The following is a 72,089-nucleotide window of genomic DNA, read 5'->3' on the forward strand; positions in this document are numbered from 1 at the left end:
TCATTTTAACGACGCACTATTTTGTTTTATGACGTCATTTTAGCATCGCGCAACAATACTTGTCATGGCGTCACGTCACAAAAGTGGGATACAGCCGTATTGCACTGGAGTGGAATACGGACTACCTATTTTGCGATATGTATTGCGTGTAGATTTATGATGGGTATATAATAAACTGTAAAGTCCATGTAAAACTGTTTATGTTCTATGTATTTTGACACGTGTTCGTGCATCCAGTGTGGAATTAAATGTATTTTTTGACTGTATCATTTTATTTCCTCTATCTAAACATACTTATCATATTTAAATGTTGTCCACAAACTTCACGAACAACCCTCGTACATGAACAACATAGTGGAATTTTAGCAGATAATTTATTTCAAATAATAAAATAAACAAACAATTCAATTTCCTCATTAAATCAAATTAAATTAACACAATAATAGTGTAGCAAATAGAACAAAGTTTTAATTTCAATGAAATATATTATACAAACAAATATTGTTAACAAGTTTAGCATTAAATAAAGGTGGAGAATTCAAGCAAGGCCTAAAAAAAAACATTTGGTTCGGGTTACCCGACCCTACCTACGGAATAGGCGCCGACCCTACCGATTTTATAGTCAGTTTGAAAAAAAAAATGAAAAACTAAAAAAAAAAAAAATATTTTTTTTTTCGTTTTTTTTTTTATTGCTTTTCAATATGTGGTTTAAACCTTAAATGCTTATACAAAAGATAACTTTAACACCATTCTCCAATGATGAAAATGATATTCTTATATAAAGCTTAATAATAAAAAAAAAGCCTACCTACCCTACCTATTTTTGAAAAGGATGTAACCCTAACCAAACAATTATTTTTTTTAGGCCCAAGTAATAAATAATTATATAATTTTTTTGACTATTGAAACAATGTATATATCCTCAATTCTAATGTCTGTGTTTTTCTCCCATTATTTTTGGAATGAAGCAGGGGCCTTTCTGATTGGGAAAAATGTTTCATTTTGACTAACATTAAATCCTTTAAAAAGTAGACAGAAATATAACATGTAAAGTTTGTTTCTGTAAGAAACATATATGCATTTTTAAATATAGAAAAATGCTTTTGAAAGCTACTAAGCAGCTTTACAACCAATACTCTACTATAGGAGTTTTTGCCCATTGGTCCTCACTGATGAGATTAATCCAAGTAAACAAGTTTACTTCATTAATAATTAAACATCAGGCTTCAAATTTAGCTACATTTTTTCTGGACCCAAAATCTCCACTGAAGAATTAATAAGATTTTCTGACCCCTTTAGGGCAGTGTCCACAGTTTCATATTAAACATCAACTTTCAAATTCAACTACATATTTTCTGCACCCAAAATCTCCACAGAAGAATTAATAAGATTTTCTGAACTCTGTAGGGCAGTGTCCATAGTTTCATATTTTACATCAGGGTTCAAATTCAACTACATATTTTCTGGACCCAAAATCTCCACCGAAGAATTAATAAGACTTTCTGACCCCTGTAGGGCAGTGTCCATAGTTTCATATTAAACATCAGGGTTCAAATTCAACTACATATTTTCTGGACCTAAAATCTCCACAGAAGAATTAATAAGATTTTCTGACCCCTGAAGGGCAGTATCTCCAGTTTCATAATCACCAATCTCTTCAACATAGTTCGTTTGTTCAGTGTTGGAGTCGACGTGATAGACCTCATCAGCACTTCCCTCGTACACTTGTTCCTCATCCACGACATGGTCACTGGACGTGGTCACTTCTTGGTCACAGACGAGCGCCTGCTCGCTGGACACTGTTACTATATCCACCGGTATGTCCATAACATTCTGCTCCGAAACATCCACTTCTCCCAATTGACCCCCCTGACCGACGGTCAAGGTCAGTGGCTGACCTTCAATCACATAAGGCGTTTGGTAAGTACTAGTTGGCAAATCAAATTGTCCAGGTTGTAAAACTGGAGTGAATTGGATCTGCTGTAAATCACCTGTCGGAATCAGCTGCGCTTGAAATTCACCACCTTCGCCATTGTTTGCGGTCGTTAACTGGACGGTGATATACCTCTCCACTAGTGACACTGGCACGATGCTCGCTGGAGGGGCCTGAACATAGCATTCTGTAAACCTACGTTTGGACTTTTTATACTGAACTTGACTGCTTTCTGTGACTGGCTGAATGCAGATAATATTCCCAGAAGCATCTGTGACAAATGTTTGCTCAGTCGCTTTAATGTCCACAGCAGAAACGACATTTTCTGTTGTCGACGTAACTTTATCTTCCTCTAAAATCTGTTTGTCCATATCTTTCAAATTATTTCTATTTACCTGGCTTGTGACTGTTTTCTTCCTTTTCTGAGCAGCCTGAATATACGTCCTTTTCGCTCTTTTCAGAATTTTCCGCCTCCTATAGGTCTTTAACCTACTTACATTCAAACCACCGCTTTTTATTAAATCCATATCCTGTAAAATCTCCCCAGTTCCGTTAATTATTTGATCTCTAGACTCCATTACCATAGCACTCATATTAACTGCTTTTCTCGGTCTACCAGGCCTTCGCTTCACCTTCCGAGGAACGAACACATGTGTCTTTTTCCCAGTTTTATCAGGATTACAGACATGTTCCCGAAACAGTTTAACTCGAAACCAGCCCCTTCCGCACTTGTCACACTTGTATGTATAGTCTCCGCTATGTCCCCGCAAGTGCTCATTGTACTGAGGTCGACGGGAGAATTCCCTGCCACACTCCTTACACCTCCAAGGCTTCGTCCTACTATGCGTGAGCAGGTGGGCCTTCAGCTTGTCTGGCCGATAAAACTCCTTCGTGCATCCTGAAATACAGTGGACAGTTATGATATTATCAATAATACTGGAATTATGTTCCACCTGTCGTGAGCACCGGTCTTTTTTCTAGTCGAAGTCACCATGACCTTGACCTTTAACCTACTGACCCTAAATAGGCACTGGTTGTGCTTAAGAATTGGCTGCAGAAACTAAAACGGTTTATTACAGCTTCATGTATGTAACAAGTGTTCAACAAAATGAGTAAAAACCTTAATCGGTGTTATCAGCATTTTGGGAAGGGGGTTAGAGCCATTTATTTGGGAAAAAGTTATACTTCATTATAACTAAAATTGGAAAAAAAGTAAGAATTTCTAATTTTGCCTTGAAATGAACATGACAATCTTGTTCACCAGAGTGATGATCAATCTTCTAATGAATTAGAATGGAACATGCTTAAAAATGTAACACAATAGATAACAGAATATGATAAAGAATTCACAATCTCTTCCGTAGAAGAATGGTTTTGGGGTCCTATTTTATTCATGAAATGGGATAAAGAATAAAACAAATCCTTTGCAGATATTAGGAATTTCACTTTTAAGTGGGGAAAAATATTTCTTTGTGTCCTCCTGTGGTTTACAGTATAGGTATTTATCAGCAAAATAAAGTTGATATTTCACTGTTTCAAACATTTAAAACATCAAATTCATAATTTTCACTGTTCTAAAATTTTATCCAAAATGTTTTTTAATAAAAGTGTGTTTTAAAGTTTAAATGACTTTTACTCCAATTTTAGTCATATAATAAAAAGAAAAATTGTTTGTTTCAGTATAAGATAGCAATATACTCCACCATGGAAACAGCAGAAGTAAATATTTCACTCTTGGCTATGCCATTCGTTAAATATATATTTTGGTGCTCAGTTTTTCATAAACATAAACACACTAAGCTTACCACAGATGGTCTTAAATGGACACTTGTATTTGGGCTGCTTGTTGTGTATGAGGGCGTGTCGCTTGAGCTTGTCCTTCCTGTTGAATGAGGCCCCGCACTGCTCACAGGACCAGGGTTTCTCACCCGTGTGTATGAACGCATGCATCTTCAGGTAATACTCCGACTTGAACTCCTTCTTGCAGATGTTGCAGAAGTGGTTATCTGAAAATAGGAACAATGCCGTGGTATTATAAAAAACTGAAATGAACTCATGTACACATACCGAGGTAAGTCATATTAGGATATTAACTTAAGGATAATGGAAGGCTGTTGCAACCTGTCCTTTTATGGTAGCACCCCTCTGCCCTCATGGAAGCCATCATGTGTACCCTTATGCGTTCATAGAATTAAATGCGTAAGATAATCAAATATTTTTTTCTGTTTTGATTAAATCTATTAATGTTATTTTAAATACGAACAAACATTACATATTTTGCAGTTGAAACTTTATATTACTTCAATTAAACCATTTTTTAACATTTTCTGTCAATTTCATTTTGTTCAAAATCTATTCAGCCCTATAAAATGTACTCTTTTCTCCCTTAACATCCTTGTCCCTCTTCTGTAGCACCTTAACACAAGGCAAAAGTCCCATAAAATACAAACTTTAAAGTAAAAATATTTTGTCTTGTTCAATAGTTCATATTGACTTGCCACTACTGCTGAAAAAATTATGGTTTCTAGTCCAGAAAACTCGTCTCACCTTACATTTTTTCATGAAACTAGATTACAAGATTACTATTCAAAACATTTTTAATCTAAAACTACAGACAAATTCAAATATGAGTACAGAAGTAATTTTCAAGTTTTGACCATTTTCAGAATTTTCATGTTCGAATCATATCCCTGACACTGTGATATTAATTGCTTTTGTATATATTGTTTTCATGCTAATTGTACTATTCAGCAAAGATTTGAATTCCATCCATTACTAGTGGAATACCAAACAAGCAAAAATTTAAGTGACACTTATATTTAAAATCAATACATACACATGTATAAGTTTAACCCTTTAACTATCGGTACTTACTAAATAATGCATATATGGAAAATATTAATTACTGATAACAAGATTGTAAAGGTGTATTTATTTGCTGAAAATGCACAAATATTAAATGACTGGTGGGTCCTTAGTAAGTAGATTTACAGTGATCAACTATCGTCTCATAAGGTAGCACCTTTCTTTCAAATTAAACATGGTATCCTTCATAAGAACCATTATTTTCGATATTTATTCATCCTTTTCGGTGAATTAAAGCAATTGTATTAATTGTGGTAAATCTTATTTGGGAGTAAGAGTGCATCTTTAATGCAATCTACCGTACATCATTCTTATACTCACACTCTGTCCCGTGTGTGGTGAGGTGTTTACGGAGGAACCGCTCACTGAAGAATCGCTTGTTGCAGTGAGGACAGACATGGTTGTGGGACGCAGAGCTCATATGGTGCTGCAGGGCCTCTGGCGTGGCGTACTTGTTCATACACAGGTTACACTGGTAGTGTCTGTAAGGGCAACAGTCAAGGTTGATTACATCAACTGATCTTTTTCAGAGGCCATGATTAAGAACAGACTCAAGTCTGAGTTTAGACTCAAGTAGAAAAACTGCAAATCCACATTTCATTGCAACATCCTTCTAGTTGTTTATCTATGATGAACTTTGCTGAATATTGTAACTATTTGAAACTGACATTTATTTTTGTAACAAACAGAATAAACCCAATTCATTGAAATTTATTTAATGATTTTTCAGATCCTTGAGGCTGAACTCAGTTTTTCATCTTGTAAGAGCTATCTAACAAAATTTCTCAATTTGTCAAGTCTCAATTTGTCAAGGGGCATCACAAACATCTTAACCAGAGTAACTATGAGTGTATCATCATGAAACTGCTGGCAATCTGCTGAGTCAATACTTAATACTCAAACATCCAGTTAACTTCTTTTAAATTAATAGTTGGAATGAAAAATATATTTTTTATTAAATATATGTTTTTTTTGTCCCTGGAGCTATTTGATCCCTGAAAATCTGCGAATCTACGTCCTTGAAAAGCTATGCCAAACCTTCACATTTTTCTGCAAATGCCTTTGGTAAACTACCTCGGTCAGAGAGGGGGCTGAGCAATCTATTTATTAGTGTCCAATATATATTAACTGAAATATAAAACCGTATGGTTCCCAATAAGTTTTGGTTGAACCATATGAAATAGTAAAGAAACTGACCATTTTCCTATTCTACTGACAAAATTTAAACTTATTTTTCCAAATTTGAACAAGCCCAATTGCCATTTGAATGGTCCATTTTGGTCATTAGCAGATCCTTATTCATAACACTGAAACCATTATAACAGTACATACTTGGGCCCAGTTTTTCCGGGAGAGTGATACATGCTATGGGAGTACTGGTGTACCCCGAGCTCGTACAGCGTGTTAAACACCTGGTTACACTGGTGACAGCGGTATGTGAGATCGTCCCCGTGTGATTCCACGTGCTCAAGGAACGCCTCCATGTCACGGAAGGTCTCATTACACTCCTTCTGTGTACAGCGGTACACCTAGATTAAAAGGGAATAGGTGTTCAAGAATTTAAAAGTTTAAAAGTTCTAGAGAAAAAATAAAATAATTTGAATTGATTGCATCACAAATAGTACTTTGCTTTGCCTTAACCACGACCAGAAAGTTTTTTGAGTTTAGCTGGTGGTCATCTTTTGTTTTCCTTAGTATAAACATATTTAATTTACAACAACTGTGAAACAAGTTATTACAACATTATATTAATCACTATCTTAGGCACGATGTTACCTGAGAGTGTGGTCTTGTGTTGTGTTTTTCATTCTCCATTAGGTAAAATTGAGGTTTACAGGAGTTAAAAATTCAAAAATCCTAAAAATCCCTTAAAGTGTGGTCAAGTATGGTAAAATGAAGTATTTTTTTATTGTGGCCTGACAAGCTGAGTTTCCATTTTGATTGATGAACTGTTTCACAACCAGCATTATACATTACCGGTATATAGTTCACAGTTATCAACATGAGCACCGCAAATGTTGCCAATGTCCTTCAATTTCTCTCTCAGTTTCAAAAGGACCGTAATTCAACAATTGTTTAAGTAAAAGTTACATGCCTTGCTCACCAATTCACATGACATTGAAACATCCCGATATAAATACTCATATTCGTATAGTTTAAGAAGATGATCTTAATAAGCTCTTACCTTTCGCTCAATGTTTAGAATGTATTATAATTTGTCACTTGTATATTTTCATGGAATAAACATGTTTAAACCAAATATTCATAACTGTTAAATCAATTGAGGAATTTATCAGTCACGTGATAAATATTGACAAACAAATGCATGGGAACTTGGTTCAAAATATTTTATGTAAGTGTCATGTCAATTGCATATAGTTTCGTGTGAATTAAATTACTGAAAGCAAAACCTTTTACACAATGCCATCAACACAAAAGCCTATGACCTTGACCTTTTTTTTCTGGCAAAACCAAACAAGAAACATCATTACCTGGACATTTTTATGCAGGACCATGTGAGACTTGAGCTGCAGGTACGTTTTGAACTTCTCTGGACAGTACTGACACATGAACGAGTTATCAATGACGACCTTCACCTTGTAGTTACCACGGTTACCAGCTTGGGACTTCCCATCATCGCCTTTCTCATCTGGCACAATTGTAGCATTAGCTGTGTCTTTATCTGGACTGGCTTCTTCCTGTAATGACAATTTAGTTTATAATTGCTAATCTAGGCCATACGAGTTTAATTCCTTGTTCGACAGATTTTTAACTTAAACATCATGGAGCTAGCCAGCAAATGAAACACTATTTTTTTCTATATTAATTAAGAATTGCATTCCAAGTGTGAAATTATGAAAAACTTAAAACGATATCCATCACTTGAACATATCCATGAATATTGATGAACATGAGACTGAACTACCTTGAATTGCAATGACATAATGACATCTCACATTGAAACGTACCATGACACATACATTTTTCTTCCGTCCGGGACATGAAGCGGGATTCCCATATGACAATGCTATACACTGGTGCATGTAAAAGAACCAGATCTAACTCTAACCAGGGTTTCATCCTGTCTGTACACGATAGCCCACAACCTTACAGAAATAAAACTTGTATGAGGTCTGATAATGTTGGATGGATTTTGATGTGGCATTGTAACATATATGGTCATCCTCGCCCCACATTTTCAAATGATATTTATCACTTTGGCATACATATATATATATATGAATGAGTAAAGAATAGCTCGCCTGTGTTGCATCGGGCATCTTGGCCAGAGACTGGTCCCCAGCAAGCGTCACTGGGGTCTGAGTCACTTCCATCTCCGAAACAGGAACCAAAAGCGGGGGAGGCTGAGTTGGCAGCGTGCCTGGAGTTGAAGGCCACACCTAGAGGAAACAAAATCACAATTTAAAGTGACACTCTTATTCAAAATCAATACATACACAAGTATAAGAAACATCAATTTGGATTGATAAACCTTTAACTACTTACTAAATAATGCATTTATGGAAAATATTAATTACTGATAACAAGTAATAGTGTAGTTAATCGCAGAAAGCGCAAAAATATTAAATAATTGGTGAATGCTAAAGATTTACTGTGGTCTACTATAGTATAGGTAGAAATACCATGTTTTATGCTCATTTCTTTCAAATATGACTCAGAATCCTTAATAAGAACCATTGTTTTTGACATTTATTCATCCTTTTTGGAATAGTAAAACAATTTTATAAATTGTGGTAAATCTTATCTGGGAGTAAGAGTGCATCTTTAAATTTATAAACCCTGTAAAATCATTTTCATGTTGTGGTACAGTTGTTATGGTTTGACAGTGCAGTTTTTTTGTTTATAATAGAAGATAACATATACAACAGTATAGTTTTTAGGCATTTTCCTTTTGTTGGAGGAGCATTAACCATTCATGAATATGTCGATAGTTTGTTGAAAAAGTGTTTGAAATCAAATTCAACATACTTTTCCCCTTTTGGCCAAAATGAGGGTAATTTTCCTCTATCAAAGAAAAGCCCAACACCATTGCGTTAAAAGTGAGAAAAAAACAAACTGATGTGTTCCTTGTCTGAAAACATTTTTGTATACATGTGCAGGGAATTCATAACATTTTCTGTCAAATTCATTATGTTCAAATCCATTACAGCAGGATACAAATCGATGTACCCTTTTCACCATTAGCACCCTTTCCCTTTTCTGCAGCACCCTGCTGTTTTTAAACACCTGGCTAAAACCGTACTATAAATGTCCAATATTTTTTTGAAATATTTTTGAAATTCTTCTTTGGACACTCAATATGTTGGACCAGAGATGAAATATCTACGCAAGACGTAGAAATTGTTATATCATAAATGTACGTGTACAGGACAAACCCATTGATAGAATACAGGCAAAAAATTAACTAAAAAATGAAACTTCAAAACCTCTAACACCAGAGAGACGTAGAAAAATTCTTGTCAAATCAGAAGTGTTTACAGTGCCTATTCTTTTATGGATCGTGAAAACAGCAATGTTATTGTAAACCATGTGATATTAGATCCGAAAGCATGTTTCTTTGTTTAAGAGTATGTTTACACCTTCAACAAAGTAATAAAGAACGGGGCAAACTTTCAATTATTTCGAATCTGTTGTCCATTCTGATTTGATTATCAGGTATGAAATTTGTCTAAGAAAATGTTTGAAACAAGAACCAAATAGCATTTTATCACCTTATGTGTAGACATGTGTTTTTTCACGTTTGACTTCTGTGCAAATGCGCGGCCACAGACAACACACTGGAATGGTTTTTCCCCGGTGTGAGAGCGGATGTGCTGGTTGAGATCGAAGTTCTTAGAGAACACTTTGTTACAAAACTGGCACACATGTGTTTTCTTTGTCTCGTCTCGTGCACTTCTATCAGTCTTTCCCACGCTCAGCCCTCCCGCTACAGTTGAATTGGCTTTTTTCCCTAGAATAGGAAATGAGCAATGATTACCTAAATGTCTTTTGTTGGAAATGCATGTGATGTAGAATATTGATTAAGGCAAGCCATCCTGCATAAGGATGCAAAGATGTGTTAGTGGACTTAAGATATTAGTATCCAATTATTATTTTTATGTCTATGTTACTCATGCAACAAGTTTCATAGGAATATCTCTTAAAAGTTTGAATTTATGTTTAAAAGTGAAGATTTTTACCCAACTTTGATGTCTGTGCCACCAGCGATTTGAAAAAGTCTCAGGTGTTTTCTTCATTTTTTTTTTTTAAATAAATAACAGAAGCTTAAACATATCTTCAACTACCAATTAATGTCAAACCTCGAGTGGATTTGACGCCATGAATCTGCTTAGTAGTTTCTGGTAGCCCTGTTGCTATGGTAACCTGCTGAGGTTGCTGAACCAGAGTGTGCAAGGTCGTTGCCAAGGATACAGGGCTGGTGAAAGCCGACCCTTGAGTCGGGATCGTGGTGGAGATCGCTGAGACAGGGAGGAGTGTGACATTGTTCTGGGGCCGAGGGGCCAGCTGGGTGAGAAAGGGGCCTGCTGGCTGCACAACACCTCCTGCTGGAGTCTGAAACAATGTTTGTCAACTTAATTACAATTTCAAACTTTATTCACCAAAGAGAACATAATAATAAAACCCCACATTACTAGAGTGCTGGCAAGTGTTGGGAATCGACTTCAGTATGACCATCAATTATTGGTTCCACTCAAGTAACTGATAATCAATAGTACAATCGGTTTTTGACAATACATTAATTGTAGTTTTATTCTAGTACAATAAATCTTAATCCTTAAGTATGCCTATGTAATGCATATGCTTGAACTTATTTAGTGTTGTTTTTGCATTCGGATATATTGTTCGCGATAAGAACTGAACACTTCTTAATGCATAAATGAACTTAAAGGAGAAAATCAGTGGAAATTAACCAGAGGAAAGAAGAAAGACAACTCCCTGTTTAAATCTGTCGATTTTCGCCAATTTCTGGCCCAACCAGTCAATTACCGATTATAATTGGTCATCAGAACATCACTAGTCCTGGCGCCCTTTAGGTGAGACCAAGACTGCATGTTCCAGGAGGGACCTACTCATAAAACTCCTATATAATGAGAGGTGGACACCTATTCCACTAGGCCACGGACACCTTCACCAAATGAACATCACATGGTCATGTGAAACAATATAACATGTAACTAAGATTCTACTCACCAACTGTATTGTGTTTGCCTGGACAATGCCAGCCTGGCCAGAGTGTGTGAAGTCACTTAATGAGATGACCTGGTCATCAGCCAACACTACATTCTGGGTCAACTGTGGCAGTGAGCCCTGGGATACAGACGTTTGGTAGCCTGTCTGTGATTGAATAATAAAACACCAACTTCAATCAATCAATGTAAAAATTATCTATGTGGCATAGATGTCTCATGCAAGCCTTTTACAGATGAACATTTTTTTATGAACGAAGTCTTGCAAGTGCTGCGGCTGAGAACATGATATTTGTTGCAATGTATATGCATCAAAATTTTTATAGTCAGACAAGATCAGTGTATTTGAGAAAAAACTACATCATTTTACCTGACAAATGGGTTGGGTACGGACCCCATTCTGCACGCCTATGGCACTGAAGGCACTGGCTCCAATGTTGTGAAGCAAAGTGGTGTTCTGTACAACCGGCCGAACTGGAGGCGGTATCACACATCTCTCCTGCTTGTGGGCGATGAAATGACCGAGGAGGGAAAACTGCCTCTTGCACTTACCACATTGGAATATGTCTTCTTCTTCCACTGTAAGTGTTTAACAGGGTAGGTGATTCATGGTATCAAAAAATAAAAATGTGCACTGTCAACAAACATGGTGGCCAATGGTGGCAGACGATTTTAACATTTTTTCAATGCGTCCTATAACCCATAACATAGATTAAAAGTTTTTTTCTTGAGTTTTCACAGATTTTTTTGCCTGCGTCTTATAACCACTATCGCCTTATAACCAGTCATTTACGGTAATCACAGGGCGTTTTTATTTTTATTTTTTTACAAAAATACAACAGAGGCGTTTCTTTTTCGGTTCAGTGTACAATCATGTTTCGTGATTAACACTGTAAAGAATAAATGTATTAACCTTACAAAGGGTCGATTGTCCAGAACTTTGTTAAAGTTAACAATTTGTGTTATGGCATCGTTGTTAACTTTTAAATGTGAAATATTTGATGATATGCTCACATATTTTAATATAAACAGAAGAGCTGAACCAGCTGTCTCAAATCTTGTTTGAAATACTGCATATCACATGTGTTTCCATTAAACCTCTACAGCAGTAACAATTTGAAAGTTAACACCAATGACCTTAACAATGTTGGTAACTTGGACAAAGTTCTGAACAATCGGCCAAATGATAACGTCATCGTTGTCAACTTTAAAATCTTTATTGCTTTCAAAATTATATGTGCACTTAGTAATCTGCAAAAATTTCTAACAAGGTTGAACACAACTGCCTCAGATGTTCCTGCTTTATTTAAATGTATGAGCATGATCGTAAAATAGTCAATCTTTTAAACATTGTAACTTTAACAAAGTTCTGAATGATTGGCAAAACAATTGTGAAACAAGATATTGCAAAATGTTTATAAACAAATCACTTTTGATGGCACAAATTTGATGTTACTTGAGAGAATCGAAGGCTCAATGTGAGACAATTGTATGCAACAAACAAGTAGAAGGAGTTTCAACTGCCTTGTTCTGAGCCCCTCAGAGTGGTCTTATGCTGTGGGGCAAGTGGAGTAACCAACAACCTTGAACCCACATAAACATAGTGACAGTGATTATGACAACTTAATGATTGCATGTTTTCTAAAAGATACAAATTGTTATAAAATGTAATATATAATACCTTGAGTTGCATTGGGCTCTGTCGTCGGTTGTGTGTCTAAAATGGACTGTATCGCTGACTGATTCTCGATGTTGGCGAGGCCTGTAAAAAATGTAAATATTTGGGATAACCATATCAACCAAAAAAGAAACAAGCATCGAAATTGCAGGGGAAGGAATTGATAAGAGAGTGTGTGGACGTAGCATGGGACCCCTTTCCCACAATAAAAAAAAATAGTTTCAAATGTGATACATGTGGGAGTTTGTTAATTTCTGAATGTCACTTTATATAACTGAAGAAGTGATAATCATGACAATAGGAGCGTTATAAAGTTTCTAAGAGCATCAGTCTTTAAAACCTTGATCTCCAGGAGCTTTGTGAGGGCAGGAGAATAATTATCTAAATTAATGCCTTTTTGTGCATTCAGAACACATTTTATTTCCTGCATGTGTACCAATAAAAATTCCCGAAATTACAAATTGCTGTCTAAAAAATTATTATACAAGATCATAACATTTGTATGGATGGAATTATATATCTAAGATCTTTACGTTACCAGTAATTGTTTAGTCTTATTGTCAAACCATGTCATATTTTTATGCCCCAAAAAGGCAGCATATAATAACCTGACTGTCTGTCCATCCGTCCCCATGGTTTCATCATTAACAGGAGAATGCTACGGCAAAAGAAACTCAAACTTGGAAGGCAGGTTGATAATGACAAGCAGAGGAACCCAATGGATTTTATGGTCATTGGATCAAAGGTTAAGGTTGTGGTGACCTCAAGCTGAAAATCTGCTTCTGATCTGTAACTCATGAACGCTATTGTCCAGAGACTTCAAACTTGGTAGATAGGTTAGTAATGACCAGCAGATGTACCCTATTGATTTTGAGGTCAGTGAGTTAAAGGTGAAGGTCTTGATGAACTCAAGCTGAAAACTCTGTTAGCAATCAATAACTCAAGAATGCTTAAACCAGAGACCTCAATCTTGGTTAACAGGTTGGATCAGCAGATGAGACCTATTCACTTCAAAGGTCAAGGTCGTGGTGACCTTAAGCTGAAAATCCATTCCTGATCAATAACTGAAGAATGCATAAGCCCAGAGACCTCAAACTTGGTAGGTAGGTTGGTAATGACAGAAAGATGAACCCAATAGATTTTAAGGTCATTAGGTTTAAGGTCAAGGTGACCTAGATCTGAAAATTTTGCTTCCTATCAAAAAGTTATAACTGAATATCAATTAGGCCCAGAGATCACAAAATGGGTAGGCACGTTGGTAATAACTAGCAGATGATCCATTTTTTAGTCAGTGGGTCAAAGGTCAAGGTCATGGAGACCTTCGGCTGAAATTCTGTTTGCAATCAATAACTAAATGATGCTTAGGCACAGAGCAGTTGGTATCCACTCCAATCATTTCCATTTAGCCATATATCTTTTGCTCTGTAAATATGTTTCAGGTTAATATTTATAACTTTGATGAAAGTTTGGGTCGATAATCATGGAAATATGTTACAAACTCAAGGCTATCTCTCCACACAGGACCAAATACCACGGACCTATAAACCATATATGGTTTATAGGTCCGTGCAAATACTAATGGCAATCTGCCCAACATTGCCTTTCGGGGGCATTTGTCACGATTATTTGACAGCTCTTGTTATGCAATATTGGAAGGCAGGGAAAAATATGACCCAATTTACGTGGGTATGTTTACAGAAATTCTATGAACGATTTTCCTCCCGGCGCGTAATATTTTATCACATCAAGGACATTTAAATGAATGCAGCATTTTTGGTGTCACCTTTAATGCATCTTTATTAACACAAAAAATATTAAATAAATTTTGACCTCAAAATTGTTTCAACTCTAATCTAGCGGTGTTGTTTTTAGAACATAAAATATGAATCATGGGCGCCGCCATTTTGAAATCCATTTGACATTCCAACAGCCAAGTTACCCCTTATTTTACGCAATATTCTCAAGGACTATAAGGCATAAGCCGTGATAACAACAAATAAGCATACCTGTTATAGAATCAAGAAATTGATGCGACATCGCGATGTTAAAGTGGTTTTGTAAAGTTAATCATTTGCCATGAACGAACGCGCGCGCCGCCATGGCAGAAAGGGCGATAATCGGAACAGCCCGGTGTTGGGTAATTTCCGTCGATTAAAATCTCCCGCCATCTGTCAACTATACATTAACAATACTATATTTTTCTAAACTCATCATTAATATCCAGGTTTATCGATCTGTGGGGCTTGGAAAAATGTATACGTATTAATAGGTATGACATAATTTTGCTTTCTTTTAAATCGACATTTCAAAATTATGTGGGTCAAATAAACATTTTTTTTATCATAAAATCAATATCAAACATCATATCATATTATAAGATAATTTTCCTATGTTTATATTATATCGGCATTGTCTTTATTCACCGATACGCTGCAAACCTGCCTTTTGATATGATGAACATTTATGTCATATGAAAGGTATTTTTCCTTAAGCTTTGTATTGCGTATAAATTGTATTAATAACAATCTCTGTGGCCTAATGGTTAAGGCATCTGCATGCCTACAGAGCAAAGGTCGTGGGTTCGATCCCTGGCCCTGTCATACCAAAAGACGTTTAAAGTTGGTACAAGTAGCTCCCTAGCCTGGCGCTTGGCATTTAAAGGGTAGTGCTTGCAAAAGTGGTGTACTCAGTACTGGTTTAACCCAGGCAAGTTGTACCCTGTGTATCGGTGCTTTACACCGCACGTAAAATATTCGAGGGGTCTGTTCAAAAAAGAGCTAGGGTATCGCACCCAGACTTCCTTATATCCAAACACTTTCTCTGCCGCGTGCTGTCCCTTTGACTGGGGGTAGGATTGTTATTGGTTTCAGGTTTTGACAACTCTTTGTAAAGGCACTAATGTGTTCTCACTCGATACAGCAGCGCTGTTAATTATTTAGCTCTAGTTGATATTGATCAAATCTATGTTATCAGTGATCAAAACAACAGGACGGCAACATGTTAAGGCTGACTACTCCCTTCATGATATCTGCTCCCATATATTTATATAATCATGTATATAATTATACAACATGTTACAATCTGTTGTTTGAAATATATATATGATAAATAAAACTTGTTTATAGTGAAAAAAGTAAATGCTGCTAAAAACATATTCATACTGGTTCTAGTTTTTGACCCGAGATGACCAAAATTTACACTGATCCTAAATATCATGCTGTGAAATATTCTGAGTGAGTTTCATAAAGATTGGATAAACGTTGTTGAATTTATGAAAGCAATGACAAAAAATTGTCTGAAGTATTTGACCTAGTGACCTAGTTTCTGATTCGATATGATCCATATTCACATTAGTTTTAAATATTGTGCTGATAATTATTTTGACATGAAGTTTCATGAAGATTGATTGAAAACTTATTGTATGTATGACATGGAAAACTAGCAAAACAATTTTAATGCAAAATTGCAAATGACGCTGGAATGCCCACCCATTAGAGGTTGCCTTTAAAACTTGATCATTCTTTTATATAGTGCATGTGCCACAGGACAAGCGTCCAGCATACCATGAATGGTTTTCTTGAACAAAGAAATCAAATTCAACCATAGTCAAATTTCAAATAAAAATATTAAACCATTGGATCGACTGTAGTACATACATGTACATGTATATCCACTGTTTCATTCAGACTGTTTCAGCAAAAGGCAATGCTTCATTTTTTCGCTTACCAAATAAGACTAGGAAGAACAAAAACAATCAAATATAATGTATTCAATGTTTAATTCCTTCATGTAAATATACATATGCATATCAGTAAAATGGTACGATTTATCACAAAATGCAGTATAAAAAAGATTCCATGAAAAATAATCACTAAACAATAAAACAGACGCACACAAAGTCATGAAACATTAATACATTTAGTCAGCATACAGGGAGAATGCACCATGTACTTCTCACATTAGGTAAGGCATTGTGTTACAATAAAACTGTCTACTTCTACAATGTTAGTCTAATTGATAATCAACATCAATGAAATGATTTCAAATATTATCATAGAAATGATGCTAAAGAAATGGACAGGTCACACATTTCTACAAAGGAATGTTCCCACATAAATTATTACATTTTCAGTAATGTATGTTCCTATTTTGTAAGCAGCTTACATATGAAGCTCGACATGCAGAAGGGTCTTACAGTAAATTGTTAAATGGTCTTTTTTGGCATAATAACTAGGGATGCAAACGAATATTCGAATATTCGATCGAACGTTTGGTATTCGAATGTCAAAATAGGTATTCGAATATTCGATGTTTTTGTTGAAATAATAAATTAATACACTTTTTGCCTACAACTGTCATCTTCGTCTGTCTTGTTTTTACAACGACCCCTAATGCCATAGGTGTGAACTTGATGACACAATACACGCGTCATATCGGATATATCGCCGGGAACTATAAACAGTCCCCGTAATTTTGCATTTACTGGCTGTTAGACAAGTGATATAAAACACATTCCAATTATTTTGGTAACATATATGTTATTTGTACTTGTCAAGCTTCAATTATTGTATGGAACATGTGCCTCTAAAATACCAAAAAGAGCAATAAGAACAGACAGCTTCTTATTATAATGGAATGTGATGTTTAGAATGATCATTATTTATTTACAGTGAAGAATCTTGCAAAAGAAACTTGCACAAATCAAGCTGAAGCTGGAAAACTGTACCCACATTCTTCGTCGCCAACCCTGGTACTTTCTCAGGCCATATTTGATAAGCAGCTTAAATCTAGCTATGTTTAAGAGAAGTTTCTGAATGTTTTGATTGGACTGTAAAAATAACTGGCCAAAAAGCTGAGTAGAATCACTAAGGCATATATAAGGAAAGGATAAAAAATAATATTAAAATAACTGCCCCAGGGGTGGTATTCAATATTCAACTTAACTTAATCTTATGGTTATTTATAACCAGTAATCCGATAAGCTACATCGTTCTTAGATCCAATTAGAACCAATATTGAATACCAGTTCTGTTCACATTAAATATAATGAAGCAGAGCATGAGAGTGTACCAGGAGTATCCAAATGTAAGGAACATGAAAGTTCTGTCAAGATGATAAAAAACATAAAAAGGGTTAACACCAAAATAAATCTCATAAAAATTGTCAATGAAACTGATAAATTCCCCCCAAAAGTATTGAACTTGGATGGAAACTATAGCACACTGAACAATGTGTACTAGTGAATGAATTCAAGATGTTTGTTTAAAGCCCAGTGTCTAATATACCACTCCAGCTTGTAAAACACACACATTAAAACACTGAAAAACAAAATATCAGTATAATACTGTACATTTTTCATTACAATTAATGAACTAAGGCATTATTGCACTGTCATATCTGAATTCTTAGGGTCAGTTAAAAAACAGGCAAGCACCGCCAAGCGGATGCCAACGCTCCACTGTTTTTCCTGTCAAAAAGGGGCATAACTCACTAAGTATTTTAAACCAGGATTATGCGCCTTGATTTTGTACTAAGTTTGTTTTTTGCGAGAAATGGCCAAAGTTAATTTTTTGAAAACGCCGACTACAGCAACAACGACACCAAGGATATCACTTTTCCTCAAAGTTATTTCTTCACTCCAAATCTCCAAAAACAAACCAGCTAAAAGGTTTAATATGTGATGTATGTGAAATAAGTTACACAACACTTTATATTTAGGCACGGCTGTTATGATAATTTATTATTATGGTACTATAACATGGAATGCAGTTGAAGCTAAAATGTTTCTTCCTCATCAAATGACATTTAAATAGATCAACATGATTGATTACTCATTACCAATGCAAACAAAAACAATATTACAACAATTTCAATCAGAAACAAAAAAAGCAATGACACATTAACACAATAAGGCCACCATTAATTAAAATTTTGTTAAGGGTTACCAAACTGACTCACACAAAAACCAATGACCCAAAAGTTCTGGGGCCTTGATGCTGCCTTATTTATAAAGCTTCTTCTAAAAAAAAATCACTAAATAAAAATTTCAAACTTTTAACAACAAATATTTTAAATACTCTCTATTGTCCATCAACTTTATAAACATGCATTTATTATTTGGACCTTTTTCCTGCTTATGTTTATTCTTTTGACATTAAAACATTTTCTTTTTTTAAATTCAACTTAAATAGAAAAAACACTTTTTTTTCTAAGAAAACAGCTGCTTTGCCTCTTAGATGGTCATACAGTATTATTATTTTCCCATTTCTTTATAAGGGAATATTAGGTGATAAGAAAAGTAAAAAAAATAAAATTCATCAAGTCACACCGTAACATGTGGATCAGGTAACATCACACAATCTGTTCATTAATTGTGGCCTAAGCATTACATTAAACAATAATTGTGTAAAAATGTTAGAGAACTATATTCTAAACAAATAAAGCAAAACAATGAAAGACGTTACAACACAACTGAGCATTAGTTAGCACATCTACATAAATTCCCGTTAAATAAAGAACTAGCTATTGTTATAAACTATAAGTTGCTCACACTTCTATGACCTGAGCTTGAATGATTAACAAGTATACGTCTATAATATACTAATAGTAGGAAATACTTATACAATGCTGAAAAGTATTCATAAATAAACATAGTATAAACAAAACATTATACAGAAAGTGGCATTTTTCATTGTTTGGTTGCAATGTAGATATCTAAAGTAACGCTACCTAATGTTTTCTATTTACAACATGCAGTCATCGAAATTAGTCTTTTGGATGCACAAGACCGAATTCATATACTACTGCTTGGCATTACATTTTTTAACAAGGCCTGCTATTCAAAACCCAGTATTTGAGCAAGCCAGGAAAGCATTTTACCAGTGCAGGGCTTGTGGGCTTGTGCTAATTTCGAGCACTGAATATGCTTAACAGTCTCAGATAGAAGAAAGGACAAAGAAAATTATTTTCAAACTGTAAAACACACTTTGACTTTGAAGCGAATGACTTAGTGCAGCACAGCATACATATTTATAAAGGTTTCATTTTTTAAAGAACAATATTTTGGCTTTTTGGATTGGGTAAATAAAACATGCTCACTAGTGCACATTGGTTTGCAAGAAATGTAAATTAAAGTTTGTTCATAAAGGGCTGATTGTTCACAACTATGATTAAGTTAACAGTGTTGGCATTGCATCATTGTTAACTTTCAAATTGTTACTGCTCTGGAAATCTAATTGATACAGATGTGATTGCTATATTTTCAACAAGATTTGAGACAACTGTTTTAGCTGTGTACACTGGTTTATATTTAAATATGAGAACATGATCAAATATTTCACATTTAAAAGTTAACAATTTTTCTAATCATGTACTTACCCTAACAACAATCAGCCCAACATGTTACAATTATAGACACAAAACAAGAGCACAGGACATGGATGCAAACACTCATCTGTTGTTCTTGTTGTTGTAGTCAGAGTGGAAATAACTCAACAATAAGGCTTAAAAAATCTTTGATCCCACTGACAACTCCAAAAGAATAGGGTAGGTAGGTAACCATAACTTTTTTTTTCTTTTTTTAAATCAGAATTCCTGACCAAACCGGTATATCCCCACTGTAGAAAATTCTCTATTTGTCAAAAAAGTCAAATTTGAACATGTTCACTCAAAAAAGCAAATCTTTAGGAAATTCAAAACAGTCCATTCTATGGCAAAAAAAAGGAAGGGAAGAGAGCAGAAAATGGGTAGTTGGATTAGTGGAAAAAATTTATATTCTTTCTACCGCATTAAGAAAGCAAAAAGCAAAACAGTGACACTAACATCAACAGCAAGGCCATCACAATACCCTGACATTTTTCTATAATCACACCAACATATGAGCAAAAAAATAAAATAAATGAAATGCCCCTGAACAACAGTGGCAAGAATATAACCTGACAGCAGTTGGCTTATTGTTCAGAACTTAAAGATAACAACATTATTAACATCATTGTTGCTAACTTTCAAATTGCAACTTCTCTGGTAGTTTGGATACATATTTGCTGACTATTTTTAACAAGATTTTAGACAGCTGTTTAAGCTGTATTAGTTTACTATTAAATCTGAGCACATCATCAAATATTTCATGTTTAAAAGTTAACAATAATGTTGGTTAATCATGTTGTTAACTTTAACAAAGTTCTGAACGATCCGCCCATATAATGTTTCAAGAATATGTAGCTATATAGTTATTTAACTTAACTCTTCTGGCAAGTTTGTCTTGTGTTTGGCCATCATTCTTTCAAATGTAATTTTGGACGATAAATAAAATTGGCCTCGACAAATACTAAAAAAGTTTAACTTAACAGTAATGAAAGATTTCTTTTATTTTTAAATCAAAAATAAAATTGATACTGTGTTTAAAAAATTATCTATAACCATCTATCAATATACGCAGCAAATGAACACAATGAAACACTGATTTATAACACTGAGGTCCTGATATTTACTTAATTCCATGTAAAAAAAAGAATACATAAACAATTTTTAAGCGAGTGATTGTCCCAATGTACACCATTACCGGTAGCCTAAAATTCTCCTAAAAAATATTCAACATATTTTAACAAAAGTAACTCTAAATCCTATTTTATGTTTGGTTAAAAAATAAATGTCTCTTTCTATATCAAAACAATTTATTGAATATGTCAGAGATACTAATGTTGAGACTATTTTTATCATTTATAAGAAATACGTTGTAGTTTGCGGCCACCAAGCTGGAAAAGTGGGTTTTCCAACTGTACTTTGGTTTCAATAACAGAAAAAAGATCTTGCGCAACACTGTGTCAACTAAGGTGAATTAGCACTGCTGAGTTCAAGTGTAACACATAATTTTATGTCAAATCTGGCAGCATGGTCTAGCAATATGACATTGAATTATAATGTGCAGTAAAACAGATGTGGCTTGGACATTGTAATATGTTGTACCAATTGCAATCTTCACAATAATGACTTGCCCAAAGCCAGGGCCAGGTAAAATTGCCAAAGGGCAAGCTTGCTTGAATGAGAAATTCAAATGAAAGATTGGACACAGGAAGAAAAAACATCAAAGTTAATAAAATTTGTACAAGGTTTTGAACTTTAATTAAGCATATTTATACATTTTATATTAGGAAGAGCAATAGTCATGCCAAAATCATTGAATTACAGGACATCTTTTAATTTGGTCAAGGTAAAAAAACATTGTCTATTAAGAAAACAGATCTAGTTGAAAAATATTTTGAAAGAAAATAATGTTAACGTCATGTGAACGGGCATGTGGGTATGGCTTCCGGCAAGTTCATTTGGATGGCTTCAAGCCAGATTGGGCAACAAGATTTAACATATTATTGTGTTTATCAAGATTCCTTTTAATAGTGAGTAAATGTTCGAACAAATCAGGTTCATATGAATTTACATCAGTTTTCAATACTTTTGTTTCAGACATTTTAACAGCTGATTATTGTCAATCCTGAAAAATAGCCGAACATCTATTTGAGTACGAGGGATTCAAGCCCAACCTGGGTAAAGGGACTTAAACATCTTTAGAAATTGTTTCCAAATTTATTAATATTCATTTCAAGGCACCTCCTACTGTTTAGGATGCAAGTTTGCGAGCAAAAAACAATCTTTAGAACTGTACAATAGTCTGATGTTAAAGGGACTTGCTCATGTTTTTGTAAAATCCACTTTTTTGTATGACAAAATAAAGTGTGGCAAATTATTAACAGTGTTTAAACTAAGGTACTACAAGCCGGAATCCTTCGGCAAATGTATACATTTGCTCAAATATCGTCTTTTAAGACAACAATTTTCATTGTTGGATGATTGATTATTTGACATTGTCATGTGATGTTATCATTGTATTGTTAAAACCTTAAAATATCCTTCACTTTTGTATAAATCCTGGTGGCCTAGTGGTTAAGGAGTCAGGTTTTCATTTTTTTTTCGTAACTTTTCTTAACTCGCACCCCACTAAAACCAAATGACTTTTTTATACTTTAACTGTATTTTTTTCTGCAAATTTCAATATCAATGAGTAAAAAAAAAGATAAATATAAGTGTTTTCAGATGCATAACCAGTAAACAAAAACATGAGCAAGTCCCCTTTAAAGCTCTAGCTTCAAGATTCATGATAAATCCTGATCTAAAAAAACACTCTTGCATACAAAATGCTGCTGTTTTTGGAACAATGATAACATTATCAACAACAAATAATTACCATTTAAACAACATAAAATCTTATAAATGTTAACACTCCCTCCAAAATCTTGGGTATTCTATCTAACATATTAATGAAGATGATAATGCCAGGTCAAGTTATCATATCTACATCTAGTGTCTGAGTTAGTAATCATTATTTACCTAAAGTGAAACAATTCACAGAATTTATAAGGCTGTCCTTAAACAATAATTTATTCCAACTCGATCACCAGCTGTGGGGTACTCAGTACTCCATTATGTGAGTTTGGATACCTGATGACACATTATATTTTAATATCATTTGAAAGAGTTTAATATTAACATAAATGTAATTAATATAAGAATCATATCACAGACAATATAAAAAACAAGCTTTTATGGGATTGAAAGATTGCTGAATATGCTATTTGATGTCAAATTTGAATTGAAATAAAAAAACAAAAATACCATATCTGTCTTTTCAGCCAATTCTATTACATATTTATTTAGTAATCTGCAAGTAACACCCTTTCAAACGATATCAACATTATATGGGGTCAGCTGGCATCAGAATTTTAACATTTAATCACTTGATCTAATCACAAGCTTATATGTACACCTATTGGATACCCTTAATACCATGAGCCTAAAAACAGGCTCTTCATTAAATTTCTAGCTACTGGGCTTGTCCCAGTACATGCTATTTCCATTGTATCATTGATTTGTTTATCTCCAATGGAAAAGCAAATGTTTTGAGATAATCATTCTTAATTTTTTTTTCCAGTCTTCCTAATCATTGAGGTAACCTGGATGGAGAATTTGATTTTTTTTTTGTGAAAGTTTGCCTCATGTTCACATTGATGCCTTTTTATCAACGAGTGCATGGCAGCGTATCGTACAATCAAGAATCTTGAGTTAAATAAGAGGGATTGTCACAAACCTAATTGAAAGGTTTCTTGTAAAATAAAATAAATATCTCTTAACCTGACTATCCAGTATAATGATTTGTTTCAAATTTTATATATTGACTACATAGAAAAATAAAACCAAAAGTTTGATTGTACAATACATGTTGATAAAACAGCCCCATTATGTACATATCTTTATAATAACGCAACACAGTGCCATACACAACAAAACAATTCAAGGAGTACAAGCGAAAAGGTACTATTTGTTTTTTTCTTGAATATCACTATGAACCTTTTGGAATTGCATGCCTCAAATTTCAACACTTTCACTATCCAAGCCCCGCCCCATGTTGCTCTTCCAGGAACAATAACTGGTCGACGAGGAAACAGTCACTTGGGTTCTTTACAAAATCCCGCAGTCCCGACATTATGTCTTCCTCCGTCGCCTCCGTGGCTCGATCGTACCGCGCTGTCTTCAGGTAATTGTACGCTTTATCGAACCCTGCCTGTCCCAACATCTTTTCACACTCACTGAATTCAGCAGTTAAGGAAAATAGGTATGGATCAACTTACCAAAATGGTCCCAAAAGTCTGTTACCAATGCGATTTCCTAAATACCTGGCATGAATTGCTTATGCTATTTTACTTTCTAACGATATATAACAAACTCATGTACTATTATACATTTCATACAGAAAATATTGAGAACTGCCTATCTGTTCTGGGTTTGATCAACCAACCTCTTACTCAAATTGGTATCAACTTTACACGATATTCAACAATTTTGGGGAACAAATTTGAAGCATTGTTTGTGGTGAAATTTGTATATTATCACTTCATTGAACATTGTAATATTAGCAGGTCTGTCACAAAAGCAGTTTTTATCTGGTTTTAAGTCCTTTGATTTTGGTGTATACATGCTAAATATTTAAGCAATAATTTCAGAGACATTAATTAACTGCTTAAATTCTGGTGAAATGAATGATTGGGCAAAGCAGAAAGGGTGAATGCATACACGTAATATCCTCCAGCTGGAGGAAAAATCCCAGATGAATATCACTGGGAATGAATAACAAATCATTTTTTCATTTATGCAAATTTTATCACAGGGTAGAATTCTGGTAATGGTCTCCATACTCTGAAGCTTAATTGGATTATAGATTAATGATGTAAATAAACTACATTTATAATAAAATAAATCAGCAAGGCACATTTTACAATGTTTTGAAAAGCATCTTGTCGGTACTGTATACATAGAATGTTAAAAAGCCTGACGAAAAGGTGCATTCACGTATTAAGCTTTAATATGTTAAAAATTAAAATTTAAATAGTTCATGCAGACATTGCTTGCTGAAAAGGCGGTCTTATAAGAAATCAAACTTTTTTTTTGAATCTTAGAATGTAACACAACCTTTAACTACATAAAAGTAAAGGATACGCTCTCAAGTTTTTGATTTTGGTTTCCCTGGCAACTGGCCCAAATGCTCCAGAATCCTGATCATCCACTAAGGTCATGGTGCCCTCTGTAAAGGTCAAGGGTATAATTTGTACATGGAATCTATATATAGTAACAGATCAAATTCAACTAAATATTCTTGATTTTGTTGTGCATTTTTAACCTGTTGCAATCATTTCTAGGAACTGTCATTGGGGCATGAAGACTTGGACAAAATTCTTGAAAATTTACATAACATTTTTGTTTAGAACATTTTGGAGGAATTTGCAAAAGGTCCATACAATACTTTTTAACATGGAAAAAGTCAAAGCTAAGACTTCACAGATATAAAGTTTGTGTATTACACCTTAAGGAGATAATGATGATAAGGCTGTAAAAAATAGTTGTGTGGTTTGGGTTACATCTTGTTAAAAAAAGGTAGAGTAGGCAGGCTTATTTATTATTATTTTAATAGGCTTTAAGAAAGAACCTTATTGTCATCATTGGAGAATGGTGTAAAAGTAATCTTAAGTATTAAGCTTTTTAAACTACATTAAAAAACTTTTTTAACCAATGAACAAACTAAAAACCAGTAGGGTTGGCACCAGTTTCAAAGGGAGGGTCGGGTTACCCGAGCTGGAAATATTTGAAAAAGACCTACACCAAGTATAATTAACTCCATATCTACCTGCATCATTGTCCTTGTCCAACACATACTGGAGTTGATTAAAGAAATCCTCCTCTTCGTCCTTCTTCAAGGTGCCGTCTTTTGACCCGAATAGGATATCGTCATCATCATCGCTGTCATCATTTTTACGACGAATGACGGTTTCAGCAGCTTCATCTTCGTCATCAGATGGTGTGAAATCTTCGTCAAACTGAGAGTAGTAGGTGTTGGCAAGGGCTGGGTTATCTGGTATACCTGGTAATAAGAAAGGATATGTTTGGTATTGCTCACTTCATGAGCGTGTTAAAGATACCAAGTCTAGATTTGTAGATATATCTACGCAATAAACATATTAATTTTAATGCATTATTATGTTTAACTCATTCCAGTATAATGATCAAAATCTGTGAGAGTGCAGCTTTATAGTCGAATGAGTTTATCATAATAAAGCATTAAAATCAATTTTTCAGTATGTTTCTTTTGTACATCATTCTAGACTTTCTACCTTTAAGGCAATAAGCTCAACCGCTATCTTAAAGCTGCACTCCCACAGATTGAACATTTTGACAACTTTTTATTTATTTTCTTGGAATGAGCTAATTTTGCGTATGTCTGGAAACCAGTGATATAAGACTGCTGACAAAAGATCAAATTGCAGTTTTTCATATTGAAGTTCGAGAAATGATGTTTTATGGATAAAAGCATTACTTATGCTTTAAGAAATATGAATTTTTGGCAGTTTTCCTTAAAATTGAGTTCTGTTCTATTGTTAGTTATCTTATATAACTAAATCAGGGGTGTAGAAATTAATTCAAGTTGCAGGGAATATCCTAAAAGTAGGTGGGGGGTCTGGGAGTCCTCTCCCTGTTAGGGTCAAGGGGGCAACGCCTATTGTGGGATGAATTTAAGCCTTTTTAACCAAACATTCTAGTCATCTGGCCCCAATTTCTCGAAACTTCTTAAGCTTAATAGGCTTAAGTCGCTTATTTCAATTAGCCAAAATACAAACTGAAAATGGATTTTGATCAATGAAAAATGGTTTACTCTGATAATCGTACAGATTATTCCTACATAATTTTTAAAAATTCTTGAAGAAGTTAATATAGCACATTTTATAGAACAACAAAAATAGTGAGATTAGCTTAATCCTGTTATAAGAGACTTAAGAAGTTTCGAGAAATTGGGGCCTGGTGCATGTTTATTTTGTAACAGGGAACCTTAACATAAATGTACTATAATATGATACTGAAACTGAGTACTATCCCCCCCACCCACCCACCAGTGAGGGCTAACTAATGAACCAAACTACTGTCAAATTCAGATTCAGGATAATATTATAACATTCCAGACCACATGCCTTGACATTTGCTAGCTATTCCCTCCTAATAATATATGTAATTTCTTCTCTACCACTTATATACTTTCAGCCACTGAATCACTATTAACCTCTGAAAATTAAACATCTAACTTCATTTTCTGTGGTTCTAGATATTTCATCTGCAGCTAACTTATTCCATTTTAATAACCAAAAGAAATATCTGGACACTTTGTGACATTTAAAGCGTACTAAATTTCACCCAACGTACATGTAAAATTCATCAAAATAATGGATTATTTTTAGCAGTGACATCACCGCAAGCTTGTACATTTTGTTTACACCTGGTTAAGTTTAACACGCGTATATAAAATTTACTGTTGCGTAAATGGTAATAGGACTAACAGAAGGCCAGACACGCTCATGTTGCATACTTACTACGCTTTTTTGTGTCTGGAAAAAAATATTTATTTCACCCTCCATTGCTTCGCAAATCATTAATTTCAAAACATCCGCAGAGGGGATGCGACTAATAAGGTCATGTATCGAGCTAATGTTATTGTATTCGGAACACTGGGAAACCCAAACCTAATACTTGAAAAACATCCCAGAGGGGGATGCGACTAATGACGTCACGTATCGAGCTAATGCTGTATTGTAGTCGGAACGCGCTGAAAGCAAAATAAACAATACCAACAATCAAGGTTTTAAACGGATTTAAACAGAACAGCCACGACAAAAAAAAACAGATTTTATTTTTGTTGATGCGGGGAAATTAGCCGGGTGGAGATGCTAAAGTAACCGGGTTATTTTACCGGCTCCTGGCCCATTTCTACACCCCTGCTAAATTGAAGGCATTGATACCAAAGTCAGCCTATTCTGAGACAAAAACTAAAAATAATGTCAAAACTGTCAATCTGTGAGAGAGCCGCTTTAACCCTTTGCATGCTGGGTAAATTGTCGTCTGCTCAAAAATGTCGTCTGGTTTATTCTAAATTTCTTTCAATTTACTTAAAACTTTGGGCATATATTGACCGAGTGGCAAACATCTTGGAACCTGACCTGGCACCGAGTTACTCGGGGTCTGGTCTGGTTCCAAGCTGTTTGCAAAGCCTTTAAAATCGCCATCAGCAGCCTAAGGGTTATTAAGGAATTAGGTCCAACCATTATAGGAAAACGAATAACTATAAAGAAATCATTTTTCATGATTATTATATTCCTATCCTTATAGTTTATGTCTGGTATATTACGATTTGCATTTTATATTTTCCGCATTTTCCACGAGATCACATAGAAGAACAATGAAATAATTATATCTAATGATTTCTCAGCACTTAACCTTTTATATCTAATTGTAAATAATTACTAATTATAATAAAGTAACTTTAATGGTAAACACTTAATCTAATTTCCCTTAATATGCAATTAATTAGTTCAAATACTAATTGTAATAAAGTAACTTTAATGGTAAACACTTAATTTAATTTCCCTTAATATGCAATTAATTAGTTCAAAGCAGCAATCACAGCAAAACAATGGAATAAAACACTTCAAAAAACTGTGATTTAAGCTAAAATAGTGTGATCTGAAGCTCATTCAGTTTAAGGAATTACGCTAAAATAGTGTGATCTGAAGCTCATTCAGTTTAAGGAACAGAAAACAGCAACTTAAGTCGAACATTTACTGTTAAAAAAATTATTACTTATCGTAGGTGCAGTTCAATGCAAGCTGATGGTAATTTTCCTCCAGTTTCACTTACTTGATTTAGGGGCATAACTCCTTAAAGTTTTTAGGCAGAGTAATGGGACTTGCAAAACATAAGTTCATTATCGTTTTTCACCTGTTTACCAATTAAGTTTCATGTGAAATTGATCAATAGTTTCCTAGGAAAGGCCAATTATTATTGTACAATGTCAATACCATCACAAACGCCTACAACAGCAACGCTAGCTGACATCATTACTAGAATTCAGTAAGTCAATTACGTTGCCTGATTGGAGCCTTCAACATTTTAATCGTAAAGGTCACCATGACCTTGTCTTTGACCTACTGACCCCAAAATTATTAGTGGTAATCTAATGACAATGAAAAAAAGTGCATACCAAGTTTGAAGACTGTTAAACAAGTCATTCAAAAATTATTGATTTGAAACAAATGTATTGATGGAGCAGACAAAAATGATGACACCATACAAAGTAATGCCTGTGTCAGCAATGCTAAACAGGCGACTTAAAACAAAATGATGACCGAGTAAAAATCATTTAAAAAAAACAAAAAAACAAACATTGTGTATTATTTGGGGAATTAATTGATTGTGAATTATATTAACTTAAATCATTGAAGACGTTTTGCTGTACACAATAAACTTACCATCTTTAAAATCTAGTGAAGAATATAATCTATCATAGACCATTTTATCTTTCAATGGAGTAATAGCCCGGTCATCGGGGTCGTCTGAAGAAGCTTTAGGTAAATACTGTGAGAGTGAAGGGCCGCCAGCGGTTTTTAATGGTTTATGTATAACAGTTTGTTCCTGATCCTCGTCGGAGCTTTGATCTTCGGACACACCTAACACCACTGCAGAGGGAAAATGGCAGACATGCGTGAGTTATATGGGGTGTAGGGCAAATAGAAACGTGATTCTACCATATTAAACTGTGCACAGGATGCTAGCATATATTGGACCCACACAAAGAATAAAGGAAAAATGGGGTAAAAAACCCTTAATACCATAGATAGTAAATAACATGTCCAAATCAGCAGCCATCATATATTGATTTGATTATTCAAAACACCACAGCCATTTTTCATTGAAAACAATAACGGATGTATATGGACAGTTAACAATGTCAGAAATATTTGCATTTAACTTCGATGCCAGTAGATCGCGTAGTAATTTCAATTTACCAGTTAAACTCGAATTACATTATTCTTATGCACTCTGTAAAAAATGTCAGAAACCTTAAACTTTAGATTAGATGCAAGCATTTTTTTAATTGAATTTTGGGGCAAAAATCGCATCCTATACACAGTATAATTGGGTGTACATGCCATATTTCTGGAAGGTTTCCAAGAGGAATTTCTCTCAGTAAAAAAAGAAATTTCATATGTCCTCATAATTTCTCTCATGGGGGCATCTTTTGTGTTCTACTCTCAAAATCATTTTACTTAGCTTTTTCTTTCAACAGAAAAAACACAGCATTATAACATAGCATTCTAGCCTGTATTTTTGAAATCACACGCACAATTTTTTCCAATATAAATTTTTGCAATTCAAATTTTTGGGATATTCATCCCCCTGCTGGAGGCCCAGGAATGGATTGAAATTCCAAGCTGGGATGATCATCCCCCACCCAAGGAATATGGCATGTATGTGTGTTTGGGTATACAAACAGCTATAAAACCAATTATTCAGAATTCTAAATTCATTATAGCTTATAAAATGATGAAATGTACTACATATTTAAACACCAATAATTTAAAGTTGTTGGAACCCAGTTTAAAAAAATTGGTTTAACAATAATTTTTATTACAGCTTCGCGAATTATTGGTGATGTCAAATATTAAGTCATAAAAATTGCAATCTCCGTGTTATCAACATGTTGCACAGTGTTTGAAAGAGCAATTTCTGTTTATACAGCAATTTTGGTTTATTGATGATTTTTTTTTTAAATTAAACAAAGAAGAAATAAAATCCGGACCAAAAAAAGTTTGTACTTGCAGAAGTTTATTAAATAATTGTAAAAGAGTGAGATATACAAAAAAAATTTACTCTGAAATATGTACAAATTAAATGATACTCAAATTAATAAACTACATTTTTATAACTTAACAGAAAAAAGTACCAGTGCATAATACATTCCTATGTATGAGAGTTTGTTTTTATCAAAAATAACTTGAAAGTGAGTTATTAAACATAAAATTTACTTATATATTTACACTACTCCAGAAAATTAATGTTAATTAAAATATTCCACATAAATTATTTTTCCCAGTTAATAAAAACAGAATTGAAAACATGTTTAATACATGAAGTGGATTTGGAGCAAACAGAAACAAAACAAGAGTTTAAAGGGACTAGACACCAGATGATACAAATGGAAGAAAAAAAGAAATTTGTCATGGCTTTCGACACATGTATCTTTCAAAGTTTTTGCGTATTTTTTTCAATACAAGAATTTACTGGATCTGTCTACCATGTAAATCCCAGTTATTATAAAACGGCATCTGTATATAGGTATATGTTCTAATCACATGACTTTCATGTGCTAAATATACTCACTATAAGCTGGGAAACCATTGTGCGCTATTTTTAAATGGGTCAACTCAGCAAATATTCATTTAATCATGTAAAATGATGTTTTATCAGCCTTATACTAGCTCATATTGACAATTCTAGTTTTGTTTTGAGGAAATACTGTATTTGCCAATTTTAAAACCATCTGGTGTCAAGTCCCTTTAATACAGTAGAATTCAGTGTGCACAAAGCCTCAAAAACACAGCAAACTGAAACTCACTGGGAGCAGACCGCGTACCAAAGTCCTTTGGCTGTTTTCTGGCTGAGACACCTTTGACTGTAAGTGCCGTTTTCAGGTCCCCGCCCTCCCCATGGCCACCCTGCCACGCAGGTATCTGAAAATGGTGGATACATTTCTTATTTTCAACTTCATAATCAAAAGACATAGAGAACATACAACCTGGTCTAAAATATCCGAACAAACCCATAATGTACAATATAAAATAAAATACACCCATGGGTGCATCATTGGAATTTAGGCCAAACATGAATGTTTGGGTCTTTATGGCCGGAAAAAAAAAGCCAGCCGAGCGTTGGCCTGGCTGACTGCAATGACAGTTTAACAATAAAGAAACAACATGTTTTCATTTTATCTTGGCTTGTGGAGACCTTAACCTGGAAGTTGTTACCTCAGTGAAATGCCAAGCAAGTGGGTGAATTCACAGATGAAGCAGTTATTTCAAAATGGAATTAAAAACTTAGTACAACACATTATGCAAATATACTCCAGTTGCTGGAATTTCAAGGCTGTTAAAGGAGCCCATAACAAGCGTTATATTGAGTGTTCATCGTAGCGAAACAAAGCAGATGGTCGTCTTAATCCGATGGGTGTGATCGTGTCACTTTTTATTAGGGTGTCAACAACAGACAATAAATCAGTCAGTCGAATACCTTATGTTGAATATTCCTGATTCTGACTCTATTCTTTCTGAATTTCCTATAGCCTCGCTTATAAGACGGGCCCCCTACTTTAAGGTTAAAAATCGGGACCAAATTTCCCCGTCTTATAGTCGAGAAAATACGGTAATAGTTTTTGCATTGCCTCAGTGTAGGCAATAAGTTCATTTTATCTGCAAGCTATATTTGCTTTGTCAGTATTTTCTTCCATCACAACTAGGTATACCTTATTATGCAACAGTGTTTTCAGGACATTTGTGATATATAGTTTTCACACTAAACATATAAAGCATTACCCTTGCCTGATGTGATAAGTTATTACACAAGTTATATGTCAAAATATTTCATGAACTTAATTTATGATGGCGATGTCATTTATGATTTAAACTTCTGTTACTACATAACATGTAACTGGCACAAAGTTTTGTAGTGATCACATGCTTCAATTCAACTCTGTGTTGATTAACTTACATTATAAAAATCAGATCCTAAATATTATGAATATCAATGAAAAACGAAAACAGTTTAAAGTGCTTTTACTACTAGCAATGAACGTTTACTTACAGAAGGCTTAAACAAAGTCTCTTGAATTCTGCTTTTCCGCTCCTGATTTTCTATAAGTTGGACTCGAGCCACTTCGCTGAAATACAGAAAGATAATTTAAATTCCTTTTTACAGTTACAAAGAATTAAAAATGATATTAAATCAGTATTATTTATGTTAATAATCTCACAAAATGCACAGTTAACATGCATTTTACTAGTATACAATTAATGTGGGGTTTGATAATTGTCAATCAAAGGTCACGAAAGGTCGACAAGTTTATGCAAAATGAATGCACATTTTATCGTACAGAAAATCAAGCACAAGTGCTATTATTACACAAAAATTATTAAATCTAGACTTATGGTTTTTGAGTTAACAACCAGGCTATCACATTACCTCATCAATTTTCTTTAGAAAATAGAATTACAAATGTAGCTAAAAACTACACAAATTTACCCTACTTTTTTAAAGAAAGTCACCATAACAAGAACAAACAAACCCATTTAACACCAGACAAATAGCATGTGCCGTACATCAATCATATAACATGTAGATGTAATAAACCAGCTAAAGCACCTTAGTCGTTGAGCCTCCTTGTCTGCTTCTCGTAATTTCTTTAATCTCATTCTTTCTCTTGGGTGTAAATTCCTCATTTTCGTTTCATCCTCAGTTTTCCGCAAATCTTCTAGTCTAGACTTCTCTTTTCTGTGAATGAAAAATAAGGTGTCTTCAAGCTTGAATATGATATCATTAGATACTTGCAAAATTGACGAAATTATTTAGGAGTCTAAAATATTTTTCCATAACTACATAAGACCACCAATGCTCGCCAGGATTTTTCTATTAATTTTCTTCACATAATAAATTATGAGTTAAGGATTTCATTTTTTTTCAAGACATTTTGTAATTAATTAAATGGAAATGTCAAAGTTTTAACTTTTCTGAAATTAATACAAAGTGGGCAGGCTTGTATAAATTTGTAGCAATATACAGAAAAAACAGAAAGAAATTATGGAAAACTCTGGCCCTGATTTCTCAAAACTTCTTAAGCCTAACATACTTAAGTACCATAGCTTTTATTTTGTTTGGTAAAATTTCGTACTTTAACCTGGTTTTGATATATAACACTGAGTTTTTTTTTTTATGATAATCAGACATACAACTTCAATTAACAATTAAAACCTTTCCAAAATAGTTAAAACTTTCACAATTTATAGAACAACAAAAGTAGTGAGCTTAGTTTAATCGTGTTACAACAGACTTAAATAGTTTGAGGAAATTGGTCCCTGAAGCGTATAACTCACAGAGCTTTAGCTATGTCCAGGGCATCGTTGGTGTTGTTAGTGTCGTGGCCAACACCGTGTTTGGCCTGGTACTCCTCAGACATTTTCTGCAAATACATTTGAATAATATTACATACTTAACTTTTAGTAAAAAGCTTATCATTTTATAAAGTGACTATGTCTATTATGAAGATTGCTTAATTTTTCAATCTCATATTTGTCTACATTACAATCCCTAGTAATTTTCTACATTAAGTAGTTAAAAAGGGTTTAAGAATTCTATGATGAATTATAATATGTATTAAAATATGTGTATTCTTATTGTCATTGTTAAATGATTACAGTATAAACTGTAACAAATAGAAATGGGCCGACACTACAGCTTATTTTTGAATTATGAATTTTTGGAATCATATCAAATATATTATTTATAAAAAAAGTGTTAACAACCTTAAATGTACCATGGACCATAAATATATGTCACACCATAGACCCCCCCCCCATTCTATTTATATAAACAGAAAATATGACATCATATTTCCTGATAATGTCAAATTTACAATCAGTCACAACAAAGCTTCGACTTGACCTCAAAATAGGCTTCAAGATATACTAAAATGAATGCTTGCATCAAATACTAACTTGATTCATATCTTAATTATGCATGGGAGAAACTTGAAATAAGATTCAAATTAAAATAATTTTTTTTTTACATCTTTCACCATGTGTTCAATTTAATATGTCCCTAGATGATTGAAAACACATGCAACAGATTTTCAATATGGGCGCCACCATGATTGATTTTCAAAGACCCCTATCATTTCATATCTGTTGGATAATGACTAAGTTGTTCCAATTGATTAACTATGAAACTTATATCTTTTTAATGATGCAGTTTCTATACTTTTACAAGAATGGGCCATCTCGTGACTTACCGCTATATGACCAGATAGTAATGGAACTTTTATTAACTCTGTTGCCGATGGTCTCTTTTCTGGATCTTTGTTCAGCATTCTGAAATGAAATCATTAAGTAGTATGGTTAATTTAAAGGTAAACAAACAATACATATATATAAGCATTTCTTTGATAAGATTTTGACTGTAATCAAACATTAAAATAACAGCTTTTAACCCTTAGGCTGCTGATGGCGATTTTAAAGGCTTTGCAAACAGCTTGGAACCAGACCAGACACCGAGTGTCTAGCTTGCTGACAACCCACCAATAAACTCATATGAGTTTAAGCCATGATTCCAATGGTTGCGCTTTTGTGAGAAGCAAGTGCACTAACCACTGCATAATGATAAAGCAAATAACAATTAATTAATCCTTAAACCAACTTACAATTTTAATATTCTACTAAGTTCCTTAGAGTATTTAGCTGGCAGATCTGGTGGTTCCCCTTCAACTATTTTATACATGACGGCCATCAGGCTTTTACCATCAAACGCGTGGTCTAAGGCACACATCTCGTACAGTATACAACCTATAGACCTGAAAAATACAGTTGCAAAATAAGGCAAACAACCAGCCATATTCATTCACATCTTGAGACTCAACCTCAAGAAACAGAATTTCTTAAGTCATCTCAGAATTCAGTTTTAAAAGCCTGGATCCAATTTCTCGAAACTTCTTAAGCTTAACAGGCTTAAGTCGCTTATTTCAATTAGCCAAAAAACATACTGAAAATGGATTTTGATAAATGAAAAATGGTTTATTCTGATAATCATACAGATTATTCCTACATAATTTCTCAAAATTATTGAAGAATTAAATATAACCCATTTTATAGAACAACAAATATAGTGAGATTAGCTTAATCCTGTTATAAGGGACTTAAGAAGTTTCGAGAAATCGGGGCCTGAGTCTCAAACTCTAAAATGCTTCAAAATATCAATAATACAACTAATTTTGACAAAGTTTTGACAAAAACTGTGCTTAATTGTATAACAGATAATTAGTAACAGATACAGTTCTTTTGACCATATTTACTCCTGTAATAGCATTTTAAGTCTAAAACTCAGACTCAGGATGTTAGTAAATACGGCCCCAGAACTGCAAGTGGTTGCCAAAGCTTGTCTTTTTTTCTGTGAAGACCAAGGGCCATAACTTAGCTTATTGCACTCAGTTTCAACACATGCATAATGTTATTGGTTACATCTGCACAAAGCTTCATGTCTTTGACATTGTAGATGTGAAGAGCATTTTCAAAAGCAATTATCAGGAAACACAGTTCATTATGTGCAGTGTCTGTCTCCAGGACATGGGCAGGGCTGGACAGACTTACAGTTTATCATCTCATCTTCTTTCATCCCATTTTCATACATTTTGATAAGAATTGTTCTCACTAATGCTCTGGTATTACTGCAGTATACTGCCAGAGAATCATAATGTGAAAACAACACCAATTATGCAACCAATATTTCCACTTTCTCTTCTGATAGAAAAACAGGCAAGCTAGAATTAAAATTTACATCATAACTCAGCATTCATGTTAAAATGAATGAATATATGGATTCAATATTTGTTAAAAATGGAACATTTCAATTTCCTACTCATTTTTGGAGAATATTACAAATCTTTTTTAAATATATATTAAATTAATTGTAACTTTGAGTTAATAGGCAATCAGCGGAGTTGCCTTTGGCTGTTTACAAACATTATTATTTTATGGCCAAGATATATCCTATAATAATGAGATAGCTATGTACGTATCATAATGATATCAATTTTAATGTTGTTGCGTGCATTAGTTGAATACTTAATTTCTTCAATTGATACCGGTACATTGCAAGCAATATAAATAATCCAAACATGTATTGGTAACAACTGTACAAATAGCATATCAGTGAAAGCACAAATAGCTGCATTGGCTAAAATTGTTCTGTAGTTTATACTAATTTCTTTAACCTTGATTGTGATGAAAGCTGATAGCTTATGGAATCACTCTCAGAGTCTGTGTCCTTGGTAGAAACCAGAGCTTGTGTTAAGAGACCATGAGAAAGTAACACTGGAGGAGATTAACACAAAAAGGTATTTGGCAGGCACCTATATCAATAGACCATTCTCGCTCTGATGAGGATAAGGCCCAAACCTCTTAGGGTAAAAAGCAGGCACCTATACCACTAGACCACTCTCACCATGATGGGGATCAAACCAAAAACCTCTTGGGTAAGTGGCAGGCACCTATACCACTAGACCACTCTCACCATGATGGGGATCAAACCAAAAACCTCTTGGGTAAGAGGCAAGCACCTATATCAATAGACCACTCGCACCCTGATGGGGATCAAACCAAACATCTTAGGGTAAAAAGCAGGCACCTATACCACTAGACCACTCTCATCCTGACGTAGATCAAACCCCAAACCTCTTAGGTAAGTGTCAGGCACCTTTACCACTAGACCACTCTCATCCTGATGTAGATCAAACCCCAAACCTCTTAGGTAAGTGGCAGGCACCTATATCAATAGACCACTCGCACCCTGATGGGGATCAGGCCCAAACATCTTAGGGTAAAAAGCAGGCATCTATACCACTAGACCACTCTCATCCTGATGTAGATCAAACCCCAAACCTCTTAGGTAAGTGTCAGGCACCTATACCACTAGACCACTCTCATCCTGACGTAGATCAAACCCCAAACCTCTTAGGTAAGTGTCAGGCACCTTTACCACTAGACCACTCTCATCCTGATGTAGATCAAACCCCAAACCTCTTGGGTAAGAGGCAAGCACCTATATCAATAGACCACTCGCACCCTGATGGGGATCAGGCCCAAACATCTTAGGGTAAAAAGCAGGCATCTATACCACTAGACCACTCTCATCCTGATGTAGATCAAACCCCAAACCTCTTAGGTAAGTGTCAGGCACCTTTACCACTAGACCACTCTCATCCTGATGTAGATCAAACCCCAAACCTCTTAGGTAAGTGGCAGGCACCTTTACCACTAGACCACTCTCATCCTGATGTAGATCAAACCCCAAACCTCTTAGGTAAGTGGCAGGCACCTATACCACTAGACCACTCTCATCCTGATGCAGATCAAACCCCAAACCTCTTAGGTAAGTGGCAGGCACCTTTACCACTAGACCACTCTCATCCTGATGTAGATCAAACCCCAAACCTCTTAGGTAAGTGGCAGGCACCTATACCACTAGACCACTCTCATCCTGATGTAGATCAAACCCCAAACCTCTTAGGTAAGTGACAGGCACCTATACTACTAGACCACTCTCATCCTGATGTAGATCAAACCCCAAACCTCTTAGGTAAGTGGCAGGCACCTATACCACTAGACCACTCTCATCCTGATGTAGATTAAACGCCAAACCTTTTAGGTAAGTGGCAAGCACCTATACCACTAGACCACTCTCATCCTGATGTAGATCAAACCCAAAACCTCTTGGGTAAGTGTCAGGCTCCTATATCACTAGACCACTCTCATCCTGATGTAGATTAAACGCCAAACCTTTTAGGTAAGTGGCAAGCACCTATACAACTAGACCACTTCACCATGGTGAGATGACACCCAAAACCTCTTGGGTAAGTGGCAAGCACCTATACAACTAGACCACTCTCACCCTGATGGGGATGACACCACAAACCTCTTGGGAAAGAGGCAAGCACCTATACCACTAGACCACTCTCACCCTGATGGGGATGACACCACAAACCTCTTGGTTTAGAGGCAAGCACCTATACCACTAGACCACTCTCACCCTGATGGGGATGACACCACAAACCTCTTGGGAAAGAGGCAGGCACCTATACCACTAGACCACTCTCACCCTGATGGGGATGACACCACAAACCTCTTGGGAAAGAGGCAAGCACCTATACCACTAGACCACTCTCAACCTGATGGGGATGACACCCCAAACCTCTTGGTTTAGAGGCAAGCACCTATACCACGAGACCACTCTCACCCTGATGGGGATGACACCCCAAACCTCTTGGTTTAGAGGCAAGCACCTATACCACTAGACCACTCTCACCCTGATGGGGATGACACCACAAACCTCTTAGGAAAGAGGCAAGCACCTATACCACGAGACCACTCTCACCCTGATGGGGATGACACCACAAACCTCTTGGGAAAGAGGCAAGCACCTATACCATGAGACCACTCTCACCCTGATGGGGATGACACCACAAACCTCTTGGGAAAGAGGCAGGCCCTAAACCCCTAGACCATTTAAACTGACAGGGATCAAAACCCAAACTACTTAGGTATTAAGCATATACCTAAACCACTAGATCACTCAAACCCTGATTGGTCGGAAGCAGCTTCAAGTTGAACTTAATATCTTCTCTGAGTTTCAAAGCATAGTACATGTACATGTACACATACATGTATTTTTCAATGTTGTTTATACATGTAGTCTATTTATTTTTACTGGACAATTTTGCCATGTATTTCTGAGGTGTTCATAAGACTTACAGCATATTAACATTAGCAAATAAAAAACACACACAATTATACTGATAACTATTAAGAGCATTTGTAAGCTGATTAATTATGTTTAAACTGTACAGAATTCACTGCACACAGCAATGCAGTTATTGATAAAACAATCTGATGCAAAATAATATGATCTAGTCATCAATCACACTTATAAATAATGAATTAATTTAATATCTGATACAAGAGTAAAGTTTAACAGGGGCTAGATTTATCAAACTAGTGATAAAACATTTATTCAAATTTCTACCACTGTCCCTGGTATCTGAGACTTGATGCTTTGAAACTAATTGCACAAACCTGAACCTTTAGAAGTTTTTTTCACCTACTTTAGCCGAGACTGAAATTAAGTTACTTCCAAATTAAAAAGTATTTTTTTCCCAAGTTATAAGACACTTGTTTCCCCAAAATAATAAACGTAACAAATAATTTAAATAATCTTATTAATCATGGAATCTTTGTTTGGCCTCAGAAGTTACAATATTTCTGGTTTTGTTTTCTAGTTGTCAATATTTCATAAATATTAACAAATGAGCTTAAAGCGTTAACACGAAACACCTGGCCTTTATGTTTATATTATTTTGAGATTAAAACAAACCAGCCTTAATTAATTAACATTTCGTATAAAAACCCAAGCCGGGCATAAACCAGACTTGCAAAATTGTGCTTGGACTAGATCAAATGTACATTATTTAGCAGTATGTTTATTATGTATACTGTTTGAGTTATAACGTTGACTGTACATTAAGTAACACATTTTATAATTTTTATGTGTGAATTATTGTAATAATTGTGTGATATTGTTTAGTATTAGTGCAGACAGGATAGTATTTATTTAGTATGTTTTATATATTTAGTGTCTGAGCTAAAGAAGTGAGGTTGATGTAGAGTTTGTTGTATTACACTGTGTAAAATTTTGAAATACTTGGTATACACAGTTTTGTAATACCCCCCAAAAAACAACAACAACAACAACAACATAATTTAGCAGTTGTGTTTCTTAATATGCAGTCTGCAGCAGAAAATAATTATTGCAATACAATTTTCAATGTGGACTAAATTTAAGCACAATCCCACAAGGCCAGAACAGGTGATAAATTTTATATAGCCAGGCGTGTTAGAAGTCATCAGCTAGGTTGTTCAATGGTCGAAATTAACACATACCCGCAAACCCTGTACTTAAAATTCGGGTTTGTTCATTCAAACGCCTTATTTCATATCAATGAATGTTGTTCAAACTTACCAGACATCTGATTTGGAGTTGTACCCTTCATGTTTCAGCACCTCCGGGCTCATGTAGTATGGGGTACCAGTAAATGTGGAAGCCAAGTCAGTTGTTCCCATCAGTATTCTCGATATACCAAAGTCGCCGATTTTCACCCGATTATTTTTCAGAAATATGTTTCTGTAAAGATGCAAATATTCTTTGTTATTAAAGAATATACAGTCGAAACCCGCTGGCTCGATATCCAAGGGACCGGACAAAATACTTCGAGCCTCGCGAATATCGAGCCAAGCGAGAGTGCTTACAAGGAGTTAAACAAATCGGTCCCTTACATCCAGTTCAAGCCAACGAGGAAATCGAGCCAAGCGATATCGAGCCAACTGGTTTCGACTGTATATATACAGGTGAAAAAAGCATACTTTTGAGCTTAGATGTGTAGCAATCAGTGACTTTATCATTCAAATCACATAGACCTAAGTGATTTTATTGACACAACGCCATCCCAAAAGTTTATGATACTCCATTCGGACATTAAATTACCTATTTTACATCTGGCCAAAAATAGGTAAATGGTAAATGTTAAGACAATGTTAGTTTAATTTAATGAGTGACAGAATCAAACTTAATACAGCACAAAGTGCAGTGTTTCACTACAAACACATGTACATGTACTTTTTTTTTACGTTTAGGTCCTATGACCTTCATGCTTGACAAATCAAGGTCATTTTCATCGTTAACACATAATGAAAGTACAATATGGGGGTTCTACTAATGGAAGTCCCTAGCTTGAAAACTGAGCCAGGGGCTCTGGTTCAATATACTATCAATTTCCTGACCAAGTGCTGAGCAAAGTGACAATACCTGGTTTTGAGGTCTCTATGCAGCACACGAAGACTGTGCATGTAATGCACGGCAAGAACAAGCTGAACAAACCAGTCCAAGACCATCTTCTCATCGACCTGCCTCTTGTTCTTCTTATGCTCCAATATCTTCATGTCCAAATCTCCTCCCTGGATAAGAAACATGGAGTACAGGAATGTAAATAATTTCACATAATTTTGTCTGTTGAGATTTCAAAAGGAAGCAGACCAGTCATCACTTTACCAAATGTAATTTGTTATTTCTTCGTGTGAAAACATTTTAGCCTTATATTAGCCAAATTTGATTTTTTTTACAGAATCTTTCTTATCCAAATTCAATAATATATGCAACAAGTCATAAGTGACATGAAAACTCTATTAGTGTACCAGTCACAATGCAATTACTGAATGAATTATTATACAACTTACAAAAACGACATTATCTAACATAACACCAAAAGAATAAATATCAAAATAAAACGTAATCTATTAAAATCTTGAAAATTTGCTAACATTTTGATTTCCCTTACCTCACAGTATTCTGTGACAATGCAGAAATACTCGCCATCTATGAAGCTGTCATGGAACTTTACAATACTGGGGTGATTAAGTTTGGACAGCAATTTTGCTTCATGCATTGCATCTACTGTTTCATCTGGCTGTAGGTCACCAACTGAGATCTCTTTTAACACTTTCCTGTATAAAAAAGAGCATCATTAAAAAATGCTTGTATTATTTCAATAAATTATTTCTTAGATCATGGCCAAAACAAAAATGATTTGGTAAGGTTACATTCCTTTGAAAAACAAGAAGGGTAGATACACTTTTTTATTAGTCTTGATGTAACAAAATAATTGTCATTATTTGAGAATGGTGTTCAAGTATCATCTTCTGTATAAAACTTTAAAGGTTTGAAACTATATTAAAACATATGATTTTTTTTTACTGACTCTAAAAATGGTAGGGTCGCACCTATTTTGAAGGTTGGGTCGGGTAGCCATAACCAAATTATTTTTTTAGGTCTTATGATTTTAAAAAGTCATAATGCATCACCTCTCTCTGAATCCAGAATGAGCTTAAGCAAATGATATCCATATAATTTATTGCAGTATTAATATATATATATATATATATATATTTGGAACTGAACAGCATTACATTTATACATTAAAACAAGTTTGATAAAACTTGATATATCATGAAATTACTGATAAATAAAATTTACTTTTAATTGTGAGCTTATGCAAATATCAATAAAGCACATTACTTGGGATACTTACAAATTACCATCCTCGTCTGTTGCTTTGTGTCGCAGATCTTTGCAGAGGTAAGCTGTTCCGAAATTGCCTTTTCCTAATTTTTTTATGTATTGGTATCTGTTTACCCAAACCTTAGGTTTTTTGTTCTTTTGAGTTGATTGGCTCATTTTTGAAATATTCATTTTGAAAAAAACAATCTGTGTGACTTGTCACTCATAAAATCACTATTGATTGATTTCACATAACATATTCAAATTACATGTTTAAAACATTCATATGCATTCTGTAGGGTTATTGCATGTATTGTTAACAAAGAAATGTTTAAGAAACCCTGACATTTTTACTCAAGCATGACAATGACACTGTAAAAATAATGGTAAAATAAAGTTTGTGAACTTTGACAGGTGTCATGTCGCCATTTGCATTTTGGCGTCCTTTGTTACCATTGGCAGGTGGGAATCAGTTTTTATAATAACTAAAAAATGACACGTGCAAGCAAATGTTGATTCACTGCAAGAAACATGGGTTTATATTGCTGAACGCACACGGTTAACTGTCGATCAGTCGTCCAGGAATTACATGATTTTACATGATTTTGACAGTTTGCACTTCTAGACAACAACAGCGCATGCGCATCAAATTGTGTGTGCCATAATAATTTTGAGTTGTGAAATCTGATAGAATTCAGTCAAAACGGCAAAAGGCCAGTTAACAATCGGTCATGGAAACGCTGATAAAAACTGCTCAACCATTGCAATTCAAGTACAATGCAAGTTATTGTTTCATATAACACTTGAGGAAAACAAACTTACCTCGTTCTGTGCTGTGTCCACAGTACTTAACCACTCGTGTCCTTCGTCTTCCTCATTCTTGTTGTTTCTTACTGTACCAGCTGTTGATCCAACTTAAAAGTTTCCCTCACATGAGACGGACACCCTTTCTCCAATGATTAAACTAATGATAAAAGTATGCTTTAAAGTTTCCGAAACAGTAATGGGCGCTAAAGGAACCCACCTTGTATTGTGGATGCTTCTCTTTACTCGCCTAGTGCAACCTTGAAGCATCCAGATTTGGTGGTATATGTGAGGTTGCTCATTCCTATCTCGTGTAGTATATGGATACGTTGTAGTAGGTTGTTGACCCAACTATAAGCAGCAATACATAGCTGGAAATACTAGTTGTTACACATTCTTTATCTTGCCTTCTATATATATATATTCCTTTAGAGGAAGCGAAGCGTTTCCACATTCTTTCCCACGTAATTTGTCAAATATTTATCTTAGATGAGAGCTCTAATGGGTACTTCGCAATATCTACATCATTCAGATAATGTCTTTGTAGCGGAACCTCTTGTTTGTGTACATATGGACCATGGCTTGGCATTGCTCGGGATGGAATGGTATCTGTATCAATTTGATTCCGAGACTTCACAAGCGTCTAGGGTGCTTTATACAACAGTCCATCATCAGCGAATTTACACGAGTGTCTGAATTGGTGACTGTTTACACTTCGTTGAAGAAGAGCATGAAAAGAGGAGAGCCAAAATCAGCACATTGATGCACTCCTGAATTTTCCATCAGCCTTGGTGGTGATGACCCCATCAATAAGAACTTGTTGTTTTCTGGAGCTTAGTAAGGATCGAATTTATTTGAGAGTGTTTCCTGATATTCCATACAGTTTCAATACATGAAGCAGTTTCTTCTTTCGGAACTCCTCGGCCATTTGATCGAAAACTACCTCGGATGTATTTGGACGGTTAACATACTCAAAAAGTGGTACGTTTAAGTCCGCTGCAAATAGATCGCGTAGTAATCTTATTTAGCTGATAAAGCTGATGACTTAACTCTTGGGAATCTTAATTATGTTTTCAATAAAACACTTCACTGGCAATCAATTTAAACTGAGATCAATAAATACAACTCTTAAGCACTACATTTTATTAATGATATTATTAAAAAAATTACGATCTACTTTGAACAACTGATGTACCGGCATACATCCGAGGTTGTTTTTGAAAAAAATGACCGAGGTGCTCCGAATGGCAGTTTCTTGTGTGGCACCTTGTCGAATGCTCCAGAAAAGTCCAGAATGCCCTTTCCTAGTGCAAGGTCCGCTTACTATTTTCTGGATGGTTGCGATCAGTTGTGTTTCGTAGAATCGTTATTTGGTAGAAGATATGTTGGTCATGATAATGTTGTGGAACTGGATATGGTTAATAACAAAGTTGTGCACACTCCACCCTGAACTGTTCAATCATTTTAATAATGGAAATGAGGGAAACTGGTTTATTCTTTAATTTGTTTATAGACTGGTAAAATATAAGGCTGCTTTCTACCATTTGGAATTACGACGGAACCGATATAATTAAAAATATATATTAGAAGTTCCTCACTCGTCTGCGTGTATGTGTATGGTGTTTGTCAATATAAAAGACGTGTCTCACTAGTCTACCTGTACGTGTATTGTGTTTATCAATATATAAGACGTGTCTCACTGGTCTACGTGTATGTGTATGGTGTTTATCAATATAGAAGACGTGTCTCACTGGTCTGCGTTTATGTGTATGGTGTTTATCAATATAGAAGACGTGTCTCACTGGTCTACGTGTATGTGTATGGTGTTTATCAATATATAAGACGTGTCTCACTGGTCTGCGTGTATGTGTATGGTGTTTATCAATATAGAAGACGTGTCTCACTGGTCTACCTGTACGTGTATGGTGGTCATCAATATATAAGACGTGTCTCACTGGTCTACCTGTACGTGTATGGTGTTTATCAATATAGAAGACGTGCCTCACTGGTCTACGTGTACGTGTATGGTGTTTATCAATATAGAAGACGTGTCTCACTGATCTACCTGTACGTGTATGGTGTTTATCAATATAGAAGACGTGTCTCACTGGTCTACGTGTACGTGTATGGTGTTTATCAATATAGAAGACGTGCCTCACTGGTCTACGTGTATGTGTATGGTGTTTATCCAATATAGAAGACGTGTCTCACTGGTCTACGTGTATGTGTATGGTGTCTATCAATATAGAAGGCGTGTCTCACTCGTCTGCGTGTATGTGTATGGTGTTTATCAATATAGAAGACGTGTCTCACTGGTCTACGTGTATGTGTATGGTGTTTATCAATATAGAAGACGCGTCTCACTCGTCTGCGTTTATGTGTATGGTGTTTATCAATATAAAAGACGTGTCTCACTTGTCTACATGTATGTGTATGGTGTTTATCAATGTAGAAGACGCGCCTTACTGATCTACGTGTACGCGTATAGTGTTGATCAATATAGAAGACGTGCCTCACTGATCTGCTAGTATGTGTATAGAAGAGGTGCCTTACTGATCTACGAGTAAGTGTATGGTGTTTATCAATATAGAAGACGCGTCTCACTGGTCTACGAGTATGTGTATAGAAGACGTGCCTTACTGGTCTACGAGTATGTGTATAGAAGACGTGCCTCACTGATCTTCGAGTATGTGTATGGTGTTTATCAATATAGAAGACGCGCCTTACTGGTCTACGAGTATGTGTATAGAAGACGCGCCTCACTGGTCTACGAGTATGTGTATAGAAGACGCGCCTCACTGGTCTACGAGTATGTGTATAGAAAATGCACCTCACTGGCCTACGAGTATGTGTATAGAAGACGCGCCTCACTGATCTACGAGTATGTGTATGGTGTTTATCAATATAGAAGACGCGCCTCACTGATCTACGAGTATGTGTATGGTGTTTATCAATATAGAAGACGCGCCTCACTGGTCTACGAGTATGTGTATGGTGTTTATCAATAAAGAAGACGTGACTCACTGATCTTCGTGTATGTGTATGGTGTTTATCAATAAAGAAGACGCGCCTCACTGGTCAACGTGTATGGCCTTCACAGAAGAACCCCCCCCCCCCCACCCCACCTCCCCCTTGTGCTTGCGGTGCCGTTGAAACTTTGTCGCATTAACTCACTCAGTGTAAACATATCAAATAATCCGTGATTTACCTTGTGCTGCTACTCTAAAAAATCTTCTTTTCGGTAATGATCGCATAACCCCTGATGCCAATTCAAGCGTGTTTTTAAAAGTCCATATATTCATTGCAACATCAAAGCGTTTTGCCGCCTCACATTTGACCCTATTTGTGTATCGAGTTTCATCATACTGCGCACAGCATACACTGATTTTCTATGCATTTCGTTACTGTTAACTGCTACATGGAAAGGAATTAATATAAGCAATTACATAGCTTATGCTTTCCAATCCATTTCAACTTAATATTGTTGTTCTGTTATTTTTGTAAATATAAACTGGATAAATATGTCTAAACTAACATCCCGTCATGTAAATACCTGTTTTGTGGTGGGTTATCGTTATTTGTTGTCCTAATTCCTATCATATTTAAAACGTTCATTGCGTAACAAAGCATAGACCTTCATGATTACTTCACATTGCTTTGTAGATTTACACATATCTGGAAACCCAATTTAACAACAGAAAACATAATTTAAAGACCCCCCCCCCCCCCCCCCCCCTTATAAAAATGATAATGGAAAGAAAACACTCCACAATTTATTAATACAAAAAGACACACCATCTTCAAGAAAATTCAAAATTCACAAAATACCTTAACTGAAAAAAAACACAACAACAACACAATATACGTTGTATGATCATATAGGAAATTCACAAAAACACACAACCTTTATAACAATGCAAGACGATTCCGACGATTACTATCATACGAAATGTAAAAATAAAGGATATGTGTAATGTTTGCACAAATACAATTCATATTCAATATAGATTCATTTTAACATATGTTTATTCGGAGTGTTTAATCTTACCGCAAAAACGTTCTACATAAGAAATAGAACTCGGACCTCCTCGGCCATTTTCCATTGAAAACATCCTCGGATGTATGCCGGTTCATCAGTAGAAATAGTTCGTATAAGTTTAAATAATAGTATTAATAATTCTAGTGTTTTAACCTGTATTTTGTTTAACTCAGTTTAAATTGATTGCCAGTGAACAAATTGAACAAAGAATTTAGATTCCTAGAAGTAAAGTAATTAAGTTTAACTGCCGTGATCTACTTGCAGCGTAGTTAAATGCAAAAATTCTGACATTGTAAACTATCTATATATATCCGAGGTTATTTTCGATGGAAAATGGCCGAGGAGTTCCGATTGATTTTTTTTGTATCATTAAACGACGAAACTGTTTCACTTTTTTAACAATAGACTAACAAAAAGAGAATTAGCTGATAAAAATTCTCTAAACACTTTATTTACAAATGATAAAACATGTGCCTCTTTCATGATTTATGCAATTTTATGCGAACATAAAATTATTTATAGCCGTTGTTCAATTTATTTCTGTACGGCCGTGGCACGGGATTTAGGCAATATCTCGGGAATTAGCCATACGGGCAATTTATTTTCTGACCACTTTGTTAAAATATGCATCTAGGGGTGGGCGGTTTTGGTCCACCCAGATATGTTTTTCGGACAACATTTCTAAATTACCTTATTTTAATAAATGCCCGTTTTTCATGCAAACGGTGTTTGTTTTCCTTCAATCCATACTAGTTCGACTTCCCTGTACATAACGTAACTTTGACCTTGGACAATTACATAAATTTAATAAGGCACGGTTATGATAAACAACAATAATAATGAAGTCAGGAACATTGAATTATGTAACGGTGGAAGAGTATAAGCACGTACTTACAAAACTAAATGGTTTGATGTGACGCAGTAGCAAAGCCATTCAGTATATGTAAGTGAATACAACGTGATGTTGTGTAAACTACTTGCACATATATACAAACTGTTTTCACCGAAAAATAAAAGAACATCAAGAAGTTTACAGGTTTGGGTAGATTAGACTGGCGGACAAATTTGACGTTTAGGGGAAAATGGTTGCCATGACAACAAAAAGCTAATTCTGTATGAAAAAAATGTTTTTTGTTTTATAAAGTTCTTCCGTAAGATTTAATGAAAAAGTAAATACTACGTAAATTATGTATTTACTGAGGTCATGTCACAATTTATTTACTAATAAAATTCCTCTTTACAATATTAAGGGTCATGGCGGCCATCTTGGATTTTGGGAGCCATCTTGGACGAAATTGAGATGGGTCCTGAGCTTTTTTTAACCTGAACATACATATGTATCATTTGGCAAAGTTTCATAATTTTAACCCAAAGTGCACAATTTGGTGTAATTTTGTCACGATATGACTGGACTAGATTGGACCATCCAATATCTATATATACCGCTTCCCCTGATAAAGCTGGGCTAATATTCAACTCATATGCTAGGACATCAAGCTGTTTTAGTATGCATTTACCAAAATAAACGTTTGTGCGACATGCGTCGTATTAAACCATTTATCTAGGTAAAAACATACTTATAAGATTTAACCATTTCACACAACTAAAGTTATTTATCTTGATTCTTATCTACGACAACAAAAGAGCAATCCCATAAGTCGAAAATTTAAAAAACAACAAAAACAAAACAACAACAACAACAAAAAACACCAAAAAACTTAGGGGTACAAGGCAAGGGCCCAAGCGAAAATGAACCTTGGACATTAACATATTTTATCACATACACACACACAAACACCAAAGACAAGCTTAAACCACATCCACATATACAAACAAATCATATCCTCATCTAAATTGCTTTACCGTTAAATGACCACCTTGGAACGGGCAGTGAAACAAGAATTCACTGGAACTCGAGTCTACTGGGGCCTAAACTTTACTGTAAGTTATAATGGCCAAAGTATCACACTTGTCCCATCATTTATCGATAGTTACTAAATCCAAATACAAAAGCCTCAACAAAGAACGCATCATCTTGAAAACAATGAAGAATAACGGCAAAAAATAACATGCACGTATAATCTGATGAATTAATTTCAAGTATTCAACAACCGGATACCAACACCACCTGTAAACGAAGGAATCAAGCCGGAGCAAAAGTGCTAGCTCTGTCTTGGTCAAATCCTTCCTTAACATGCAATTTTTTTATTTCTCATAATTTTCCGTTCTGTTTCATAAAGGTGTATTTTTTGTTAATTTATTGTTCTATGATACGAAAAATTATTGAGCGTGGAAACTAGCATCAAACAATGATTTGTTGCTGTGTATCATACCAACATGAAACATGAAAATACCAGGACATGCACTGTAGCCAAAACTGTAATCTTATTATTTTGGTTCAATAATCCAAATCCCAAACAAATCATATTACTTAACTATAAACAGAAGACTTTACACCATTATTCATGCAAATAGTATGTATCAATACAGTAATGTTTCAGCGATCGTGTCGGAAAGTTCATCGACAATTTAAGAATTCAGTAAAACAGAGAAATTAAGGGGAATTCACGAACACAGCAATTTACGAAAACCGTGCATCACTGGAGAACAGGATTTACAAAAATTGAGGAATTCTGGAAAACAGGAGAATTCACGAAAAGTAAGGACTTCAACCAAACTGAGAAATTTACAAAGACTTCAAGAAAACAGGGGGACTCACAAAAACACAGGAATTAACAAAAAAATGAGGAGATCACGAGGAAGTCACGAAAACCGAGGAAATCAGGAACACAGAGGAATTTACGGACACTGAGATATTCACGAACACTGCAAAATAAAAATATCAACCACATATCGTATACCAATGGTATATTAAATTTTCTGAAATAATTGACGTTTTTGTCGTTCCACAATGCCAGTCAATGAACTATTATATCAAATTTTAAAAATCATTTACATCAACACTTAAGAATGACTAAGACCATACTGTCGTTGAACTGTTTTACGTTTCAGAAGATCCAAACCCCATCGTCTGAAGTCATCATGGAACGCATAATAGATAAAGAAGTTTGCTGCTGTTGAGGTATACGGTAAATACCCAATGAGGCGATACCATCCATAAGCTGATCCCATGTTATCCTCGTTAAATGCACCGTGTATGGCTTGGTATATTTGACTTCCGGTATAGGGAATCAAACTCAATACCATAAAAATTGTTAAGACAATCGTAATCTTCGTAGTCTTTATATCAACAATCCTAATACTGACCGATTTCCGTTTCTCCGTAGCCGTTAACTCGGTTGTAGATGCAGAAGGGCACTGGTGACAGTGACCTGAAATTGTTTTTAATGTTGATTGTTTCGAATCTTCTCGGTCGGTAGAACAAGAACCATCAAACGTTATGGAATCGAGCCCTTGTTTGCGTGCTGAGTATGCACATGTTTCAGTTCCTATGTTTGTTGAACTACCGACGGTAGCTTTTACCAAAACACCGACTTGTTCACATTTGATCAAGGCTCTGAACTGCATCTGCTTTCGAATCGCAACTATAATACGACCATATAACACTGCATATAAAACAATTCTTAACGCCGTCTTCAGAACTATGTAGATACCAAACACTGACGAGTACCGTCCGTAATCTCCGCCTTCAGCAAGTTGGCAGACTACCCGGTAGCTTGTCTTCAATTCAATTCTACCCGATTTGAACAGGGCAAGCGCAGGGAGGGCGTTAAGTAGAGCCCATATCGTGACAATGATGCAGGCTAACACTGTCCGTTGGTGGTCAAACTGCCGGGCAAATGGATGACAAATCTTGCGGTATCGGTCTATTGCCACCACTATTAATACGGCATACGGTATTCCAACCAGAAAATACTCTACGAAAGATTTGCATTTACATACGAGATCTGTCTTCGGATAAGATAATAGTACCAATATCAGAATATTGTTTGTAATTGTTATAAGTGTTGCTAGTAAGTCTACAACGGCGAGGTAGAAAATGTACACATTAAAAGACACATTTAGTCTTTGACCATAAAAGGCAAGTATTGCAACATTTCCAAAGAAACTTATGACCGCAAGTATCGTTAATAACACAATTGACTGTTCATAGGGAATCGGTAAAGCAAGTTTATTTGAAACATTGCGTGTATCTTGAGCACTTAAGTTCGTGGCGTGGATATCCATTTGGATCCGCGTTGTGCTTTAATTAAATATTAAAAAATATTTTCCGATTTCACTTTGCATTGTGGTAATATTTAAATCACGTCCTTGAAGTATGTAAATTATTTAACAAAAGTTGTAAGCTCCTTTTTATCGATTTGAAAAAAAACTCGTTTAAGTTATCCGTTTTAAATGACCACTCTTGTAACATCCTCCATATCATGATATGATAAGGTTACATACGAACTATCTCAGGATCTGATGTCCGATACTGCATGCCAAAGTGGAGCATGTGATTCTTGAAAATAGAACACGCCTTTATCAGCCAATGTTTGGCCAAGGGCGTGGACACTGATTTGTCCTCAAATACTGTCGCATGAAATAATCGATCACTGTAATTCAACCACAGACGTGTCCGTTTGATACTTAAGGCAGATGTACGCTGTTTAATTTATGTATCTGTTCCTCCAATTGATAAGCTTGTAAGGAGAAGGTTGCTGCTGACATTTTAATATATATATATATATATATATATATATACATACATATATATTAGACATACTGGCGTCTTCGTGTACCACCATTTCCGATCTGATGAAAATGGTGTCATCACCATTAGTTTAAACGTGTCACCGAAATGTATGTTGAGACATAATGGCGTCATCTTGTACACGATGCGCGAGGTTCTTACATGTTTTCTTAACGCAGTATACTTGGCCCTAATATCACGAACATACTCGCATAAAATTTCAATCTTATTCGATTCAAAATTATATATGTTTTACTCTTTATTTAAGCATATTCCCTCATAGATTATGTTGAGAAACATTTTTGGTCAATATTTCATTAAAAAAAATACGAGAGCAAACAATGTAAGTTTGCAAAACTAAAAAAATGGACTGAAGTACATTTTGTACTGTAGAAAGAATTGTTTTTAGAAAATTGAGCAATCATGAAAATCAACATATTGCATAAGATAGTATGCTTTTAAAAAAAATACATAAGTAATTTTGAATGATGTCATACTGTAATGTGGAAAAATTAAGCTGAGAACGAGTTTGAGATTTGACTTGAGTATTTGTGTGATATAGGGTCTGCTTTTAATACAAGTCGGAAGTAAAAAACAACAACATATATGCGTGACACGGTAGTTGGACACGAGTCATGTCAGGGTAAATTGGCGAACCGGCAGTTCCCCTTAAATTAGGGCTCGAACATGTGTAGTTGACACGACCTTGTGGTATTTGAAATTGTATCTTTTGAGTAATATATACACGCAGAAACCTTAAGAAATTTGTTACACGGATGAACACTGACTGGTCTGACATCGTTTTTAGTCTAATATCGTTGTTATTGGTGTTGACGGAACATTTATACTAGGATCATATTTTGTTAGAACCCTGGTATACAAGAGCCACATAGGTGTGAGACTTTTTATTAATACTCGAGAAGTATACAAAGTTTAACCGTCAGTGTAGACATGCAAGTCACTATTAAGTGTTCTTGTCTTGTTTAGTGTGAGAACTGTATCTATATAAAACGTATGTTTTACTTAAGTATGTATATGTAAACATATTATGCTAAAAGCAGGTAAATCTGCAGTAAATTTTAAAGACGATTAACAAATACATCGTTGTGTTTGTTTTGTAGTTAGTTCAAAATTGCATGATGATGATGATGATGATGATGATGATGATGATGATGATGATGATGATAATTATTGCCTTTTCATTAATTATTAAATTGTTTAAAATCTCCTATGCATAACTATCAGGAACTATTCGTTCAGCTTATATGGCTCTTTCTGGCTATTATTCCGTCATTGTTATTCCAGGAACGATAGTGTTAAGTGTTATATCAATATTTGACTGACTGTTATTTTAGTTCGTGAAAGTATCTCTGATTTCAGTGATTTTACTTTATCCTTATATATCCTTTCATGTTTTATAAAATGTCAAAAATTTGCTACAACTAACTCGTTCCATTTTTCATAGATACTTTTCTAGAACATAGTAGATTTTAAGATTTAAATCAAAATTTAATTTAATTTGTCCACTTTCCAATCGATTTAAACTTAATGATATTGATTTTAAATCTGTTTCATTTTTTTTAAAGAGTTGAACTAGAAATAATAGAAAAATTGATGCGAAAATAATAACATATATAATTAATCACAGTTTGGATTTAGGAATAGTCATATTACCTCTGATTGTATTTTATCATGCATGTATTCATAAATCAATTAATACTATTTTGAGCAAACATATATACTATTGTGTGCATTTGTTAACTAAGAAAAAGCGTTTGCTACTGTAATATATGATACATTATGGATTAAATTAGAAGAGTTTTGAGTTAGTTCGAAGATGATTTATATGATGAAATCTAGGTATAGTGGTGACACCCGTATTTAAAATCAATTCATTCACATAATAATTGTATAACAAACATAAATCTTGAGCCAAAGCGAAACTAAAGAAAACAGTTTTTGAAGATGTAGTTGTTCACACAGACCAATCCAAAGAAGAACGCAATGTGACCAGCAATCTATGGGCAAAATTCAACGTTGTGAACATAGGATGCCATCTGTCGTGGAAACCGTGTTTTTAGTGGTAATGGAAGTCGTGATGGTACGTGAAATATTGCGCATAATAATCGCAACTATAGTGATGTATATAGATGAATGCTCGTGATCTCACAGTGATAATAGTGCAACCATGGTGCCATTTCTAGTGCACTTGTACGGATAAATCTCGGGGAAATGGTGCCATTTCTAGTGCACTTGTACAGATAAATCTCGGGGAAATGGTGCCATTTCTAGTGCACTTGTACGGATAAATCTCGGGGAAATGGTGCCATTTCTAGTGCACTTGTACGGATAAATCTCGGGGAAATGGTGCCATTTCTAGTGCACTTGTACGGATAAATCTCGGGGAAATGGTGCCATTTCTAGTGCACTTGTACGGATAAATCTCGGGGAAATGGTGCCATTTCTAGTGCACTTGTACGGATAAATCTCGGGGAAATGGTGCCATTTCTAGTGCACTTGTACGGATAAATCTCGGGGAAATGGTGCCATTTCTAGTGCACTTGTACGGATAAATCTCGGGGAAATGGTGCCATTTCTAGTGCACTTGTACGGATAAATCTCGGGGAAATGGTGCCATTTCTAGTGCACTTGTACGGATAAATCTCGGGGAAATGGTGCCATTTCTAGTGCACTTGTACGGATAAATCTCGGGGAAATGGTGCCATTTCTAGTGCACTTGTACGGATAAATCTCGGGGAAATGGTGCCATTTCTAGTGCACTTGTACAGATAAATCTCGGGGAAATGGTGCTTACAGGGACAGCGCCGGAAGCGGCCAAAGAGGACAAGTTCAATTATTGCAGTTGATAATTTGCAAAGACGAGATGTAGTTGAAGTTTCTACAAATACTTATGTTGATAAGCTGTTAGAATTCCTGATTGGTAGTAACATGTGTGTTTTAAATGGTCGAAATCATATAAAAATGAATATAGTCCGGAGCAGTTATTGACTTTTGCATTGTTGCTCATGATAATTTTTATAATTTTAATGTCACTTGAAGTACAGAACTGATTTTTAAACTTCATTATAAAAATGTTTTTATACCATCTTTCATACCACATCACTCGGTTTTGTCTTGGACAATGAAATTAATAATGTTTAAAGGTAACATGTCTCATCAACCCAAAACTAATATGCCTAGTAATGATAAGTTTGATTTGAAGCAAAACTGATAATTTACTCTATTAAGATTTTGGTGTTAAATCTATTCATGATAATGTTTAAGTTGGAGCAAAGTATACAATGTCAAAATATTGCAGATACAGCTAATACTGAATTATTTAATATTCTTAAGAAAGAAATGTATGATAAACAAAAAAACACAAATGTGTGAAACTTCAGGTTGGTAACTCAAATAAAGAGAGAAAAATTGGTATGCCTTGGTCGAACAATGCCCTATTCTGTCTGTGGAATAATCTATGCAAGGCAGAAAAGAATTGGCTGAAATGTGGAATCGGGTCGGTAAAGAGAAAAACCCTTGAAGACTGCTTTTATTTCGGCCAGGAGAAATTTTGACCGAGAGGTCCAAAGGAGGTAACGGTCCTACTGGGTTTCTTTGCAGAATGAATTACTCACAGATTGTGTGAATAACCAACATAAATTCTAGGGTCGGTAAAGAAAAAAAACCTTGAAGACTGCTTTTATTTCGGCCAGGAGAAATTTTGACCGAGAGGTCCAAAGGAGGTAACGGTCCTACTGGGTTTCTTTGCAGAATGAATTACTCACAGATTGTGTGAATAACCAACATAAATTGTTGGGGAAACCAAGGAAAAGTCTATACCAATGGCAATTGTTTCTGATGATGGTTCTGTCACTTGTGATATTGATAATGTACTTAGTAAATGGAAAACTGAATTTAGTAATCTGTTTGTTGATAGTCAAACTAATACTGTTGATGTATAAGATAAATTTCTCTGTTCTAACTGACAGGCTATTGAAATGGCTAGAAAATAATGAAATTGAAGATGATGGATGAACAGGATAGCTTCCGAAAAGGAAGAAACATTAATTGACCATTTATCTGCATTAACAAATATTATTGATACCAGTTGGAAATCTAAGCAATCCACATTTATGCTTTTTGTAGATTTTTACAGGGCAGGGCGAATAATTTCATTAATAGAAGTCTGTTATGGAACAAATTAAGTAGTTCACAAATTGGTGTTAGTGGAATCATATTGACAACCTTGTACAATGTAAAGTGTCGTCCAGCGTTGAGTCAATGGTCTATATACTGTTCCAATGTACAGTGCGGGCTGAGACAAGGATGTTTTCTTTCTCCATTGCTCTTTAATTTCTTTGTAAATGATTTGGCTGTGTAAATTTAAAGCTGCAGATAAGGGTATGTGTATTGGTTATGAAAAGATGTGTATATTGCTGTATAAAGATGACAAAGTGCTCATAGCAGGGAATGGGGATGTTCTTCGATATATGTTAGTTATCTAAAGTAACAGGTGTATGATAATAATATGGTTGTAAGTTGCTTAAAAACAACATCATTCATTTTAGACCCCATTCTGACTCTATTCTTATATAAGCACAGTATAGAGCGAAGGATTTTCTGGGGGAACGGATAAATTCACTTCCAAAAATACACTCTATTGTAAATTCGGTTGGTGGCCCCTACATATGAAACAGGGGAGATCTGTGTCACAACAATGGCATAGGCTTAATCGAATGGTTACGAATATACTTCATTTTAAAAGTCTGTTTTAATAAGGGTATTAATAGATGTGGAAATTGGCAGTTTCAATATAAGAAACATATGTCATATATTAGTCCACTTCAACTGTTGGATAGATGTGAAACACTTTTTACAAACTGTACATTGTACTATGGACAAGTGCATTGAGGAATGGAGAGCCAGTATAAATAATGTAATAGGCCCATCTGATCGTGCAAGAAATAAACTTAGAACATATAGGCTATGTAAGGTAAATATTAAACTGAAAACTATGTTAAATGTTCCAGTGTGGCTAGAAAGTACAAGCCAGCAATGGCTTAATTTAGTTGTGGAGTAGCTTCACTTAGGCTTGGAACGGGAATATTTGAAAACAATGTTTGCGTATGTGCGTGCGTGCGTGCGTGTGAATACAACCCAACACATGACTACAAGATTTGTTATCTATTGTTGGTATTTTAGAAAACGAAGTTTAATTTAGCTGACAGCAAATATCAGAACACGTTGTATGTGGTATTTAGGTATTTTAATCAATATATAATTTGAGAATTTATGTAGATAATAACTCTCTTTTGAAATATCATATGCAATACTTTAAGACATATGAAAAAAGCCCCCCCCCCCCCTATTAGTACTAATTTACACTATCAGAAATGTTAATTGTTTTTTTTTTTCATTGTCTTAAAGCAGATGAATTATATGTGCATTTTGCTCTTTTCTATAAAAGATGTATTGAAATGGGTCTTAATTGTATTATAAAATAGTATCCTTTAACTCCTACTAGGGTGGGGCCATTCACTTGTATGGATTGTTTGTTGAATGTGCTTTTATTCATAAATGTACATGAATTATTCAGTTATGTTTGATAAAGCACTTGGCGATTTACAAGGGGAACCATTATCTCCCCTTTTAATTTAATGTCTTAACAATGATTTTAAAGACACTATTGACTTTCACAATTAAACTAAGTTAGATATTAATACACTATCGATATATATGTTATTTTTTGCTGATGATATCGCATTATTTATCAGTGATCCGATTAGTTTATGTCAGCTAAATTCTCTATACATATTTAAATGGGTATGCATACATGCAAACGGGGTTTAAAAATGAACATTAGCACAACTAAAATATGTGTTTTTAACAGATGAAAAAGCTATAATTGTCTTTTTTTAGATCAAAAATTAATGACAAATTTGTTGAAGTAGTTGATAACTATTGTTTTTTTAGGTATTACTTCTTTATACTGGAACCATGAAAAATGCTGTAATAAATTTTTAAGGCTTACAACTGTTTGATTTCAGTGTTTGGTAGATTACAGGGTTCTCAATAGGAAGCGGTCGACGGCTTAAAAGGCCGCTTCAAAATGAATTTGGGCCGGTTCAAATCGGCGAATTCTTAAAAATGATATCGAAGAAATTTGTAAACATCCTGCCGGAAACCGGAAATCTAAATTATGTGACCTGCGCATGTGACCTGCGCATCTAACCTCTTTGAACTGCACGCGCACCGAGCCGTTAATTCTCATTGGTCGGCTTATTATAGATATTATCGGAATTTCCAGAATTGCTATTTTTGAGCCCCTACGTCGCAAAAAAAGATGGCGAGGCTAAAAATCGAAAAAAGTTTGTTTGTACATCGCCGTGAACAGCCAGTGGTAAAAGAAAGAAAATATGTTTTATCTATTGTACAAATTAACGACATAAAAACTCTTTGTGTACAGTAACATTCCAATGTTTACCGGCACGTCGAAAAGGATCTCTTGTTACGTTTTACATGATCATCGAAAGTGGTCAGTATTAATTAACTTACCATGATTAACAAATCACGTGGTGTTGTGTCTGCGATACCTATTGTTTATCTTAACTTCGCGCGTGCATTTTATCTCGCTCGGCATTCCAATGATTCCGAAACAAAATGGAGGCAAAAAAGAGGAAAAAAACGAAAGATGACGGTCAGCAATTTATGACAAAGTTTTTTAAGTCAGGTTCGTTAAATTTCAATATATTTATTTACTTGTAAGTCAAGATGTGTAAACAATGATTAGATCTAGATAAACGGAAATAAAACAACCTTTTTTAACAGTGGTGCTTTACGATTTGCATCAATATTTAACATGAGTGGAATAACAAATAGGCAATAGAGAAATTCATTTTAAATCAAAATTGTGTTATATTGTCTTCAAAAATAACTACCCTTATCATGGTCAAAATAGCCCAGAATGCACGATTTCACACCTAGAAATCAAAAAATTTCCGGGGGGAGGGCATGCCCCCGGACCCCTCTAGCAGGCGAGCGTCTGCGACGCTCGAATGTTTGGGCCTCTTCAAAGTATTTGAAAGCCTCTTACAACAATTCTTATTGAGAACCCTGCAGATTGTAATTAGCTATTAAAAGTAAATTTTCATGGTTTGATGCTCTAGTTGTACCCATTTTTTTTATATGGATTAGAGATATATAAATATATATGTTTTTTATTGCGTTATTACTAAATCATTATACATGTGTCATTTGTGTCTTGGCCATACGTAGATAATAATAAATAATAAATGGCCAAATTTAAAGATGCCGATTCCTAAATATACTCTGAAAACACTGAAATGTTTTAAAGAACTCTTAGTATAGTTCAGTGTTTGCATTAAAATCACCAGATAAATAAAACATGCTTATTGTTAATATAGTAAATTGTTCTAATTGTCCATAACACAGTAAATACATTTATCTGCAGTATTTTTTGTTCTATCTCGTGGGACATATACGGCGCCAAATAAACTTCCTGGCAAAAGTTTTAGCCAATTTAAAACATGGTACATTTGGTATCTTCAGGTTCAAAGTTGAAAGCATACCATTTGTTATAGCGACTCAAATTCCTACAGACATTTAAATTGTTTGAAATAAAAGAAGTCAAATTAATGTTGAGGCAAAACATAGCAAGTGAATTGATTCAAATGGTCACCACCATGGCTGTACTATAACCGAATGCTTCCTGCGTCCTGGTGAGCAGGCTGCGAAGAGAATATCCTTAACCATGACCTGTTGTTGTCCTTCTTCAGGTGTCGTAAAACGGGGTAAATTTCACGACGCTATTGCCCCCTTTCTCCATCGACGAAGGAATCAAAGCCGGTCGCCGCACGGGGCGGTTGGTGGTTTCGACATCAAAATTTGTGTTTTTGGTATGGAGGAAGTCGCCATTCTGAAAAGTCGCTAAAACACCAACAGTAACAATTTGAAACCATAAAAAAGTGAAGAAAATACAATGGTGTTACTCTGTGAAAAGAAGGCACATACTAAACAACATTTATGCTATTTAAAATAACATCTAATAGTACAGTGTGGCCCTTCTAAAAATGAGGCGAAACGCGAATGAGCAATTTTATTTTTGTAAGTACTAACAGTATATGGGAATTAAGCTGGTTGATCTGAACTCAAATGCCTGTAATGATTATCTCTCTTTTAGCTTCACAATTGTAAAATAAGAGAACTAGCAAAATATATTAAGCCGAAAGTAAAAGTAAAATTAAACGCAATAAATTTGACAGTTGCTCGAGCGTACCCCTCTGATCGATTTTTCATTTTGATATACACTCAAAACACCCTGCATGAAGTGGTCAATGCAATGGTCACTGAAAATCAATAGATCTTGGAATTGAATGTAAATACAATGGCGGTGAAAAAATGTATATTGAAGGAAATAGCTTTACTCATGTACAAAAAGATGTCTATTGGCCCCCACACTGTAAACTAAATGATTTTAGGGTTTACTCAATTCTGAAACATAAATGTTAATGCCAAAGTGCCTAAATAAATGAAATAAACAGAAAGATATACAGAGCAAAACACTGAACATAGCAGCCCGGTCCAACATGCATGTAGGAGTAGGACAGTATACTCTAAGACTGGGAAATATTTCCCCGCTTAAACGGTTAAAAGAGAGTCAAGTCGGCTACTAAATCAAAGTACTAAAAGTACTGCTATAAGGTGTTTTATTTTGAGAATGTGTGTCATTACGAAACAGAATGTGATTCTTGGACGTTTCGTTACTTATTAACCAGAAAAAGTGTGGACAATTAGAACCAATCATACAAATATGTTTTGGACAATTCGCACAATGACCACACGTTATTCATCAGCATATTAAATGGAACATTTCATAAGCTTTGAAATTATTTTTCATATCATGAACGTATTTAAATCTGCCTCTCCAGGCCAACAGTCCTCTGCAGTACTTGCAAGTACTTTGACTTATTTGCAATAAGTTTGAAATTATTCAAGAATGTGTGCTAACAAAGTCAAACCCCTCAAATTTTGTTTCGTTAACCTTCCCAAGGCGGTAGCCACAACGTTTTATTATCTATATGTGTTCTCTCTGTCTTGTAAACTTTTATTTTGGCCATTTTAGAAATATTGAAAAATATTTATATAACGTCGTGCTGGAAATTAAGCATGTAAGCATACACGAGCCTAGTGTGAATCATAGTTTATGCATTTGATAAAAACACAGAATTTCCAAAACAAATGGTTATTTGACTAATTTAATGCTTTTTTCATTGATGCAGTGCTCAACAATAGTACAGTCTCCATCACTAGAGTTAACCAAAGACATGTTAGTCGTATGTAACCTGAACCTTTTATAATTTATATAGATTGGACCGCCGAGTAATGTCATGGCCACTCAACCATTGAAACCTCGAGTCAAGGCCAAACTCACCGAATCCAAATAGGGCGCGCTTGACTTCTTTGAACTGACCTTTAAATAGATCATGGGATAACTGGGCTAATATCTTTAACTGTTAGCATCAACATTTGGTTGTTGGATTCACATTTAAAAAATAAAAATAATGTTGAGATTCTCAAAGCATATTTCTATTCGGCTGTGTTATTAGTTAATATATACGATGTATCAACTAGTTACATTATACATTCCTAAATTGGCCGTTGTTGAAGAGAACTTAAAGTAAGATAGTGAGTGTAACAATAAAATTAAGTTATTTAAATCATGATACTGAAATTCTCAAATTGCCGAAAAGGCCACAGATCAGTAACAAGAAGAATATAAAGGAGAAAAAATAAGTAAGCCCTTTGTTTAAATGTTGAATCTAAAGACTACTTGATAGACCAATATATTGCTTAATTAAACCAAAGGAAATAGTATATTATCAAAGGAGGTCACTCAAGACTATGTGAAACATATACTTTATCTTGAGACCACCATTTGCTCAAAACAGGGTTTTTATACGTAATTAAATATTTTACCTAAAATCATATTATTGAGTAAAATTTGAACATAAATGTATTATTCGGTAGTTATTTCGTATGATAAGGTATTGTCCGGAATTTAAAATAACCCTTATTTTGACATGAGGTAAATCCGGCATAAGTCGGATATTTCCGTGTTTATTTGGAATGTTTAGAAAGGAATGCGAATATATATATAAATGTTCAATGAAATTCATTCAGTCTTGCATGAAGCGCAATTGTGTAATCCTAATTTAGGCCATCAATCCATGTCACTACTGGTATGCAAATATTCTCCGCAAAATAAATTCACGAATTAAAAGCACATAACCAAATTTAGATATAAAGACCCACTAGCAGAAATTATACCTGTAAAATAAAAAGAAACATGTTGATACACATTATTAAGTTGGCGCACTCGTCAGACTGTAAAAGGGCTCTTTAAAATGCTGGAAAAGTAGTTTTTTAAATAAGCATACTTTTACCATATGCGATATTTTCTTTAATTCAGCAATTTCATTGGATACTGAGATTGAATTTAACACAAATGGAACTTTGGCATTCACGTTTCTTTGTGATACCATGTACTGGTTTTGCGAAGTTAACAAGTATTGGGTAGGACCTTGACCTTAATTTTGACTTTACCCCTTCACGAAACCGATCACGTTTACTTTTCTATCAGCCAGTAAATACCATTAATAAAACACGTTGTTCTATTTTGAACAGATTTGAGTTAATATGATTACAAATTATGATTAACGACAACGATGGCGGTATATTTCTGCCTCCACATAACAGCTATCATTTAAAACTTTGTGTTAATAATGGATGATATGTCACATAAATATATCCCGTTATTTAAAGGTTGGGGATCAGTTTATTAAGCCTCGCAATCGGGCGAAGCCCATTCGGCGAGTATTCAGTGAGTATTTATTGCATATCATATATATTTAGATTCACCTTAGGATAAGAAGCTCAAATGTTAATTTGTCTTCAGGAGAACATACAGTTCCCTTACGGACCACCAATGTGTGGAGACAGCCTTGATAGTTTCGCCCACGAAACTATATTAACGGCAAGCGATTTTGTTCTTAGCCTTCATGAGTACAAATGATATTGTGTTTCTTTTTCTTTTGAGTAAATTATGGTCTGTCCGCGTCCTAAAATGGCTGATTCATGGCTCGAACAAGTTTAAAGCTGAAAGGGAAAAATTACTCAGCCATCCCACCAGTTGGTGGAGTATATGCCAAAGAAATAACACTGTAGCCAAAATGTTGTGAAAGTCGCGATAAATGGCATCTAGGGTGATCCCACGGGTGATAAATTGACAGACTGCTCTTTCTAGGACCGCATCGCTGCCGGCTATGTATTTTAGTCGTCATACTAAAGCCGTGCACGGGACGAAGAGCCAATGCTATGGTGTCCAAGGTACCGTGCCTAAGTATTTAGTGGACATGACCACCCGTTGTCGTAGTCTTCTAGAAGTAGCTAACAACACCGATTGCGGCCCCATCGACCCTGGTCATCAATGCTGACAGCACCTTTTGAAATTTAAAATCATCTTAAAAAGTGTAGAAAAAAAATCTCTTTAGTGTAATTCAAACTTTGTAGTAAAATCATCTTCTGTGATATTAGACAATACATCGAGCTCTAGCTGTAACAGCTATCTCCATTAATCAACTAATCGTGAGGTCTCGGCCTGAAGCGGTCTGATTTTTGGATCCGCTCCCTATCGATGGCTCAGACAAAGAAAGAAAAAAAAGAACCGTTTATTTTTTATCTATTCTGCAAATACATTGTCAGTTATTTAAGTTGTATTATGATCACGCGAAATATAATTATACCGCCTGTTTGGCAACGGTAATTAGTTGTGTAGCCACCTTTTTCTCACCTTGCCTTGTCTCTTATTTAGCTCCATTGATAACATGATATCTCTTTCCACACCTTGACCATGCTTATTTGATAACATGATATCTAGGTCTAAATATGATGCTTTGCATTAGCACATTCTCATGATTAAGTTTGACTTGTTAAATGCTTATTCATATTTATATAATACTCTAAAGTAATACTATTCTGAGAGAAACATTATACGGTCTGCTATCGTTCCAATTCGTTTCAATATGTCATGTCAATTTAATGTTGTTAGTCATATCGATTGTACAAATAAGGAATCCGTTAATAATGTTGTAAATTCGTTCACAAATATTGTTCGGAATGTGGCGGATCCTTTATTCTCCAAACAATGTACGTTTGGTGATGTAGCTGTATTTGACAACGATGATTGTATGAAAAATGCAGATTGGTTTGATGAAGATTGTATAAATGCACGCACTTGTTATTTAGATGCTTTGAAATTGTATAATGTTAATAAGAATGATGAAAGTCGTTTGATATTATGTCAAAAGAGAAAGTTATATAAAGATTTGATCCGTAGAAAAAAAAGGCCAAATGTATAGACGTAAAATGCAGGAAATAGAAAATTTGAAGACACGCTCGCCAAAAGATTTTTGGAAGTATTTTAAATTTAAAAAAAATGAGTGCAAAGAACAATATTTCGTTAGATGAGTTCAATTTTTTTTTGAAAATCTTATCAATAACATAGTAGATTGTTGCAATGAAGAAACAGAATCGTTTTGTAATAATAATGACTTCAGCCAGCCTAATACTGTATACCCTGAATTAGATAATCCGATTAGTATTGATGAGGTGAAGAAAGCTATTAAAGCATTAAAACGTTGTAAATCTAATGGTAATGATTGCATGTTAAATGAATATTTTATTGAATGTGCCGACATACTTGCTGCACACATATATGATATATTTAACTGTATTTTGAACTCCGGTTGTTATCCGGATAAATGGACAGAAGGGATTATTGTACCATTGCATAAAAAGGCGGTGTAAATGATGTTAACAATTATAGGGGTATCACTCTAGTTAGTTGCTTTTCAAAATTGTTTACGACTGTATTAAATAAACGCAGTGAATTTATATGCGATAACAATAATATTATTTCGGACGCACAATTCGGATTTCGTAAAGGTCGATCGACTGTCGACGCTATATTTTTACTTACGTCTTTTGTTCAAAAATATATGAACGAAAATAAACGATTGTACGTTAAATTTGTCGATATGATGAAGTGTTTTGATACTATTTATAGAAATGCGCTGTGGTTGAAATTATATAAATGTGGTATTCAAGGGAAAATATTGAATGTTATGAAAGATATGTATCAGAATGTTTAATCTTGTGTAAAATCATGTTCATCATACTCAGAATACTTTAGTTATGCAGTTGGCTTACAACAAAGGGAGGTAATGTTCCCAATATTATTTTCACTATTTGTCGAAGACCTAGAATTGTTTTTACAAGATAGCGTTAATTCTGGTATAAACATAGATGAAGTTATATTAATTATGTTACTGTTTGCCGATGATATGGCCATTTTAGGAAAGACACCGGCTGAAACTCAACATCAACTGGATTTACTTAATACTTATTGTAATACTTAGGGTCTTAGAGTAAATACAAATGAAACTAAAATTATGGTATTTCGTAAGCGTGGACGTTTATTACCGCATGAAAGCTGGACCTATGATAGCCAAAACATCGAAGTCGTTAGCGATTTTAACTACCTAGGAACTGTTTTTAACTATACTGGTAATTATGCATTAAACCAAGAATATTTAGCTGGAAAAGCTTCAAAGGCTTTAAATGTGTTACTAGTATGATCTAAAGCCTCATATATTTTGTCAGTTGTTTGACGCCTTTGTAGGGTCTATATTAAACTATTCATGTGAAATATGGGGTTATACTAAATCGAAAGAAATAGAACGTATTCATTTGAAGTTCTGTAAAAGGTTATTACATGTTAAAATCAACACTTGTACTGCTAGTGTATACGGAGAATTAGGTAGATATCCTTTATATATGCATACGTATAATTAAGTACTGGTTGAAAATAGCTAACACTAATAATATATTGATAAGTGTTGTATATCTGCAAGCAGTAGCTGATAGTAATAAAGGATATTCCAATTGGGTTACCAATGTTAAAAAAACTTCTTAATGATTATGGTTTTACACATATATTTGATAATGTACAAAATGTAAACGTAAATACATTTGTTCACGAATTTAAATGTAGCGTTATAGATACATTTAAGCAGGAATGGCATGGTTCATTATCTAATAGCTCTGTTCTTGATATGTATAAGGTATTTAAAAATGCATTCCAGTATGAAGAATATCTGAATATATTACCAAGGAAATACCGATTTTATATTTGTAGATTACGATTATCTGTACATCCATTAAGGATACAAACTGGACGATATGCCAGAAATAATACACCGCGTAATGAACGCTACTGTATGTGTTGTAACCATCTTGATATTGAAGATGAATACCATTTTGTATGTATATGCCCATGTTATTTAGTTATAAGACAGAAAAACATTAAACGTCATTATTATGTTCGCCCCTCCGTGTTTAAATATCACCAACTATTAAACTCTGTTAATAGATTTGAGCTTATTAAGCTCTGTAAATACGTTAAGGAATCACTATGTATCCGTAACTGTATTCTAAACAATGATACATAATTCTGTTCATCCTCTTTTATAGCCTGTTTATGAAGCTGTTACACTATTGCGTTTACATATTCATACCTTATAGTAGTTAAATATAATTGCATAACGCTCCTGTAACACAAATATTTGTTCAACTTTTAAACTTACCTTGTACAAACACATGACATATTTAAGTGAATTATTATATGTGATTAGACAATGTACGTTAGTATAAGTCTTAATAAAATGTCTGTCTGTCTGTCTGTCTGTCTGTATGTTAGTATGATATACATTGTTGAATATAATATGTTTAAACTTTAAACTAATTGTTACATTGTGAGATGGTGTGAAATAACGTATATATGACTGCTAAACCATGGGTCAATTGAGTGAGCAAACTCATGCAAACCAACTTGTATGACATATTGACTCCTGCATTACCAGGTATAAAATATTTTAGCGCCATTTTCCATTTGCATTTTACAACTTTCGCGTTCCAATATATTCATACATCCTAAGCGCAGTAAGGCTAAATATCTTATTTATTTTCCCCAAATTGCTTGCTTTAACTTAAGTGAACAAAATAGAAAATAGTTTATTGTGATCATAGATTCAAAATGAAAAGTGAAGTACTTAGCTTTATCTTGATGTAAAGGACAAACAACTGATCAAGAAAATTGGGGCATATAATTATGATGTTTCGACTATTTGAGAGAGAAAGGTTAATTTACACCGCTTGGTTACGTATGTGTGTGGCGTTTCCAAATATGGTCAATGTGCATCACAGGTCTACGGGTAAGTGGGTGGTATTTGCCAATATGATAAATATGTCTCGATGGTCAACGGTTATGTGAGGGGCTTCACAATATGGTGAAAATGTTTCACTGGTCTACGTTTATAAGACTAGTGTTTCCAAATTTGGATGCATACATCGGTCTGCATTAAGTGAAAGTGATTTTCCTCAATAAGGTAACGGTGCCACACTGAATTACGATTATGTGAGACATGTTTCCCGATATCTCAAATATACTTCACTGTTCTATGGTATTGAGAGAGGTGTTTATAAATATGCCAAGACTTAAATATGTTCAATATGCCTCACTGGTCTAGGTTGATGTGAGAGGTCATTCCAAATATTGTAAATGCGCAACACAAGTCTATGCTGATTAGAGTGATGTTTCCGAATATGGTAAATGTGCCTTACTGGTATGTGGTGATGCGAGAGGTGTGTTCCTATATGTTAAATGTTCCTTACTGTATGTGATGATGCGAGAGGTGTGTTCCTATATGGTAAATGTGCCTTACTGGTATGTGGTGATGCGAGAGGTATGTTCCTATATGGTAAATGTGCCTTAATGGTATGTGTTGATGCGAGAGGTGTGTTACGAATATGGTAAATGTGCCTTACTGGTATGTGATGATGCGAGAGGTGTGTTCCTATATGGTAAATGTGCCTTACTGGTATGTGATGATGCGAGAGGTGTGTTCCTATATGGTAAATGTGCCTTACTGGTATGTGATGATGCGAGAGGTGTGTTCCTATATGGTAAATGTGCCTTACTGGTATGTGGTGATGCGAGAGGTGTGTTCCTATATGGTAAATGTGCCTTACTGGTATGTGGTGATGCGAGAGGTGTGTTCCTATATGGTAAATGTGCCTTACTGGAATGTAGTGATGCGAGAGGTGTGTTACGAATATGGTAAATGTGCCTTACTGGTATGTGATGATGCGAGAGGTGTGTTCCTATATGGTAAATGTGCCTTACTGGTATGTGATGATGCGAGAGGTGTGTTCCTATATGGTAAATGTGCCTTACTGGTATGTGATGATGCGAGAGGTGTGTTCCGAATATGGTAAATGTGCCTAACTGGTATGTGATGATGCGAGAGGTGTGTTCCTATATGGTAAATGTGCCTTACTGGTGTGTGATGATGCGAGAGGTGTGTTCCTATATGGTAAATGTGCCTTACTGGTATGTGATGATGCGAGAGGTGTGTTCCTATATGGTAAACGTGCAAAACAAGTCTACGCTGATTTAAGTGATGTTTCCGAATATGGTAAATGTGCCTTACTGGTATGTGATGATGCGAGAGGTGTGTTCCTATATGGTAAATGTGCCTTACTGGTATGTGATGATGCGAGAGGTGTGTTCCTATATGGTAAATGTGCCTTACTGGTATGTGATGATGCGAGAGGTGTGTTCCTATATGGTAAATGTGCCTTACTGGTATGTGATGATGCGAGAGGTGTGTTCCTATATGGTAAACGTGCAAAACAAGTCTACGCTGATTTGAGTGATGTTTCCGAATATGGTAAATGTGCCTTACTGGTATGTGATGATGCGAGAGGTGTGTTCCTATATGGTAAATGTGCCTTACTGGTATGTGATGATGCGAGAGGTGTGTTCTTATATGGTAAATGTGCCTTACTGGTATGTGATGATGCGAGAGGTGTGTTCCTATATGGTAAACGTGCCTTGCTGGTATGTGATGATGCGAGAGGTGTGTTCCTATATGGTAAATGTGCCTTACTGGTATGTGATGATGCGAGAGGTGTGTTCCTATATTGTAAATGTGCCTTACTGGTTTGTGATGATGCGAGAGGTGTGTTCGAATATGGTAAACGTGCCTTACTGGTGTGTAATAATTTAACATTATGAAAACATAATTTAAACACAAACTCCATACGTGATAAAAAGAAAAGATGAAATAAATGACTTCATAATTTATTCAAAACAACATCTTAACAACACATTTCAAAATTCACAAACTATCTGAAAAACAACAACAAACAACATTTAGAACAATGCAAGATAAAAATAAATCCGACGACATCAACACCACTGTAAATTACATAGAAATACAATGTATGCGATTTTTGCACAATGACAATTGTCTATTTTGGGAGTGTTCAATTTTACTTCAGAGATGTTTTACAAAAAGAACATTCATATCGCTAAACGACGAAACTGTTTTATTTTATTTTTACAATAGACTAACAAAAATATCAGCTGATATAAATTCTTAGAACACTTTAATTACAAATGATAAAAAAATGTGCCTGTTGTAAGATTTTGAAAATAAGATACATTTTTTCTTTATTATGAACAACGAAAAGAATGCAGTAATGTAAAATCAACAATATACACAATACATGTTATTATACATAAATATTGAACTATTGTGTATCGATACAGTCATGATAGATCAATCGCGTTGGAAAGGTCAGAAAAACGGAAAAAATAACGAAAATCAGAGAAATTCACGCAAATAAAGAAAGTTACGAAAAGAAAGAGATTAACGGTAACTACGGAAATCCCGAAAACTGACGAATATTGAAGAATATCCGAAAAGAAAGTAATTCATGAAAATATGAAATAAATCAAACTGAAAAAAATACGCACACATCGGAATTCACGAACACTGAGGAATTAAAAAAATCACGAAAAAAAGGAATTTACGATAACTAAGATATCCTCAAAAACTGAGGAATTCACGGAAACTGAGGAAATTACGAAAACCGAGGAATGTACGAAAACCGAGGAATGTACGAAAACCGAGGAATGTACGAAAACCGAGGAAATTACGAAAACTGAGAAATTCTTTGATTAATTCGGCTTATCGAAAAATCATCCGCATACGTTCAATTGTTTTTTGACTATTCTGAACGACAAATTAACGTTTTGTTGTCCCATTATAACAGTAATTGAAATGTTTCAATTTTACTCAAATTTTGTACATCAACTCTTTGAAATGGCTATGCCCATATTGTTAAAATATTTTACATTTCAGCATATCAACAACCCATCGTCTGAAGTCAGGCTGGAACGCGTAATAGATAAAGAAGAACGCTGCTGTTGAGATAAACGGTAAATACCCAATGAGGCGATACCATCCATAGGCTGATCCCATGTTATCCTCGTTAAATGCGCCATGCACGGTTTGGTATATTTGACTTCCAATAAAGGGCATTAAACTCAATACCATACAAAGAGTTAAAGATATCGCAATCTTCGTTGTCTTTATTTCAACAACCCTTATTCTGACAGACTTCCGTTTCTCTGTAGCCTTTAAATCGGTTGTAGATGCAGAAGGACACTGGGGACAGTTCCCTGATATTGATAGTTTAAAATCTATTGCCGCGGAATCGAGACCTTGGTTGCGTGCTGAGGGTGCATATGTTTCAGTTCCTAAATTTGTTGAACAGCCGACTGTAGACTTTGCAGAAACGCCGATTGGTTGACATTTGGACAAAGCTCTAAATTGCATCTGCTTTCGAATCGCAGCTACGATACGACCGTAGAGAAGAACATAACATATAATTCTTAACGACGTTCTCAGAACTATGTAGATCCCAAACATTGCCGAGTATTGTCCGTCGTCCCCATCGTTTGCAAGTTGACACACTGCTCGGTAGCTTGTTTTCAATTCAACTATCCTCCATTTATACAGGGCAAGCGCAGGGAGGGCGTTAAGTAGCGCCCACATCGTGGCAATGACGCAGGCCAGCACTGTCCGTCGGTGGTCAAACTGCCAGCCATACGGGTTGCAAATTCGGCGATATCGGTCTATTGCCACCACCAACAATACGGCATACGGTATTCCAACCAAGAAATACTCAAAAAAAGATGTGCATTTACATAAGATATCTGTCTTCGGATAAGATAATAGTACCAATTCAAGAATACTGTTTGTAAATGTAACAAGTGTTGCTAGTAAGTCTACAACTGCGAGGTAGAAAATGTACACATTAAAAGACACATTCAGTCTTTGGCCGTAAAATGTAAGTATTGCAACATTTCCAAACAAACTAAGGACCGCAAGTATCGCCACAAACACTAAAGACTGTTCATACGGAGCTAGTGAAGCAAGTTTACCTGAAACATTGCGTGTTTCGTTAACGCTCAAATTAACTGCGTGAACGTCCATTTGGATCCGTGGTTTGCATTAATTGAATATTAAAACATA

General features: G+C 34.9%; 2 protein-coding genes across 6 annotated transcripts; both read right to left on the reverse strand.

Annotated features, from left to right (window-relative positions):
• Positions 1 to 357: 357 nt before the first annotated feature.
• On the reverse strand, positions 358 to 14,798 carry LOC128244868 (zinc finger protein 341-like). Of its 2 annotated transcripts, none has more exons than XM_052962972.1 (12): positions 14,692 to 14,798; positions 12,689 to 12,769; positions 11,378 to 11,586; positions 11,012 to 11,155; positions 10,120 to 10,372; positions 9,532 to 9,770; positions 8,062 to 8,199; positions 7,291 to 7,497; positions 6,131 to 6,327; positions 5,120 to 5,280; positions 3,739 to 3,939; positions 358 to 2,831 (listed from the first exon to the last, which is right to left on the reverse strand). In XM_052962972.1, exons 1-12 carry the CDS (start codon positions 14,720 to 14,722, stop codon positions 1,561 to 1,563), a joined length of 3,132 nt encoding a protein of 1,043 aa, XP_052818932.1. In that variant the 5' UTR covers positions 14,723 to 14,798; the 3' UTR covers positions 358 to 1,560. The 2 variants fall into 2 exon arrangements, with proteins under 2 accessions (XP_052818932.1, XP_052818931.1); XM_052962971.1 differs by having other exon boundaries at positions 10,105 to 10,372.
• A 1,646-nt stretch (positions 14,799 to 16,444) lies between these two features.
• On the reverse strand, positions 16,445 to 43,654 carry LOC128244871 (serine/threonine-protein kinase Nek11-like). 4 transcript variants are annotated; one of them, XM_052962977.1, is made up of 14 exons: positions 43,062 to 43,654; positions 42,312 to 42,477; positions 41,783 to 41,931; positions 40,940 to 41,101; positions 35,574 to 35,723; positions 35,166 to 35,244; positions 34,252 to 34,337; positions 33,524 to 33,652; positions 32,966 to 33,041; positions 31,743 to 31,839; positions 29,578 to 29,784; positions 25,914 to 26,147; positions 25,229 to 25,313; positions 16,445 to 24,321 (listed from the first exon to the last, which is right to left on the reverse strand). In XM_052962977.1, the coding sequence occupies exons 1-14, from the start codon at positions 43,220 to 43,222 to the stop codon at positions 24,120 to 24,122; spliced, it is 1,983 nt and encodes a 660-aa protein (XP_052818937.1). In that variant the 5' UTR covers positions 43,223 to 43,654; the 3' UTR covers positions 16,445 to 24,119. The 4 variants fall into 4 exon arrangements, with proteins under 4 accessions (XP_052818937.1, XP_052818935.1, XP_052818939.1 ...); XM_052962975.1 differs by having other exon boundaries at positions 31,725 to 31,839; XM_052962979.1 differs by lacking the exon at positions 29,578 to 29,784.
• Between the last annotated feature and the right edge of the window lie 28,435 nt (positions 43,655 to 72,089).

This window comes from Mya arenaria, chromosome 8, assembly GCF_026914265.1.
Source record: "Mya arenaria isolate MELC-2E11 chromosome 8, ASM2691426v1".
In the NCBI taxonomy this organism is placed as follows: domain Eukaryota; kingdom Metazoa; phylum Mollusca; class Bivalvia; order Myida; family Myidae; genus Mya; species Mya arenaria.

Bases quoted from the DNA above. Each gene is read 5' to 3' on its own strand.
- LOC128244868 (XM_052962971.1), bottom strand. From the start codon at position 14,722: ATGTCGCATCAATTTCTTGATTCTATAACAG. The intron at 7,498-8,061 runs GCGAGCTATTCT...TTGTCATTACAG, and splicing joins AGATGCCCGATGCAACACAG to GAAGAAGCCAGTCCAGATAA. The intron at 2,832-3,738 runs GTAAGCTTAGTG...ACTGTATTTCAG, and splicing joins TCCATTTAAGACCATCTGTG to GATGCACGAAGGAGTTTTAT.
- LOC128244871 (XM_052962975.1), bottom strand. From the start codon at position 43,222: ATGAATATTTCAAAAATGAGCCAATCAACTCAAAAGAACAAAAAACCT. The intron at 26,148-29,577 runs GTAAGTTTATTG...TCTTATTACCAG, and splicing joins TTCACTAGATTTTAAAGATG to GTATACCAGATAACCCAGCC. The intron at 25,314-25,913 runs GTAGATATGGAG...TGACCTTTACAG, and splicing joins GGACAAGGACAATGATGCAG to AGGGCACCATGACCTTAGTG.